The following is a 60,948-nucleotide window of genomic DNA, read 5'->3' on the forward strand; positions in this document are numbered from 1 at the left end:
TGGGCTAGGGTATTTAAAGTGCTCTTTTTAAGACAGCCAAACTTTTGCAGAGAGAGAAGGCAGATTTTATTTTAGCCAGAGACTGAAGAGGCTGTGTGTAACTGTACTGCTTGATGCTGTTGTGCTGGGCTTGGGGTTAAAAGGGTCTAGGAACCTCTGGCAGGATTAGAGTGAATATGGAAAGGAGAAGTCTGAGTTTGGATTAAAGATGTTTCAAAGTCTCTTGTATCAGCAAGCTCTTTTCTCTGGGAGAGATTAGGAGTGCAGCTTCTCAGCCACTCTGTAATCTGGTCTCCATGGAAACAAACTGATGTTAGTGATGATGAGCTCCCCTAAATGGCAGCTCAGCAGCCGTGTTACAGGGGCAGACCTGCTTTACTTTGTCACCTAAATCTGGTTAGCTCATCCCCTGTCGCTCCCTGACAGCTACTGCTAGGGGACTTTCTGCTGCTCATTTTGTGCTAGTGGAGCCTGCACCACTGTCCCTGTGCTGCAGATATTTTGCTGTAGAGTTCACAGGCTCAGGTCTTCGCACCTCACTCAGGTGGCACAGGAAAAGCCACAGACACGATTTCACTGGTACTTCTGAAGGGGACAGCCCATGGCTGGCTTGGAAATGTGGCTGGGCTCTATGTTTCCACCTTCCTACATTGCCCAGTGTGACCAGGATCTGCTGCAGAGACCACTCTTGGATGAATATTGCAATGCAGCCTATGGTGCAGCACAAACTCAGGAACCCTGCCTGGTCTTAAAGCAAATCCAGACTTCCAACGTTCAGCCAACAGTAATCTGCAGCTTTGCTTTGTGCCTGTCCATGCTGGGGACAGAAGAAATGTTTGTTCATCCCAAATATTGGCCAGTTTGCAAACTGGAGCTGCTAATGTGGCCATCCAGACTGAGGGGGAAAGGGTGGGTGGCTTGTAAACGTTCCTTGCATCTTTCTAAATCCCTTTTCATCCTTAGTCACATGCGGAAGGAGTGTGGGTGAGTGTGTGTAGGCAGAGAGAGAGGGATGGTAGGGCTGCATGAATTTGGATATGCACATCAGCTATCAAACATAGTGCAAAATTGCTGTGAAAGCAAGGAGAAAAGATAAACTTCGTGTCACAGTCTTCAGATGATGAGCTACTGCTGTTACTGCTTTCTGTGTTAGCAGAGCTGAGGTGGGACTCGTTTGCTGAGACGAGCAAGGGGTCCTCTGCACCTCATCTCTCCCCTTTTTAACCCTTCCTCCTTTTTCCTCTCTCCACTGCTCCACAGATGCATTTCCCCATGGATCTCAGCCAGATGTGTGAGATTGCTGCTGTCTCTGGTCCTTTCAGATCAGCCATGGATTTGAGTGAAGTCTGAAACAAAGCAAACAAAATGTAGAGTACCTTTCTGCCTGCCTGCCTGCCTGCCTGTCTCCTGCTTCAATAACATTTCAAACCATCAGCTAATTTCACCTAGCTCTGGAACTGTATACTTATAAATGTCATAAAACTGAAGAGTCAGGGGAGAAACTTTCATCATTATTGGCCTCACTGTGAGATCAACCCTCAATCACACCTCAAAGATCTTAGCCTGGAGGCAGCTCCACAGGGATCCAAACTTCCTTTGCAGAGCAGCACACTGATTTCCTGGGCCCATCTGGAATTACACTGGAACAAGCCCACAGGTGTTCTTTGTAGACCTCCTGGCTTTTTCAGGCCATGTGAAAATTTTCACAGAAAACATGTCTAGTCCAAACAGCCACTTCAGATTTAATATAGGAGTGCTGAATAAAAAACCAGCTGTAGCAGCACAGTGTCAGCCAGCACTGGGAAGCCTATTAAAGAGAGGTTCAACCTGGTCTGTCTGTGAGTAAGAGATGGGGCTCTGCACAGCCTGCCCCAGTTGCCCTTTCCCAGCTAGCAAGCCCTGTGGAGGGGTCCTGCAGCCTCATGTATCATTTAAAGAGTCATTCTGTTCTGCAAAGCAGGCAGCAGCTCCCATGTGGGCTGTACCTCAGGGACGGTAATTCATCCCTGCTTATAAATAAGATGTTTTTCCTTGACTGTCAGGTCTCAGTGATATATCTACAAGGTAAGCTGTGATCTCTACGGCCTGTGAATCATCACTGATAATGGTGAGCCTGCCAGCTGACTCCTGCTTTTGCCAGAGTTTGTGGATGCACCCAGAGAGAGCTCCATGGCACTATGGCAAGGAAAGCAGCCTCCTCCTTCTGGAGCACAGTCCAGACAGAGATCATCTGGGAAGGATGCTCTTATGGACAGAAGGGAGGTATCTTTACTGTCCCTGGAAGGTACTCATACTTTTCTGACCCAGCCTGGGGAAGGTTCAGCCTCCTTCTTCCCCCTCCTTCACATTCATGTCTTTTCCTAGGACCAATGGCAGATTAAGTCTGAATTTGCCACTCTCTTGCTCTCACTCTCTGGCCCATGCACACTAGTCTCCAGCAAAAAGGGGAAAACTTTGGCTGTTCTTTGGGTCTCAATCCCTGCTCCCTGCCCTGAAGCATCAGCATCTTGGGTCTCCACCCCTGAGACAGCAGCTTCCTCCTGTAGGGTGAGAGACTGGAGCCTGTGCATTCGCTGAGAGCATCGCTCAGGCGCTGCTGGAGGCTTTGCCTGCTTGCTGAATCGTCTTGGGTCCTCTGCCTGCCTCCACTGCACGCTGCTGGTGCAGCTGCTGATGTGTTATTGAGTCGCTCAGAAGCTCCTTTACAGCCAGGATAATAACACCTTGTGGGGGTGAGAGTAGATGTTCACTGGCATTTGTCATCAGCTTGGCTACAAGCACCCTGAGAGACCTATAAATAAGTGAGGGGCTGTGATTCAGCAGCCACTGGAAGGAGCAGCAGCTGCCACTGTGTCCATTTCACAATCTCTTCAAAAGCCTAACCTCTCCTTTTGATTTGGGTTTTGGCATTAATTTTGCAAGAGCCCTCTCCACAAGTGGAGCAGGGGAAGACGATCTGCGGTGCCTGCGGGGAGGACGGTGTGGAAGTAACCACCGTGGTAAGGATGCAGCCCATAAGACTGATTGCAGGCTTCCTCACAGCACCCTCATTCCTTATTGATGTGCACCTGCTTTCCTGTTTTTTCTTCTTCTTTTTGCTAGGGTGTGTTTTCCTGATGTCTGTTATTGCTGGGCAGAGAGAGGCACTAAAAGAGACGGTTTAGGTCAGGCTTGGGGAGAAACAAGCAGATGTCTGCATGCATTACCAAGGTAGCAGCACTTCTGCATCTGCAAAGTCAGTGAGGGGACTAATATGAGACTGAGTGATCTGAGCAAAAAAGCACAACTGTGTACACCTCTAGGCTCTGAGCAGCAAAATTGCAGCTTGGATTTAGGTTCAGATCACCGAGTTCAGCTTTGCTCCTTTAATTCACCAAGTGTGCTTTGGGACGTTATTGACAGTCATGCTTTGTAAGGCTGCATCTGCTGGGACAGGCTGAAGTGAAGGTCCTTTTCTGTGAGCATGTTGGGGGGAAAAAAGTCTGTGTGTGTGTGTGTGAACTTCTGTCAGCCACAGCATCAGAGTAGCTCTGCTCTCTGTGGCATTTTCATGGTCTGTCTTCTGCTAAAATAGTAGTAGTGAAGGTCTTGGCTTTGGGAAGGAGGGTGTATGCTTGTCCCTTGGGTTAAAGTGTAAATGCCCCCAGAGTTTGATGAGCACTGATGAATTCTGGAGGGTGTTTTATGAGCAGTGGGAAAGGGAATCCATTGACCCAGAGTGAAGAGAACAGTGCCCATCAGGGCATGTGTGAGCCCTGCAGTGCCACTCCATGTGGCCCAGCAGTAACAGCACTGAGCTGCACTGCTGGCTCAAAACCACCTGGACTTCAGTCCCACAAGCTGTTTGCAGCCTGGTGAGTGCAGACAAGCTCTGTGCCCTAGATGAGAACATGGAGAAACAGCCAAGGAGGCATCACACAGGCTTCTTCCTAAGCACAGCCAGTGGGGAGGGAAGACATCTTAGCCAGGTCATCTTGTGGCTCTCACCCTTGCTCCTGGCAGCCACTCAGTCTTTCAGCTTTCAAGTCAACAGATTACAAAAAAACCCAAACCACCCAAAACAAAAACAAAACAAAACAAACAACAACAAAAAAACCCCACAAAAAATCCCCCCAAAAGGTAAAAAGCAAAGAGGGGAAGAAAAAGACAGTATGATGTATTTTTGTGCACGCTCACTCTCTCCTTCCTCGTTCCTTTGAGCCATTTTTAACCCAAGCTAATTCAGCTGGAAATATTAATAACCCTATAAGGACACCACCTCCTTGTAATGAAGTGTAAAGGTCACTTCTGCTCAAATCACACAACTCTTTCATTTTGTTCTCTGCAAGGAACAGCTCCTCTTTTTAATTATTAAGTTTGCTTTTATATTGCAGTTGCTGCTCTCCTGTCTCTAATCTCTGACACTTCCCCATTATGCAAGCCCCCAGGAGGCTGGGTGATGTGGCCTGCTGGCTCACACTGAGGACCAGGGATGATGTGAGCAGCAGCCAGAACTTGCCTGGGGGAGGAAGGAAAGGCTGGATGTGGAGAAGCTGAGATGAATCTCGGTTTGCAGAGTTGCTTTTTTGCTGGTGTGAGTCTGCTGGTGTTTCTTCAGGATGTGGGGACTGTAAAATGCATTCCTTTTGGGGTGAGTTAAATCCTTATGCATGAGGTGCCACTTGATGTGATGCCAAGGAGTGGTGCTGGAGGGCAGTTGGGGCATTCCTCTCCGATGGGCTCAACCAGATGGGTGAGGGAGTGGGGAGGCTGTGGGATGGGAAGTGACCTCTGGCTGTTTTCTGCTTACTGAGGAATGTAGTTGCTTACAAGACCTTGAAATGACAAAACCTCTGGCATCAGTGCACTGCCCTCAGTCTTCAGGTATCTCTTGGCCCATGGTGCCCACGGCCAGGGAGAAATCACAGCAGCACACTGCACACATGAGCACTCCTGGGACAAGCCACGAGAGTCACCAAGCCAAAAATTGGGTGATGGATTTGGGGAAAGCTGCTCCCTGGGGATAAATTTAGGGTCACATGCAAATTCTTTCTGGACAGGTGCCCAAGAGAGAGCTGGGGAACAGGGCCGTGCCACAGCTCCCCACTGTCCCCAGAGGTGCTTTGGTTTAGCAGGTCCTCAGGGTCCTTTGCCACTGCATGAGAGCACCCAGTGAGTCTTCCCAGGAAAGCATCCAAACCACATGCTCCCTGCTAACCAACCCTGTGGGAGCAGCTCCCATCACCCTCCACCCTTTGTTGATGTACCCGGAGGGCAATAGGGCCCTGGCTGGGGTGGTCCTTTCTCCCTTTTGGGGCCACGAGCCTTTGCTTTCCCAAGGCTGCAGCAGGGAGTCGAAGACCACAGGCAGGAGACTCTATGGGACTCTGTGAGGTCATTCAAGATCTTCAGTGACTGGAAGGGGCTATTTCAGTGGCTGAGATGATTATTGCATTAATTATTACTGTAGCATCCTAAATAATTAATAACCATAATTAATTGTACGAACCCAAGTGAGACAGAAACAGCTTTTGTGGTGGCTGCAACCTCTCCCTCCCCTGAGCACTGCTCCCTCCAGAACTTCTCTGTAGTGTTTTGTTTCCCTGAATGTTTAAATGACTGGAGCAATGTGGGGTTTCCTCCATTTCCCCATGGGACTCCTCATTCTCTCCTCTAATTACAAGACTGCAGCAGCTGTTAATGCCCACAGACAAACACAGATCCCTGCTACCTGGGATGAGTTAAGGTTTATATAATCATGTGAAGCCTTTCACTGTGCACTGCATGAATCATTTAAAAGGAGCCTAACTGATGGGGTTTGCATGTGAGTGTGGTTGTTTTCTTTCTTTTCCCCCACTCCTCACAGGGTCACACAGAATCACAGGATGTTAGACCTTGGAAGAGACCTTGAAAGATCCTCCAGTCCAACCCCCCTGCCAGAGCAAGATCACCTAGAGTAAGTCACACAGGAATGCACCCAGGTGGGTTTTGAATGTTTCCAAAGAAGGAGACTCCACAGCCTCTCTGGGCAGCCTGTTCCAGGGCTCTGTCACCCTCACAGTGAAAAGGTTTTCCCTTATGTTCCTGTGGAACCTCCTCTGCTCCAGCTTGCACCCAGTGCCCCTTGTCCTGTCATTGGACATCCCTGAGCAGAGTCTGGCTCCATCCTCCCAACACTGCCCTTCATATCTTTATAAACATGAATGAGGGCACCCCTTAGGCTCCTCTGCTCCAAGCTGAAGAGCCCCAGCTCCCTCAGCCTGTCCTCAGCAGGGAGATGTTCCACTGCCTTCAGCATCTTTGTGGCTCTGCACTGGACTCTTTCAAGCAGTTCCTTGAGGTTCTTCTTGAACTGAGGGGCCCAGAAGTGGAAATAATATTCCAGATGTGGCCTCACCAGGGCAGAGTAGAGAGAGAGGAGAACCTCCCTTAGCCTCCTAACCACACCCCTTCTAATACATCCCAGGATGCCAGGAGTCCAGCTGTTGTTGGCTATACTTGGTGTGCTCAGCACCTGCCAAGCCATTGCTAAAGCCAAGTGATTTCTCAAGACTGATGTTCAGTCATCTGGTGATGCCCTCATGCAAGTCACTCAGTGTGCTGGTAGTAAAGGATCTACAACCTCTGATGAGAACATGTAAAAGCTCTCCTTGTTAATGTGAGGTGTATTTCACAGTATGAGAAGTCTCATGCTGGTAAGTCAGAACTGACTTGGTCATTGTCAAGATATAGCTGGCAGCTGAGGCACATGGGAAGCCTGATGAAGAGCACAGCAGTGAGCAGCTCTTTGGCCAAGGGCAGAGTTGTGCTTTTCCAAGCTGTGCTAGTGCCAGGGGTTTGCCCTCTCACTGCCTCTTTTGGACATGGGGGAGCAGTAGCATCATGGTTAAGTTCAGCAACCAGTTTAAAATTTGAAGCTGTTTTCTCTGATGTTGCCTGAACTCTGAGTTTCCACAGCAGCCATCCTTAACACAACCACCTGCAGAAGATAACTGCTGTCCATAACACAAGCTGTGTACCAGCAAGGTCCTGCATCTGGGTCAAGGCAATCCCAAGCACAAATCCAGGCTGGGCAGGGACTGGCTGGAAAGCAGCCCTGAGGAGAGGGACTTGGGGGTGCTGGGGGAGGAGAAGCTCAACAGGAGCTGTCAATGAGCACTTGCAGCCCAGAAAGCCAACCAGAGCCTAGGCTGCATCAAGAGAAGTGTGGCCAGCAGGACCAGGGAGGTGATTCTCCCCCTCTGCTCAGCTCTGGTGAGACCCCACCTGGAGGACTGCATCCAGTTCTGGAGCCCCTGTTACAAGAGGGATCTGGACATGCTGGATGGTGTCCAGAGAAGGGCCACCAGGATGATCAGAGGGCTGGAGCACCTCTCCTATGAGGAGAGTCTGAGAGAGTTGGGGCTGTTCAGTCTGGAGAAGAGAAGGCTCTGAGGTGACCTTCTTGTGGCTTTTCAATATCTGAAGGGGGCTACAAGAAAGCTGGGGAGGGACTTTTTAGGCTATCAGGTAGTGATAGGACTGGGGGAGGATGGAATAAAGCTGGAAGTGGGGAGATTCAGACTGGATGTGATGAAGTTCTTCCCCATGAGAGTGGTGAGAGCCTGGAATGGGTTGCTCAGGGAGGTGGTTGAGGTTCCATCCCTGGAGGTGTTTAAGGCCAGGCTGGATGAGGCTCTGGCCAGCCTGATCTAGTGTGAGGTGTCCCTGCCCATGGCAGGGGGGTTGGAACTGGCTGCTCCTTGTGGTCCCTTCCAACCCTGACTGATTCTATGATTCTATGATCATCCCTCACTCCCTTCCCTTCTCTGACTGCTCTAGCAGACCATTAACACCAGTGCATTATGCAGTAGTGCAAACCAGGCTGGGGCACAGCTGGCTCTGTGTGGAGCTAAAAATGTAGCTTGGTTCCAGAGAACAGTCTTTACATGACCTCATCTCTATAAAACCTGACCTTAAACATGCACCACTCATTCATTTAAAATCTCACATGGACTTAAAATCCAGAGTTCAAAAGTTGTAACTTTCTGGAAGCAGAAGATGGCAAAAGTAGTTGTGAGATTTTTAGGTGAAAATTCAGAAACATTTGACTGTTCTTTTGCAGGTGTGATTCCCATGCTGCATCCAGGATGAAGTCTGGAGGGTACAGTGGGAGGTTGGATACCTCTGCTACTGCCATCCTCCTTCCAAGCTCCTAAGCATGGCTCCTGGTAAGATTTAAGGATATCAAATAGTCTTAGAAGAGCTAAGGAAAGATAATCAGGGTTAATGTGCTGAGAATGGGGGAAGAGGCTGAAAGAGTTGAGGGGACTGTGGGTGGCCTAAGTTCCACTTTCCAGAGTCATCATTAAGGCAAATCCAGTCTTCTGGCTGAAGATGTGGACTATTTTAATAATGATTCATAGAATCATTATGGATGGAAAAGACCTTTGAGATCATCAAGTCCAGTCATAACCCAACTACCATGACCACTAAACCCTATCCTGAAGCACCACATCTACAAGATTTTTGAGCACCTCTGGGGATGGTGACTCCACCACCTCTCTGGGCAGCCTGTTGCAACATCTCCCCACTTTCTCACTTAAAGAAGATTTTCCTCATGTCCAATCTAAACTTCTCCTGGCACAACTTAAATCCATTTCCTCTTGTTCTGTCGTTGGTTAATTGGGAAGAGGCCAACACCAGCCTCACTACAGCCTCCTTTCAGGTGGTTGTATAGAGCAATGTGATCTCCCTTTAGCCTTCTCTTCTCCAGGCTGAACAACCCCAGCTCCCTCAGGTGCTCCCCATGGGATGCCCTCCAATCCCCTCACCAGCCTCGTTGTTCCCTGGACGTGCTCCAGAACACAGTCCTTGAGCTGTGTCCTCACCAGAGACTACAGGGCACCACCACTTCCCCTCTCCTGCTGGACACTGTTTTTGATACAGGCCAGGTTGCAGTTGGCCTTTTTGGCCACCTAAGCAGCCTGCTGGCTCAGTTCAGCTGGCCATCCACCACCACCCCCAGAACCTTTTCCACAGGCTGTTTTCCAGCCACTCCTCCCTGAGGCTGTAGCATTGCTTGGGGCTGTTGTGACCATAGTGCAGGACCCAGCTCTTGGTTCTTATTAAACCTCATTCCATTGACCTCAGCCCATCAATTGAACCTGCCCAGAAGGTTCTCTGCAGAGCCTTCCTACGCTCTTGCTCAGGTTAGTGTCATCTGCAAACCAGCTGATGGTGCTCTCAATCCAAATAATTAATAAACATATTAAACAGAACTGCCCCCAGTGCTGAGTCCTGGGGGACTTGTGACCAGCTGCCAGCTGGATTTAACTCCCTTTATCACAACTCTTTGGGCCCAGCCATCCAGCCAGTTTTTAACACAGCAAAGAGCCCACCTGGCTATGCCATGGGCCACAAAGGTTCTTGAGGAGAATGCTGTGGGAGATATTGGGATTAGAAGCAGAAGCTGAGAAAAGAAGGAGACCTGTAGATAGCAATGCTCTGAGTAATTAATGTCCTGAAGCTGTTTGTTTGAAAGCCTCTCTGCTGCCATGGATAAGGCAGGTGTTCCTGCAGGAACTGTGTGCTATCCTGCCTTCTGCTCCCAGCCCAAGGAACTGCAATTAAGGAAACAAAAGTTGGCTTTTCCTGCTGGTCTCGTTTAACACCCCAGATGTCTGCTGCTGTCTTGCTCTTTGGTGGATGGTTTGTGCCTGCACAGTGACAGCCCTCACCTGGGTGGAAACGGTAAGCTCTGGCATGCAGGGGCTGGCATAGCTCTTTGTAGCCCAGGGGAGCAGATGGCAGTGCCTGACAAATGCAGACTGTCCCCACCCCTTCCCTGCTCTTTTCTGCTGCAAATTGAGGCCTTAAAAAGGATTGATAGGGCTAACAACAGCCTCATCTAGGCTGACTCTTTGGGGATTAATGACTAGTCGCTGAGGAAAGGTTTAATGGTCCAAAGAGATCAGCAGTCTCAAGCCAGTTTATTAATCAGCTGGGGCTAAGGCCATTAGAGCTTAATGGCTCAGCTTGCATGGGGGCAGAGGAGGCAAGGGGTGGCAGTGATCCTTCTCTGCACAGACAAACCAAACAAAGCAAGGGGATAACTGGAATCCAGCACAGAAACTCACAGGTTGTCAGGGACTAAGTTTTAGCAGGGAAATGCAAAGAGAAAAGGGACTGGTGGACTTGTTTCAGTTAGCCCTGATGCACTGCAACCCACCTCACTCCCTCCTGTTGCAGTGGCTCCTGAGCAAGCCCCTGGGTTGCCAGCCAGCTTTGTCTCTAGTCACTAGACACTGCTAAACTCTGTGATGTGGCCTGGACCTTTGGGGACTGCTACTGGAAAGGGAAATTTCTTTCTCACACCTTGTTCAGAGATCAGGATTCTGCCCTGGAGCATGAAAACTGAGGTTCTTATTATTTTTAACACGGCAAGTCAGTGTGCAGAAGCTATTTCTTATTCATATAAATGGCTAATCCTGCTCTGATTCCCCATGAGCTGTTGCATTTGCTTTGATTACTTTTCCCAGTGATAGCTAAAAGAAATTTTGCAGTATAATAATCTGCTTTTTAAATGCATCAGTCCCTGAGATGAGGAGAGGAGGCACTCGGCAGGTCCTGCTATGGACACTGTCCCATCCTGGGGCTCAGGGAAGGCTTGGCTGTGTCCTGGCTGCCCCAGGATGTTAGATGGGGACATGTTAGATGCCATTTTTCTGGAGGAGGGGGCTAGTGCTATTCCTGGACTACCTAACGTGGGATCTCAACAGCTGAATCAAATGATTTGCTTTTTGCTTTAGTCTCTCTGTGGGTAACCTATTGCAGGAGGTCTGAACACAGCACAGAGATGCAGTCACAGCTCCTGGGGCCCAGGGTGAGTGAGCAGTAGAGTTGCTGGGGAAGGAGACCTGCTCCCAAGTACCAGAGGTCTCTGGAGCTGTTTTCAGCTGCCTCCATGCAGTGGGGTTGGGTAGGAGGCAGTGACATATTCTGGGTAAGCTGGGGTGTGTGTTTGTGTGTGTGTGGTCTTATGGAGCAATAGGATGAGCAACCTCCTGTGTCTTTGGATGGTTCCTGTAAATCACTTGATAAAGATTTCCACTTTGCAAGGGCAGTAGCCTAAGTTCAATGAATCAGAGAGGAAAAAGAAGGTAACAGGCACAAGGGCAAGCTGAATTCATGGAGTTCCTGTTCTGGAGTGCTGTGCCTAGGTCTCTCTCCCTGCTTTTTACCCTTCTTTATGCCAGTCAAACTCAGATTTCTGGACTTTTGGATCCCCAGAGTTCCACACTAGATGCTTCTGTTGCTTTAGCTAATGGAGGATGAGAATAGATGTGTGGTATGGTGTGAGCTGTGGCTCTGTAGGATCAGTCAGAACTGGTTTATGAGACTTTGTAGCATGTGGAAGAACTTTATGCCACCAGTTCAGCTTTGATGAGACTTTAGGCAACCTGATCTGGTTGAGGATGTCCCTGCTCAGTGCAGGGAGAGTTGGACTAGATGACCTCTGGAGGTCCCTTCCAACCCAAACCAGTCTATGATCCCAACCAGGCCATCAGTCTCACAAGGGCATGTACAAAGTGCCTAAGCAGAGAGACACAAAGATAAAATAGCTGTTTTCTTCCTTATGTAAAAGGGAAGTAAAAGTCTTGCTGTGTTTTAAAATCCTCTTTTTTTTTTTTTTTTTCCCCCTCTGGATTTGAAATGATTTATGCCTGCAGTAGGAACCTTCTGTTTCCAGGCTGCATGGAACAATCCTGGGGATATCAGCAATGCTGGAAAAGCAGAGGGAAAGGAGGAAAGATGATGACTCACAAGAAGTTTCCCTGGTTGTCATTTTGCTGTGTGTTCTCTGGATGGCTTAAGGGGAGAGGCTTTTCCCTCATATATAATTTGCTGCCAGTTGAGTATATTGAGAGGCAGAACACTGAGAATTCTTAGGGAACTAATGAGCTTGGCATGTTTCTCCACTTGCCTGTTAGGCTTTCATATCCCAGTGGGGTTGGGCAGAGGGGAGAGACTTTGAGGTAGTTTTCCATAACAGTTGTGTGGTTTCTTTTGCTTTTTGATTTAGTACCAAAATAGAACAGGAGATATGGTTTTAAACTAAAAGAGGGTAGATTCACACTAGATGCAAAAGACATTTTTCTTTTTTTTTATGATGAAGATAGTTAAGGTGGCCCAGGAGGTGGAAGATATTCCATCCCTGGAAACATTTGAGGTCAGGCTAAAAGGGACTCTGAGCAATCTGACCTAGTGGAAGATGTTCCTGATTATTGGAGTGGACTTGGACTAAAAAAACCTTTGAAGGTCCCCTCTAACCCAAACTAATTGATGATTTTATGATTCTACCTGCTTGGCCAAAGCACCAACACGTGGTCTTACTCACAGATTTAGTCACCTAGCATTGTACATATTCTTTTGAGGTGTGACAGTTCTAACTGACTCAATTCTCTTGCATTTTATTTGTTCTCACATAGTGCCTTCACTTTTTTCCCTGATCTGTTGATCTCCGTTGGATGCTGCTGGGGACTGGCTGAAGCTCTGTGACAGATGGGCTGGTTGGTGAAGGGCATTTTCTGGAGAGGAGCAAGAGAGAGGCTCGAGATGAGGAGAAAGTTCTTAATGGAGAGAGTTGTTAGCTGTTGGAATGGGCTGCCCAGGGAGGTGGTGGAGTCATCATCCCTGGAGGTGTTCAAGAGGGGATTGGACGTGGCACTTGGTGACATGGTTTAGTGGTCATGAGGTCTTGGGTGACAGGTTGGACTCGATGATCCTTGAGGTCTTTTCCAACCTTATTGATTCTGTGATTCTGTGTCAAGTGGAGGGGGCCAGGCTCTTTTTGGTGGTTCACAGTGATAAGCCAAGGAACAATGTGTTCAAACTTGAACAGAGAAGATTTCACCTCAACATGAGGAGAAACTTCTTTACAGTGAGGGTGACAGAGCACTGGAACAGGCTGTCCAGGGGGGTTGTGGAGTCTCCTTCTCTGGAGACTTTCCAAACCCACCTGGATGCATTCCTGTGCAGACTGCCTTAAGTGATCCTGCTCTGGCAGGGGGGTTGGAGCTGATGATCTCTTGAGGTCCCTTCCAACCTCTGATATACTGTGAGACTGTGAATAGAAGGTCTCCAGACCACAGCTGGTATGTACCATTTTCAAGATGCTGACTGTAAACATTTGGGTAGAGAGTTCTGCTCTTCTGGCCTGATGTGCCTCTGCTGCCATATATACCCTTTGAGCCTCCTGGGAGTTTCTGTGGCTAGAATAGGAGAGGAGTGTAGCCCCAATTCTGCCTTAAATTGTTTTCAGACCTGCATGAACCTGGTCCAGCTGTCTGCTCTCCAAGCTGGTGACACACAGGTTTGATGGGTGGAGCACGAGATGGATAAAGAACTGGCTTGATGGCTGCACCCAAAGAGTGGCTGTCAATGGCTCCATGTCCCAGTGGAGGCCAGGGAGAAGTGGAGTCCCTCAGGGCTCAGTCCTGGGACCAGTCTTGTTCAACATCTTTGTTGGTGCCATGGACAGTGGCATTGAGTGCACCCTCAGCAAGTTTGCTGATGACACCAAGCTGTGTGGTGCAGCAGACAGGCTGGAGGGAAGGGATCCATCCAGAGGGACCTGGACAGGCTGCAGAGCTGGGCACAAGCCAACCTCAGGAGGTTCAACAAGACCAAATGCAGGGTCCTGCAGCTGGATGGAGGCAATCCCAAGCACAAATCCAGGCTGGGCAGGGACTGGCTGGAGAGCAGCCCTGAGGAGAGGGACTTGGGGGTGCTGGTGGATGAGAAGCTCAACAGGAGCTGTCAGTGTGCACTTGCAGCCCAGAAAGCCAACCAGATCCTGGGCTACAGCAAGAGAAGTGTGGCCAGCAGGTCAAGGGAGGGGATTCTCCCCCTCTGCTCCACTCTGCTGAGACCACACTTGGAGGACTGCATCCAGTTCTGGAGCCTCTATTACAAGAGGGATCTGGACATGCTGGAAGGTGTCCAGAGAAGGGCCACCAGGATGATCAGAGGGCTGGAGCACCTCTCCTATGAGGAGAGTCTGAGAGAGTTGGGGCTGTTCAGTCTGGAGAAGAGAAGGCTCCGAGGTGACCTTCTTGTGGCCTTCCAGTATCTGAAGGGAGCTACAAGAAAGCTGGGGAGGGACTTTTGAGAGTGTCAGGTAGTGATAGGACTAGGGGGAATGGAACAAAACTAGAAGTGGGGAGATTCAGACTGGATGTGAGCAAGAAGTTCCCCATGAGAGTGGTGAGAGCCTGGAATGGGTTGTGCAGGGAGGTGGTTGAGGCCCCATCCCTGGAGGTGTTTGCAGCCAGGCTGGATGAGGCTCTGGCCAGCCTGATCTAGTGTGAGGTGTCCCTGCCCATGGCAGGGGGCTTGGAACTGCCTGATCCTTGAGGTCCCTTCCAACCCTGACTGATTCTAGGATTCTATGATCTTGCAGTGTGAATTTCTGAATTGCTGCCACAGGTATTTCTTTACCCAGACCTAATGTGTGTCTCCAGGAAGAGTGACATATGCCAGGAAGCAAGTACTCCACTCCCAGATGGGAAATTTTGCCTTCAGCTCAGCTCAGATTCAGGTAGTGTTTTACCCTGAGGAGATGAAAACACCAGGAGCAGCAGAATAATGTGAGGGAGACATCTCTGCTTCACCTTGCACTTGGAAAAGGTCAGAAAAGATTGCCTTAGGAGGTTTGTCAGGGTCAGTAACACATCAGAGATGTAAATTAGCCCCATGACAACCTGGCAATGGTTCAACCTTTCCCTACAGCCTGTTTGTTTCTGTGTGTGACAGAAGCTATTGCAAAACTGCCTTTCTGTGCTACTGCTGTACAAGGGACTTATGCTTGTGCCTTTCACACTGCAGACTGATGAAGGGCAGGAAGCTTATGGCAGCAGAGAAGTCATATTCCTGCAGCTGTGAAACACAAGTCACTGCTTTGTTCTCCCATGGAGTCTGTGACTGGCCATTGTGATACCCATGGGTGCCAGGTGAGAGCCTGGAATGGGTTGTCCAGGGAGGTGGTTGAGGCTTCATCCCTGGAGGTGTTTAAGGCCAGGCTGGATGAGGCTCTGGCCAGCCTGATCTAGTGTGAGGTGTCCCTGCCCATGGCAGGGGTGTTGGAACTGGCTGATCCTTGTGGTCCCTTCCAACCCTGACTGATTCTATGATTCTATGATCTCTTGTCCACAGTGGTTGCTTTCTTTTGGAGCCCTACAGACACGTTACGGCAAATGTATCATCCAGAAACCTCATGCAGGGACACTCACCAGGTGCCCTGTGGATTTCACACCATGTGCAAATTGTATTGATGAGTTCCATGCCTTCTCCTCTGCCCCTTGGACTTGCCAGGCCAGCAAAGGGCAATCTGATTGCAGGAGGAGTGCTGCAGTGTCATTCAGCAGCTGGGGTAGGAACCTTCTCTCGTTGAAAGCAGATGGCAGAGCTGCTCGGTCATCTAAGCTGCCTACCTTGACATGTGTTGTCCTATGCCTTGGTTCAGAAGGCAGTCAAGAGGCCTGAGTTCACTCAGATAAATGTCTCAGCTTGGAGCACTGTGGCCTGATGTTCCTGAAGCTGCTGATCTTAATTAACAGCTTTTCTGAGTCCATTTTACACCACTCGAGCAGCCCAAGCGGGCTTTAAAGCGCATAGAAATGACCCCATGGAGAGCTCTCTCTGGAGATGTTGCTATGCCGACCTGCTTACAGCAATTATGAAGGGCTTGGGTTGCTCTCTTCCATCCTGCAGTGTTGTTAGTGTCACAGGGCTCAGACAATGCCAAAAGTGCAGCTGGAAGGCATGAGGCCTGGGTTCTGCTATTTACTTCTTCAGAAGATGTAGGGAGAAAGGGAAAAAGGAAGGAGAAAGGGGTAAAATCATGTCAGCAATATAAAGAATTCCCAACAAGCACAACAAAAAAACCCAGCTGAAAGGTCTGAGATTCCTCTGACAGAAACCAGAGACAATTTTCTCTGGCACAATCCTTTAAAAAAAACCCAGGACTCCATAAAAACAACCTCAATTTTTTTTCTTTCCCAAACAGACTTCTTTATTGAAGACCTGCAGGTAGCAGGGCACTTTGCCTGGGTTTCCTCACCCAGTCTGATGGGAACACTGGGAGCCCAGCCATGTTACACCCCAACACTTCACAGCAGCTACCTCCTGCCCCTGCTGGGCTGCCAGAAGCTGTGCTGTGTGGTTGGGCAGTCGATGCAATTTGTCCAGGAGGAGACAAATCAAACTGGAGCAGTGTGACAGTCACCCTGGCACAGCAGACAGCTTCCATCCCAACCATGCTGGGGCTGTGCAGGCAGAGGTATTTCTGTCTGCCTGCAGCACACAGCTTGGAACATTTTTGGCCACACTCATTCTCCTAAAATTCAATCTTTCCAGAGACTGTAAATCTGAGGCATTAAGAAGCAGCCAAATGATAATGATTGTATTTTAAGGACTAGAAAAAAAGGTAACCTAATATAACTTTCCCATCTCCCTCTGGCCCTCTGCCCCAGGGCAGCTGGACACCCCCAGCCCTCATTAGAACCAGCAGCCTCCCTCTGTGCTTCAAAGAAAAATAATGACACTTCCCATTGGCACTCAAAAGGGGAGGGGAAAAAAAAGGGGGAGAAAAAAAATCACATTAGAAATACAACAATTTTATAGTTTAAGGCCCAAAGAGTTTCCACAGTGACACAGGGGAGTGGGGGCTGTCAAAGCTTCCCTGTGCAGCATGCAACATCAACCCATGTGCCTTGGGAAAATCCCAGGTGGCCTGGGAAGAGGGCATGGGCAGAAAACTTGCCCCCAGATAAAGATGAAGGAGAGGATGTAATATAAAGGGGTGGGAGGTGGCATGGGCTGCAGTCTCTTGGAGGTGGCTCATCCCCTCCTCTGTGTTGTGGGTGAGGTGAGAGGATAGCAGGGCCACCTCCCATCTGAGACCAAGCAGCACATGAGGTTGTGGAGGAGTCTTTGGGGCAGCTGGCCATCCTCTGGCAAGCCTCCTGTGATGTTTTGTGTGCTAGGCTGATCCTGTGGTGTTTTTCTTAAGGGTTGGGATTTTCCCTTCTTCCCATGGTAAATTGGATGTTTAGCAGAGATTCTAGGAGAGCCTCAAGGACGAGGAAGTGGCTGCAGCATTGTGGGGCTGTGCAGGACGTGGGGACTGAGAGGGAAGCAGCATTTGGAGGGGGAGGATAGTGAGAGGCCAATTAATTTCTCTAGCACATCAGGCACGACTAATGAGTGCTTCTCCAAAGCACAAGGGGTGAGGTTTCACACACCCATGTGTGTGGATCTGGCAGAGGTCCAGGCACTGCTGGCCTTTGCTCTTCTGTGCAGTTCAAGGACAGGAGGCTGGGTGGCTCTTGAGGGAGGCCTTCTTCAGACCTGGAGATGTCCTTTTGATTATGATCACCCCAAAGGTCACCAGCATCATCACGGGGAGCAGAAAGGCCAAAATGAAGTGCCCAACAGAACGTTAGGGGTTGGAAGGGACCTCCAAAGGTCATCCAGTCCAACCCCCCTGCCAGAGCAGGATCACCCAGAGTAGGTCACACAGGAATGCATCCAGGTGGGTTTTGAATGTCTCCAGAGAAGGAGACTCCACAACCTCTCTGGGCAGCTTGTTCCAGGGCTCTGTCAACCCTCACAGTGAAAAAGTTTTTCCTTATGTTCACATGAACCTTCTATGCTCCAGCTTGCACCCACTGCCCCTTGTCCTGTCATTGGGCATTCTGAGAACAGCCTGGGTCTGTCCTCCTGACACTGCCCTTCACATCTTCATGACTGAGGTCACCCCCTCAGTCTCCTCTTCTCCAAGCTAATGTCAAACCACTCTCACCCCAAAAATCCCCCAAACACTTGGGGAAATATTGTTGTTTTCTTTACAATGGCAACAGACTGAGGGTTTCTCTTGCATTAGAAACAATGATTTAAATGCTTCTGAGCAGGGTTGGTTTGAAGCAACATCTGTCTCCCTTTAAAAAGAAGCTCAGAACAATCCCCCACTCATCCCAAAAATATCAGACCAATATTTCCCTTACTTTCCAACAAAATGCTTTTTTCTCAGGAAATTAAAATATTAACAAGCTCCAGTAAACCCAGAAGGCGAGGAATGGGGGTGGACAATTTTTGGCCTCCTTACAGGACATGGAGAGACCAGTGGTGTTGAAGCCAAGTAGTCCATACTGTTGTTTATTATGGAGAATAAGTTGAGTCCAGAAAGTCAAGGATCAAGCCCTATTGTGCTAGTCCCTGTACAAGCACACAACAAGAGAGTCCCTGCCCTGAAAAGCACACAGTCTAACAGTGGCCCCTTACACAGCACAGTTTGGAGGCAAAGGATAGGAACTGCAGACAGCTAAATGTGAAATAAAGCTTTTTCCTGACTTCTTTTCAGCTTCCTAACAAAAGCCATAAAAAAAAAATTAAACACTGTGATCATTGTTTCCAGTCTCCAGCTAGCAAGATGTTTGAATCACAGAATCATTAAGGTTGGAAAAGACCCTTAAGGTCACTGAGTCTAACTGTGAACATTGACAAGTCCACCACTAAACCATGTCCCTCAGCTCCACATCTGCACAGCTTTTAAATGCTTTCAGGGATAGTGACTCAGCTTCTTCCTTGGGCAGCCTGTTCCAGGGCTTGACAACACTTTTAATGAAGAAATTTTTTCCTAATGTCCAATTTAAACCTTCCTTGGCACAACTTGAGGCCATTTCCTCTTGTCCTATTGCTTGTTTGGGAGAAGATACCAACACCCACCTTGCTACAACCTCCTTTGAGGAAGTTGTTGGGAGCAATGAGGTCTCCCCTCAGCATCCTTTTCTCCAGGCTAAACAACCCCAGCTCCCTCAGCTACTCCTCATAAGACTTGTTCTCTAGACCAGCTCCTTCTTAGGCTACACTCTAAGACCTCAGTGTCTCTTGTAGTGAGGGGTCCACCACTGAACACAGTATTTGAGGTGCAGCCTCACCAGTGCCAAGTAGAGGGGGACAGTCACTTCCCTAGTCCTGCTGGCCACACTATTGCTGATAGAAGCCAGGATACTGTTGGCCTTCTTGGTCACCTGGGCACACTACCAGCTCATATTCAGCCAGCTCTTAACCAACACTCCCAAGTCCTTTTCCACCAGGCTGCTTTCCCCACACCTGTAGCGTTGCATGGGGTTGTTGTGACCCAGGTGCAGGACCTGGCACTTAACCTTGTTGAATCTCATACAGTTAGCCTTGGCCCACTGATGCAGCCTGTCCAGATCCCTCTGCAGAGAATTTCTACCCTCTTTTGCCTAGCTTGGTGTCTCCTGTAAGTTTACTGAGCATGCACTAGATCCCTTTGTCCAGATCATTGATAAAGGTATTAAAAAGGACAGGCCCTGCCTCTAAGTGGTGCAGAAAGGAGACAGCTTGGCAGTGAGTCACACTGCTGATGTTGACATCTCATGGTCCTCAGGTGCTACTCTTCCAGCTGCAGCAATGACAGAATCCTGCAAGACTTCTCTAACAACAGTGTTTCCTAGTGGAGTGTCTTTACCTCCAGCTATCCTCATCTTCAATTCTTCCTCCAGGTCTTCTTAGTGACTTCCAGCTGTGTTTATCTCAGCCATAAGACCAACTCTCTGAGGAAGGTCTTCTTCAGCCTCCTCAGAAGCTGGATTAACCAGCTTTGTATTCTCTAGTGAGAGCTTTCTGCCACAACTGATGATCCTCCACTTGGTACCTCTGGATCCTTGGATGTATTTGTCTCCACCCTAACGAGGAGATGTTCTTTTGGAAATGGGATTCTTTTTTCCACTGTAGTTCAGATTTGTATTTCTTGAAACCAGGACACCTGTTCTGCAGATGAGCTTCTAGTTGACACTACTGCTTTTCCTGCTGACACTCCACCCTGAAAGGACAGAAGACAATCATCTTGTCCAACAGCTTTGTGTACTAAAGGCTGGGCCTTGTGATATTGCTGGAAAGAGAACTTCTCCCAGCCCACAGGATGAAAGTTATATTCCTTCATGAGGTTTTCAAGGCATCTGAAGCAGTACCTATGTCCACAGGAGATGTCCACAGTTTGGAGCAGAGCCCAAAGGCAGACATGGCAGACGAGTTCATTGTCCACTCCATCCTGGAAGCTGTGGAAATGATTGTCCAGCAAGAGGTGGAAATGACCACATTCACAGCCGCCTTCGCTAGCCTGGGATGCTTCTGCTACAGGACCAGCCACAACAGCTGACATCAGGCACCCTCATGCCAACAGCAAGGAACCTTGCCATGTAGCAGCTGTCTGACAGAGGGTAAGAAGGTAACTTGCTCATCCTTGGGAAGGGGAGGGAGGAGGTGAGAGAAGCCCACAGCCAACTTGGCCTTTGATGCGGCTCCTCTACAGGGTTTCTGGGTGGGGAAGAAAGTCCAAACCTCCGAGAGAGGAGGCAGCAGTGCAGCCACCCAGGTGTCTTGCAGCCTCCCAGGTGTTCCCATGCCTCCTGCCTGGCATGGCACTGCTCAGCCTTGTGTTCTTGGGTTGTGTCCCCTGAGCTCATCAGATGCTCTCCTTGGCTGACAGACGCTGGGGTGCCACAACTCACTCCAGTGTGATGGCAGAAACTGGAGCATGCAGGGAAAGGCAAGTGCTTTATGCTGGTCTTGGAGGGGACCACTGGGGCTTGGCTCTCATTGCCTCGATGAGCACATCCACACAAGGCTACTGGAGGTCTCTGTGCCCTGCACGGATTCCCTGCTGACGGCAGGGAAACCTTCCTTTTAGGAGACTGGCACTTTGCAAAGTAATTCCAAAAAATGGTGGCTTTTTCTTCCTGGCTTTTCTTAGCTTGCTTTTTTTTTTTTTTTTTTTTTTTTTTTTGAGATACTGTAGGGACTTAAAAACATGATTGAATTCATGCATGCTTTTATTTATTGAGCTATTTATGATGGGCATAGATTTCCCTAAGCCAAAAAGCCCCCTCCCTCCTCCTTCCCCAGCCTTAGTAATCAGCTTCCTTGAGCTTCAGCCCACGCTAGGCTATTTTCATCTGTCAAATCCTCCATCATTGGTTAAATTGCTTAGGTGTGTGTTGGCTTTGTCATTTTTGGTGAAATCTTATAATCTTTCAAGTCTACTTTGCCCAAGTTCCTATTTCTCTCCTGGCTGATCCTGTAAAAGGTCGAATTTCAACATGTTCCTGCTCTCAGGGCTGAAGTTTGTCTTCCAGTCTCCGTGATGATCATCTGTGCCCATCCCCTGCCAGCAGAAGAACCCAGAGTCAGCCCCAACTAGCACCTGGATGAGGCAGAAGAAGGTGATGATGATTCCATTTGCTCCCAAAGCTGCAGATGTTTGGACTCCTCAGACATGGATGTCAAACTTTGGCCTCCCCCATCCCTTTCTCAGGTGCTCCCCTTTCCCATTTTGCTGCCTGTGTTTGCTGCAGCCTGCTGCACACCTTCTGTACCACTGCACTGTTAATGAGCACATTCAGCAGGGGCCCTGGCTTGCTACCAGGGTGTCCCTGCCCACACACACACACACTAGAAGCTGCCTTCTGACACGTGAAGAGATGCTTCACTCAGACACTGTCGTGTGAGCCCATTCCAGTCTAGGATGCTCTTTCCTTTTGACTCCCCACAGAGAGCACAGGACCCTGCTTAATCCAGCTCCCTGCTGGTGTATGGCTGAGTGATAGCAAATGTTTCTGTTGCTACATCTAACAGTGCTTTGCTATCAGGATCAGAACATCAGCCTGCTTGGCTGGGAGTCGGCACTGTCACCCAGCAGCTCTCCTTGTCTGGAAGTTGTTTTGATTTCTTTTCTTAGACTTCTCCCTCTCTGTGTCTTTCTCTCTAAAACATTAATTTCCTCTAATTAGAGCCTCCTTAACAATTCTTTCTTCCCCTCTCCTCAGTTAATTTCCTTTAATTAGAACCTCCTTAATAATTCTTTTGCTACATCAATTTCCTCAGTTGGAACCACCCGCCAGAATTTCTTTCCATCCTTTCAAAAGCTGTCGGAGCAGCTAAGTAAATTATGCTTCTGGGTAACCTTTATCTCTTACTTGGTATTTTAAAAGAAGAACTGTAACAGGTTAGACAGGCATAATTTCCCTTCCAGAGCTATGCTGGTCTGACCCCATTAGGTTATACTTAGCTGAGTGTTGTACTTATTGTATCCTTAATTAGGTGCTCTAGCTGTTCCTCTGAAACCAAGGTAAGGCTGTGTTTGTGAATGAATTAAATATGACATTTCATTATTCAGATCAGATTTAAGAGTGTCAAAATCTGGCTTTAAACCAGACCAAATTGCTCTCAAAGAATATGGAAAACCTCCTGCCCCCATTAGCTGTCCTGTGAGGTGCTCGTTCCTTCATCTCTGCAGCCATGCCAGTTTCTTCTCCTGACAAGCCTTTTAAGTGCTAATTGTTTCTAAAACATACTGGTTTAGAAAGATTTGGTGTGGATGTGTAATTTACACAGCAAGTAACTACTCCTGGCACATGTTTTTTCTCAACCAGGCTGTGTACCACATCAGCAGTTGGAATAAAGGGGGAGGAAGGTGATTTACACATAGAAGCATAGAATGGTTTGGGTTGGAAGGGACCTCCAAAGGTCATCTTGTCCAACTCTCCTGCAGTCAGCAGGGACATCCTCCACTAGCTCAGGTTGTTCAGAACCTTGTCAAGCCTGACTGTGAATATCTCCAGGGACAGGGTCTCCGTTATCTCCCTGGGCAACCTGTTCCAGTGTTCCAGCACCTTCAAGCTAAAGAACTTGTTCCTAACATCCAATCTAAATCTACTTTTCTCTAATTTCAAACCATTGCCCCTCATCCTATCACTGCAGGACTTTGGGAACTGTCCCTCTGAAGCCTTCTTGTAGCCCTCTTCAGGTACTGGAAGCCTGCTAGTAGATTTCCCCAGAGCCATCTCTTCTCCAGGCTGAACAATCCCAGCTCCCTCCACCTGTCCTCATAGCAGCCCCCTGATCATTTTCATGGACCTGCTCCATCAGGTCCATGTCCTTCCTTGTGTTGAGGGCTCCAGAGCTGGATGCAGTACTGCAGGTGAGGTCTCACCAGAGCAGAGCAAAGAGGCAGAATCACCTCTCTCCATCTGCTGCCCAGGCTTCTTTTGATTTAGCCTATGATGCCATTGGCTGCAAGTGCACAGTTGTCTCATGTCCAGCTTCTCATCCACCAGCAACCCCAAGTCCTTCTCTGTAGGGCTGTTCTCAATCATCCCCCAGCCTGGACTGATATCTAGGATTGCCCCAGCCTAGGTGCAGGACCTAATACTCTGCCTTGTGGGCCTGACTTTCCTCTTCCACATGATGCAGTTTATTCCAACTTGAGATTATTATCCATTTCTCTATCCCTTTAAGATGGACCATAAGGAACCATCTCTCTGTCTGACCTTCCTGAAAACTACCAAGGATGATTTGTTTCATTTCCTGATTTAGAGAAGCAAAGGGCAAAGTATTGGTGGCAACTGGGAGGTGCCACATGGTTTTAGTGAAATCTGAATTTTTATGTAATTATGAAGAGAAGGTGTAAGGAAACACATCTGAGCTGAAGGAATACTCTTTCCCCTCCAATGGTAGATGCAGCTGACCATATTCCTGATCATGCAGGTGATCATATTCCCTTTTCAGGTACCCCTTTCTCAGGCTAGCACCTCTACTGAGCACAGATCTGATGGTCTGCAGGTGTCCTTCCGAAGGAGAACACTACCCTGTTGTGATGCATGGTACAATAGGGCCCAGCTCACACGAGCCAGGTCAAAGCAAGCTACCTCACAACAGGCTCATGAGATTGCTTCTGGTCTTTTCCCCTTTTTTGGCTGTACCCAACCTAAGCTGCAGAGTCTGCTCAAATTCCTGATCACAAAGCATAATGTCACCAAGGGCCCTGAAGAGCCTGCTGCAGTAAGACAGATGGGCCCTTCAGACCTGTGAAGTACTTTTTACCACCATCAGATGGGAATCAGCAATGCCTCAGTGGGTTGCTGCTTTGGGTACCACTTGGTACAAGTGAAGTGCTCTAGGAAGAGCACTCCACATTTTCCATGGAGAGCTGCTGGAGGCTTGCAGCAACTCCATCCCTGTCAGTGCCACTGTCAGCTTTCTGGGCAGGTTCAAAACATTTTAGCCAGTAAAATCTACTTTATTTCCTTGACAGTCTTAATAATTATGCAGGAAACTTAATTTGCCATCACTTCCCATGGAATTTCAGGGCAGGACTGGATGGAAGGACGAAAACTCATTAAGGTTTTTGGTTTTGACAAAATCCCTAATGTTTGAGATGGGAACAGGATGGTTTGGGGGAATCTTACAAGAGTAAAACGCTGGTGGTGCTGGACAGGGGAATGGTTTGGGAAGGGCAGATTTTCTAAAAAGTTATGTGAGAAGGGTAAAAAAAGCTGTCTGGTTCTTCTTGGAGGAGATGAGAGAGCAGGAAGAGGGAATCACCAGGTTGGATTGTTCAGACCGACGACTCACTACCACAGAAGAGACGCTGTTCTCTATGCTCCTTGAGAAGTCCATCTTGCTGGTCTCCAGTCCATTCCAGATGAGGATAAAGAGGGGCTAGAGATAGAGATAGGCAATCCAGTAGACGATGTTGAAGAGCAGGAAGGCGGTGGGGAAGAAGACGCGAGAGTAGGAGTCCAGGCGGGAGATGTGAATGCGGACTCTCCCCTCGCGCCACATCCCTGTCTGACAGTCCTCAATGCAGCAGAAGAACCTCTCACATTCCTTGCCTTCCAGGCATGGGGAGCCAGGATCTTCATCCTCATCCTCCTCTATCTCTGGGGGCCAGTGCATGACGTTGTTGATGTTGATGGTGGTATAGGATGGCATCACCTGCGCACCAGCTGGAGGCTGTAATGAAGAAGGTGGATTAAAGGGAAGGAAAAGGCAAGAGAACTTGTTCTAGACACCAAAACCAATCCAATTTGCAAGAGATCAGTTCACAGCACAGGTGCAGTTCAATGAAGTCATCCCTCCTTCTCTGCCCTTGGTTGTAAGTCACCACTTTGGCATTCTGCAGGGACTGGCATCTGCCTGTGTGACTGTGAGATTCCTCCCTGGCATCCTAGGGCATAGCCTTAGTCAGCAAAGATCTAATTGCTCTGATTCCCCATGTCTGCCACCAATAGTGCAGAAACAGCATCTGTTTGGAGTCAGGTGTGCTAACCTTGTCCCTCATTCCCCTCTGCTCAGCTGTCTCTGAAGAGGCAGCACACATTCCAGACGTGTCTTCTGATTGCTGTCAATTGCTGGAGAAAATCTGGGGAAAGGCTACGTGTGACTCATAACCTCTTGGCCCAGGAGAAGCAGCTTATCATCAGCCTCGTGGAAGTTCTCTCTATCTGGGCAGACAAATGAGGCTGGGACAGAAGAGATCTGTCTTTTTGGGGTTTAGCTCTGTCCCAGTTCAGAGGCCTGCTTCAGATAAGTGTTGGAACTACCTGACATGAACTTGGGCAGATCTCAAGAGAATGATGACCACTCTGGTTTCATTATCCCCACACTCAGGTGGTCTTCTGACAGACAGATGACAAAAGAGAGTATATGTTCCTGCATCTCTGTAACCTATGACACCTTTGTAATCCACAGAGTTCAAACTGGCACAGGTGGAAGAACCTGGATGTGGATCACCCTGTCTTAAAATGGACATGGTCATGTTAGAGTTATAAACTCTACTGATCAAGTCTCCAGCAATTCTGAGGACAGCACAGGGTGCCTGGCTCTGACAGGCACCTTCTTGTTCTAGGGGAGCCTCAGCTGCTTTTTCTGGTTGTGTCTCACCTTCCAGGTGCTCAGAGTGGTCTGCACACAGAGTGGTCTGAAGAGCTTAAGAACACAGTATGGTCAGGCACTTAACCATGCCAGCAGTTTCCAATGCAGACTCAAGCGGGATATTTCTAAACAGCTTGGAGTTCTGAACAGCATCCAGCTCTGCTGACCCCCTTGACCTACCAGCCTGGTTTTCCTGTTGTTGTGCTCAAGTGGTTTCTTGTTTCCCACCAGGTAGTTGAGTGTAGCATACTCCATGAGAGCTGCAAAGACGAAGATGAAGCACACAGAGACAAAGAGGTCCATGGCTGTGATATAGGAGACACGCGGAAGGTGCTTGCGGGAGATGGTACTCAAGGTGGTCATTGTTAGCACAGTTGTGATACCTAGGAGACAGAAGAAGTGGATGCAGTAATGAAGAGGAGCATTTCTGTGTTCTGCATGCATCCAGTCCTTAAAACATCCCCGTGTGGGACAGAAATTCCTCTGGTTGTCTGGTCCCATTTTTTTTATCTGCTCAGCCAGATTCTGGTCTTGAGGTGCCCTCTGACAATGTTGCATGGCAAAAAAAGCTGTTCCAAACCCAGATGTTATGCAGGCCATCAATAGAGATGAGAGAAAGTGGCCTCAAATTGCACCAGTGGAGGTTTAGATTGGATGTTAGAAGAAAGTTCTTCACTGAAAGGGTTCTCAAACACTGGAACAGGCTCCTCAGGTGGTTGAACCCCTGTCCCTGTCAGTATCTAAAAGACTCAAAGATGTGGTGCTGAGGGACATGGTTTAGTACCAGACTTGGCAGGGTTAGAAAACCTTTGGACTTGGATGAATTTCAAGGTCCTTTCCAACCAAAACAATTCTAAGATTCTATAAAGGACAGGGAATCTGGACTCTGCTTAAAGCTGTACACAGGAACAACTGTTCACATGATGGGAGCAGAGTTCAAAGGAAGGACATGATAAGAGGCAATGGTTAGCTTTGGGCAGGCAACGGGTGAGCTGGGAATCAGTTGGCAAAACCCAGCTGAGTCAGCAATAAGCATGGCAATGTCTCAGATGACACAGGGCTGCTATTTCTGTCTGATGTGAATCAGAGCTGGAATGCAAAGGCATTCCAGGCAAAGCTTCTTGTTTTCCTATTATCGTTGAACGTTTACTCCCAGGATCAATTCAGCCCAATGCAAAGCTCATCACAGAATCATAAAATAGTTTGAGCTGGAAGAGACCTTTAAAGGTCATCTAGTCCAACCCCCTTGCAATAAGCAGATGGGATGTGTTTCCTATAGGTCTGAAATGCCAACAGAACTGGTTTACATCTCTCTACTGTAGGCTGCTGGGCTCAAAATGTACTGGGCATCATCTGGACTAAGTACAACAGGAGCTGCAGAGTGAATACATCACCCTTGATGTGCTGAGGTGCCTTCCCAGGGAGAGGGGGAATTTGGCTTTGTTTTTTGAGACAGCCATCATAGTGGTGTCAGCTGTGCAGAACATTTTGCCTCTTGCTGTTCATTCTTTTCCCAGCCATAGACTATGGTGCACCCTGACCTCCATTGGAAATCACATCCCACTCATCCTCCTGCTCTCTCCATGGGAACCAAAGAAATTGACATTGAGAGGGAGGTGGGGAGAGATGGTCAGAATGGATGTGCTCTGAATGGCCCTTCCTGATGCTATGGCCCCTTGCCTCTCCCTCCCCAAGAGGCCTGCAGGCAAGGCTGGAAATGCTACCTCCAATTAAGTGGAAAGTCAGCAAGGCTGAGGGGAAGGACAGTGCTGTGAAGCTGAGGTTGCTGCGAAATGCAGATCCAACCAAACTGCATTAAAGATTTGTAAAGACCTCTGTAGTGCCTATCAGAGCAGAATTCGATCAACAAACTTTCTTTCCACCTCAAAGAACCACTGCAGGTTGCTGAGAGAATCTAAACAACAGACAGAGATGTTGCCACATGCTGGACTCTCCTGTGCTGTGACCCACAGAGGAAGGCTGTACCTACAGAGCTTCCACATGCTGCTGGAGCTTGAGACTCTATGGATACAGCTGAGCAACTTTGCTCATTAACCTACAACCTCCAGTGTTTCACTGCCACAGCTCACCCTTTCCCTCTCCCTTTCTGTGCTAGAGAGTATCACACTGTCAACTTGGAAAAGGCTGTGTCCAGATCTCAGGTCTCAGATCAAGGTATGAGAGTGTTGTGTTATCCTGAAATAATCCAGTAGCCCAGGCCAGCACAGCTGGAGATTCAGTTGTGCTTGAGGATAGTGTTAGAAGGATGGAGAAAATGGAACAGCCTCCATTAATTACAGAATCACAGAATGTTAGGGGTTGGAAGGGACCTTAAATACCATCCTGTCCAACCCCCCCTGCCAGAGCAGGATCACCTGGAGTAGGTCACACAGGAATGCATCTAGGCAGGTTTTGAAGATCTCCAGAGAAGGCGACTGCACAGCCTCTCTGGGCAGCCTGTTCCAGTGTTTTGTCACCCTCACAGTGAAAAAGTTTCTCCTTATGTTCACAAGGCACCTCCTCTGCTTCAGCTTGCACCCACTGCCCCTTGTCATAGCTATCATTGCACATCACTGAGAAGAGTCTGGCTCTGCCCTCCCAACACTGCCCTGCACATCTTTATCAACAGGAATGAGGTCACCCTGAATAATGCCTGAAAATAGCAAAAAGCTTTAGGAGATTTTGTACTCCAGCACTGCCAGGCTGCTAGCCTTGGTTCAACAACCATCAGACATGCAACAAGCTATCTCTTACCCAGAGATGTCCTGGCTGGTGTAGAGTCTCTCTTGATCCAGAAGGAAACCCAGGAAAGAACGACAGTCAGGATGCAGGGAATGTAGGTCTGGATGGCAAAATACCCCATACGTCTACTGAGGTCAAAAGAAACTGTCATCACCATGTACTCCCCTAGGGAGGAACAAGAGACACTGCAGTCACACATCGCTTCCTGAAACACCAAAACCAGCAAAGCTGCAGAATTTGGAGTGTCTCTGATGAACTCTTCTCGTTGGTTTAAGTGCCTGGCTGGTTGGTCTTGTGGCTGGCTTTGTGCCTGCCCAGATTGTGTGGCTGGCTATGTAGGTTGGGTGTCTTACTGATGCTGTGGCTGGCTTGATGATTTTGTGGCTAATGGACTCTGTAGCTACCTGGTTGGCTCTGTAGCTTTCTGACTTAGTGTCTTTGTGACTAATTTCAGAGCTGATTTTGTGGTTGTCCAACTGGCTATCTGGCCTGGCTGGTAGGAGGTAGCTGAGGCCCCATCTCTGGAGATATTCAAGGTCAGGCTCAACAAAGCTCTGAGCAACCTGCTCTAGTGGAGGATGTCCCTGCTGAACTGCAGGTGGGTTGGACTAGATGACCTTTGGAGGTCTCTTCCAACTCAAACCATTCTATGATTCTACATTGATGTTTGTACCTCTTCATATAGTGCTGCTGTTGGGTTTTTTCCTTCCCTGATGTTGCTAAGGAGCAGATGTGATCTCCTCTGTATGCAATCCTCTTGCAAGCAAATAAGGGATGGTTATTCTCACCCCTGATCTGCTTACTGCAGAGGGGGTAGGACTAGGTGACCTTTGGAGGTCCCTTCTAACCCAGACCATTCTATGACTCCATGATTTGTACTGCCCTGGCTGTGTGTCCAGGCACACCAAAAAGTAGACTGCCTGGAAAAGTTTCAGGGAAGGAACTACAGAGAGTATTCACCTGACTGCTGCAAGGGTTTCTTTAGCTGTAACAGGCTACATGGCCTGGCTTGCTAACTACCTGGGCTGTGACAAAGGAGGTGTCCTTCAATCACTTCCATTGAGACTCTGCTTCTGCTCTTGGAAAAGGCATGTGGCACTGTACATCCTAATTTCTCCTTTGGCAGCTTGAAGCTCAGGTTCTTCCTCTTTTTTTCAGAGGCTCCTAGAGAGTACTAGAAGAAAGCCACCTGACAGCTCTAGGATTAAGATGGAGCTTGCAAGCAATTACCCCAAAAGAGAATTACAAACCTCAGAGAGCCACTGGTGCATTCCTGACACTTTCACTGCCCTGGTTTGTGCTGCCTTTCTACCCTGATTAGAGGCTGCCTGCTAGAGCTGGCAACAGCAGCTTTCTGCAGAGTGAGAGGAGCACTATCTGACCTTGCTTCTTCAGAGCTCATCCAACCTGCAGGAATTCAAAGAGGCTTTTCTCAGTTGTCTGTGGGAAAGAAAGGGGATGTGAGCTATTATTAGGAGGAGGAGCTGAAGGGCCTCTATGCTGTGGTTTCTTCACACATGCAGCCCTGTTCCTGTCTCTTAAAGCATAATTCAAGTGCTCATCAGCCTCATACTTTGCAGAACTTTACAGAACCTGAAAGTTCTGATTTCCTGGTCCCTGTTCAAATTGCAAGCATCACCCAGGGAATCACACACTGCTGCAAGAGGGGATTTGAGCTACATCTCTTCTCCCTCCTGACTTTCAGTTAGGCATAGCTTCATTCACATCAGCACTGCCACTCATTAGTTAACAGATGTCAATGGTTATGGGCTACCTCTGCCACATCTTCCATTCGCCCTTCACCTCCATCACTTCTGGTCCCCCTAGCAAAGATCCATCCATTCATTCTTCTGTTTTCCTAACTGTGCTCTTGTGACCTTCTCCCCTGCTGTGCAGCCTCCTTTGCCTCCCATGAGGTCTCCATCACACTGGCATTTCTGTGGGCTGTCTCCCTTTGCCTCACCTGCCCCAGTCCTGAGAACTTCTGAGGTGTTCCTCAGCCCTGTGAAGTCAAACTGATAGAGCCTCCAGGTGCGCTGGTCGGAGACCTCAATGGAGTAGCGCCGCCAGCGATAGACAATCTCCTCCCTCGGGTAGCCATCTGGGAAAAGGGGCAAGGACATCAGTGAGAGACTACATCATGTGCCTCCACCTCAGGCTTCACCCTGCCTGCAGAGCACTGGCCTCTCACTCTGCCTGCTTTGTAAACAGGATGCTTTCAGGCAGCTACTTCTGATGCCTTTTGTTTAGCTTTCCTTAGGCATCCCCACACGCAATGGCAGCAGAAACAGCATCTCCCCTTGTGAGTGCTTCAAATACCAGGGCTGGGAAAAGCAATGCCACAATTGGAGACTTTCTAAGAATTGCACTGGTGGGAATGAGACTTGGATTGGTGTAAGGGGACTCTCTCAACATGAAATCTTTCAGGGTTTTATCTCTCTGGGATAGCATGGGGCCTTCGCTACTGCTGCTGACAACCTTCCCTTCCCTGGCCTGAGCACACCAAGGAATACAAATCTGCCAACATGGGAGGTAGCTTGGCTCTGGCTGCTCTGACTGTCCATGTACCTCTTACCCTGGGAGCTGATCTCTGCATGGAAGAAAAGGGGTGCATTTTCCATGGGAAAGGAGACTTGGCTCCTGCAGGCTGGAGAACAGCTTCTCCTAGTTCTGGCTTACTTGACAAAGAATCAAGGTTACTGTGAAGCAGAAACCTCAACATCTACAGGAGTTCCTCAGAGGAGGAAAGGAGCAAGAGCTTGGCAGCTAGAAGTGTATTTCTAACTATCAAGCACACATGGCATGTACTGTTAATTAGCAAAGAATGAGAGATGGTGGGAGATGAGGGGATGGTATCTCCTCAGCATGCTGCCTCCCCGTAAAGCACCTCAGAGCCAAGTGATGTGCATCTCTTCAGTGGCAGGAGAAGCAGGAGATGTGAACTCGAGCTGAGATGACTAATGAGATTTCCAACCAAGGCATGAGGAGAGAAATCTCTTGGTGCAGAAAGGCTCCTTGCAAAATTACCAGTGGAGACCTGCCAAAAGCTGCAGCCCTCTTTGCTGATGAGAATGAACAAGTGGGGACTGAGAGGGGAGGTCTGAGTATCCCTCTTCTAGCCTTGGTTGCAGAAAGGGGGCCTGTCTCTGGGCTGAGGACTGGAAAGCCAAGCTGTCCCCTCACAGAACAGAAGGGAGGAGATTCAAGGCAGGACAGGTACCATTTCTGCCAGCTAAAGGGATATATTCTGTCTAGAATGACCAGAAAGTCAGTGAAATAATCACCTCCAACAATTAAGGAGAAACTCAGAGGAGCTGTGAATCTGTCCCTGAAGACCTCTGCTAGTCCAGTAGTGGGAGGATGCTTCACAGCATGATGAGTAATGGCCCAGGAAGATAGTCCTAGAGATTAGGTGAAAAATGTAGCTAAAAGGGAGGATGATCTCTCCAGAAGAGTTTTGCTCTACTAAGGTTTCTCTACTTGCCTTCCAAAACTATTTTAAAAATATGTATACTCACAGCTGGAAAAAACCAAAGGGCAGGAGTGAGTGTCCATTGGGAAATTCTGCAGCTGGAGCAGACATTCAGCCTCAATTGTCAGCCTGAGAGATGAAGAGAGAGAGGGGAGACTGAGATTTTGTGCTGGGGAAGGCAGTTTGATTCCAACACTCCAAGGTGAGAGGGGGATCCTTGCTGCCTTGAGAAAGAAACACTCCTTTCCCGAAGATCAGTCTGGCTGCAGGAACATTTCCAAACAGCAGCAAACCCAAAACATCTGTTTGGGTATTTTTGAAGGGAGAAAAGCCATCTGATTTTCACATTTTAAAAGCTTTTTTTGTTTGTTTGTTTATTTGTTTAGTGAGCTTTTCAAATTCATTTATGAGGGTGAGAATTTATGAGAACAAAAGCCAAATGCTTACTGTCAGAATGAAATCTCTGAACTGACCCCATACACTTTTTGGTCTAGGGAACCATTTGTAGTTTTGACTACTAGATATACCACGAGGATGGTGGACACACTGGAACAGGTTGCCCAGGGAGGCATCCTGTCTCCATCCCTGAAGATACTCAAGGTCAGGCTTGACAAGGCTCTGAGCAACCTGATCTAGTGGAGGAGGCAGGGGAATAGATGACCTTTGAAGGTTCCTTCCAGTCTGAACCATCCTATAATTCTGTGAGTCTATGGAGAATTCTGTGAGTCTATGGAAAATTCTGTGAGTCTAAGGAGAAACACTGATTTTTGGGAAGCTTTCACCCTGGGAAGAGGAAACCCATTCTGCAAGCAGTACTGCACATGTACTCCCACCAGCACTGGGAGACATCTTGACTGCTCTGTTTCAGGGCAGCTGTAAACCTCCTCTGCTTTCACCAGCTCCTTATTCCCTCACCTCAGCAGCCAGCTACAGCGCCCGCTGGATGTACCTGAGCGTGTAGAGCACTTTTCCATCATTCCAGATGCGGAGGAGCTGATTAGGAGTGGTTATCCAGTGGGAATCAGCCCGCTTGGAGTTCCTGAAAAAGGTGTCTGGGATCCAGATGCGGCTCACCATGTTGGTGTTCAGCGTGAGGGCCTTCAGGGTGCTGTTGAAACGAAGACGCCGGTCGTACCACGTCTGAGCAAAGAAGATGTCAATAGTGTACTCCTGTCAGAGAGAAAGAGCACAGCTGTCTGAGAGGGGTTCAGGCAAAGCACAGCCCTGTCCTCCAACCTGTAGCCCACCATTCTGGAGCCACAGCCAGCTTTTTAAACCTGGGAGCAGGTGTCAGTGACCATTGGCACCTTTCCAGGCTCCTCTCTAGCTCAAGGTCAGGACATCCATGGCATACTTAGGAAGAGCCAAAGACTGGTGGGCTGAGCCATAGCATGTTTGGCCTGATCCACGCCTGGAAAGTCAGGGCCATGCCAACAATGGCTTGGGCTTCCTCTTGATGGACAACTCGAGCCAAGCACTCCTTTTAAGCACAGGCATGAAGGGGCAGTGTTGGACATCGGCTGAATCCAGTCCTAAGTTCAGCTACAGCTTTCCAACACAGGCAAGAGAAGCTGCTCACCAGCTTACCAGAGAAGGCAAGCAGATAGCTCCTTCTGTCTCCAACTACCTGAGGGGAGGTTGTAGCCAGGTGGGGGTTGGTCTCTTCTCCCAGGCAACCAGCAGCAGAACAAGAGGACACAGTCTCAAGCTGTGCCAGGGGAGGTCTAGGCTGGATGTTAGGAGGAAGTTCTTCACAGAGAGAGTGATTGCCCATTGGAATGGGCTGCCCAGGGACGTGGTGGAGTCGCCATCACTGGAGACGTTCAAGAGGAGACTGGATGAGGCACTTAGTGCCATGGTCTGGTTGATTGCTTAGGGCTGGGTGATAGGTTGGACTGGATGATCTTGGAGGTCTCTTCCAAGCTGGTTGATTCTATGATTCTGTTGTTCATCAGGGTACAGCCAGGGAGTGCTTCATACACCTGATCTGTATGTGCAGCAATAGTAGTGTTGTGCATGAACCTAGTGAGAACCCATCCCTCGCTGCAGGACTTACCCTGAAAACAGTTTATATGAAAAGCTGGGGCACTGTGGGTTCCTGAGCAGAGAGCCCTTGCTGAAGGTTAGAAAAGGAAGCTGGGGCAGGGGCTGCTATGGACCCAGATCTTGGTGCAACTGGTCCAAAATCATGAGGCTTTTGCAGATAGAGAAGATTTTGCATCGTAACGAGGACCTTCGGTTTTGGTGAGAGAGAGGGTGTCCTAATTCTCCCATAACTAGCATTTCTGGGAGGCATCTGCTTTCTGGATTGGACTGGCAGTCCACATCATTAGCCCACCCTTCTGCTGCTTGCTGCTGCAAGACAATTTGCTCCTTACCCTGTTCTTCAGCTTGCCTGTGAAGGTGCTAATTAGTGCCATGCAGGAGCATGTCTGGTACTCAGTGGCTGCCTGAACCAGACTCCCAAATACAGTTCCACCAGCCCATACTAGCAGCTGTCACCTGCTCTTGACAGCTCCTCTTGGGCTTTACTCCCTTTTACTCCTGTTAAACCCTCATGATCATGAAGGCATCGTCTCTCCCTCTCTTCTCTGGGCAGAGGAGAACAATATCTGACTTTGCCATCTCTCCCTCTCATTCTCCTCCTCCCTCTATTGATTTATCTTGGTGGAATTTTTATGACTGCAGCACATCCTCCCTCTGCTGCCCTTGCTGCTGGTTCAGAGCTGCCTTCCCAAGCCATGCTGCTAAAATAGATGCAGCACTCTTGGCGTGCTTCCTTGGACAGCATGTCCCGCTGGGGGCAGGCAGAGCAGGGCAGCACACGACTCCCTGCTTCATTTTCCTTGCCCTTGCTCCACTGTCAGCCAACCAGTGATGAGTGATTGGTACCAAAAATGTCCTTTGCATAGGAATGAGATCATAAGAAAAGAGCATTTGCCATCAAGTGGTCAAGACAGTCTCTGGGCTGATCCTTCACCCTGGTTAGACAGAAGGATGAGCAAAGATGACAGGGAGGAGGCTGTAACATCTCTGTAAATGGGGACAGATGCAGCATGTTCAGAGAGATGGCATTGCCTCTGCAGTTCCTTCAAAACAGAGGTGAATCACACAGCACAGCAGCAGCCCTCAAAGCCAAGTGCACAAGCATGGCCACTGCCCAGAACAGGAGATGGGAAGAGCCCATTCCAGGACCCACTGGGTACTGCTTGGACATAGGCCATGTGGTGATGAATGCAGGGATCAGGTTGTGAAACAATGACACAGAGCCCACAGGTAGGCAAAGAAGCACTGGCCCAGCAGGTAGGAGATGGGATAATAGCAGCCCAAGGAAATAAGGGATACAGGGAGGGCTGGCTTGATCCTGCTTGGGGTCACTTTTGTTTCCTTGACAGCTGTTGGGGCCAAAATGACACAACAGTTGATGTATTCTCCCCTACCTGTGCAAACCCCTGCCTGAGCCAGCATGACTTTACATTGCTCTGGTGTAGGAGAAAGCAATGAAAACTGCACTGATAAATCCATGTTAGATGCCACTATCACTTCCTAACTCCTAACTGGAAGCACTTGTGAGATCCTACTCCTTTGCTGGCTGCTCAGGTTAGATGTCCTGCTGTAAAGTTCAGCATTCAGGTCTGGGATGACCAATGCTAAAGTTTCAAGAGAGTGGAGGGTCAGCTGTCCCAGGGGTTTAGTATTTTTGTTGAGCCCAGACTTTCAGAAGGGATCAGCATTAAAGAGCTCCTCCTGTGCTGATCACAGGCAGCTTTTGCAAAAGGTGCAGTGCACAAGTCATTCAGCTCTTCTGAAATGTCTGAGCTGTTATTGTCACTGTCCTGTGGTTTGATCTAATTTCAGTGGCTATTATTAGCACAGCTATTCATGAAGAAGAACTTACTCTGTGAGCTGGTTCCCTTGCCTTTAGGTGGGGAACTCACTGGGAAATGCTGGCATTTACAAATGTGTCTTCATTCAGAATTATCTGAGGCAAGAAGATCTACACAAAAATGCTCCAGGCTTTGGGAGTTCTTTTTCCCCTCTGATCTTCTCCCCTAGCCAGCTGGGGTTAAATTACAACAGTTCCTGAAGCCTTCTCTCCTGTTCCCATCAGGTGAGGTTTGCATTGATGTTGAGGAACCTTGCATGACTGCAGCTCTACACTGGTCAGATGTGGGACAGTGCTCAGATCTTTCTCTGAGCATTAATTCAATCCCACTTAGCTGTAGACATCTGACCAAGGTGATAAAAATAGAAGGTGTTTTGACTATGAGTTCTACAGAGTCACTGGAGAGGGGTAGGCAATTCTTGAAGGCCATCCCAATATGAAGCAGTCCAAGCTGTCTTCTGGAAACACCTCACACTCCTACTGACCTTAGGAGAATTCAGGCCAGTCAAAGCTGAATAGTTGAAGTTTGGCAGGATGAGCTCAGCCTAAAAATCAAGGTAGTGCTGCTTCCTGAACTCCTGCACCCATGTAATTTCTCTCTGCCTAATTCATTCCCGAGCTTTAGAAAGACACTTCCCAATACCTCAACTTCCCCATGTGGAAAAAGGTTATTGTGAAATATGCCTCTGACATTACTGTACCATCTGCTATGCAGCACATGGAGGTTGTTAATTTCTCTGTAAAAGAATGGGCTTTTTTAGTGCTCTCAACAGAAGGAGCTAGCAAAGTAAGAGGAATTGCTCTAACAGCTAGGTCACACCATGTGGATCACACATAGGGTAGCACACGCATGTTGGCATGCATGCAAGATGGCATCAGGCTTCAGCTGTGAAATAATAAACCAAACTACCTGTAAGGCAAACACTGGAGACTGCCTACTCTAAGTACTACCCACATGAGTTTATCCAGTGCTGAGGAATGCCCTGCAGTGTCACTGCTGCTAGCTAGAGGGGCCTGTGTCCAGCTCAGCCTTTTAAGGTGTCCCCTCTGGCCCTTGGTCACCATCATCACCTGGCACTGCTGCACATCACTGAGCAGTCCTCACTTTCCACCTCATGTTGGTGGAAACCCAGTTCCAGAAAATAGTAACATCTAAAAAAATTTAGTGAAAAAAACATTTGTGGCAACAAAGGGGACACAGAGCTGACAAGAATCATTCATCTTGGAAGCAAAATGTAAAACAACAACAAAAAGATTTTTGCTGCGCTCCTGTCCTGGTTTCGACTAGGATGGAGCATGAAGGCGGGAAGACTTGCTGGGCTTATACTGTAGGATAATAATAATAAATCATAAAATGTAATAATAATAATAATAATAATAGTAATAATAATAATAAGCAGCAGCAGCAGCTGGGATAGAGTTAATTTGCTGCCTTGGAGGTGGTGCAGTGCTGTGGTTTGCTAGGGTGTGAGAACAATGCCGGGTCACACACTGATGTTTTGGTTGTTGCTAAGTAGCTCTTAGATCTGAAGTGAAGAACGTTTCAGTTTCCTGTGCTCTGCCAGCCAGCAGGTGCAGGAGGAGCAGGGAGGGGGCATGGCCAAGACAGCAGATCCAAACTAACCCAAGGGATGCTCCACAACACAGAACATCATGCTCTGTGTATCAACTGAGCAACTGCCTCAGGCGTCAGTCAGTGGGTGGTGAGCAACTAACTGCATTGCACATCATTTATCTTTTATTGTGTTTTATTCCTCTCTTTGTTTTCTATATTAATTACTATTACTACAGCCTTTTATTTCAGTTATTAAACTGGTTTTATTTCACCCCACAAGTTCTACTTTTTCTCCCCTGATCCTCCCCCCCTGTCTCACTGGGATAAGCGAGTGGCTGCATGGTGCTTAAGTCGATGGCTGGGGTTAATCCAAGAGAACTCTCAAACCCTTTCATTTTTAACATCATAGTTTACATGAAAAGCTAGGGAATTTCCATAAGGAACTGAAAAATAATTTCAAAGAAACTCCTACATTTTCAATCTAGAAGAAAATAAACAGGCTCAGAAATCAACCTGTCCCCAGCACAAGAGAGCTGGGAGCTTGCCACTATTCTCACTGTGTGATAGCCTAAGACTTGCTCCTTGGGTTATCCCAGCCCCAGCCACTCTGCCCCAACCTTCATGTCCCTAGAGCATCTCCCTGCTCCCCATCCTGTTGTCCTGGCATAGCAAGGACATCCAGCCTAGCCCAAGTTATCTCGTCCCTGTGCTTCCTCTCTCATCTCTGTGTGTATGTGCACACATGAGGGGAATCAGCTCCTAGTTCCAGTTGGATTTGGCCCCAGGAACTCAGGTCCAGACTAACTTCCATGCAGCAGATTATGAGTTAGGGCTACCCAGTTTCAGACTAACTGCTTAAATGCACAGGGTTAGCCTGACACAACTTGAAACTGGCAGTTTGTATTTTCAGATTGCCTTATACACAGAACAACCACAGCTGTGCCCTGCCAGAAGCCCCTTTTCATATGGCTTAAAGCAAGCTTGTGTGTGTGCAGTTCAGCTGACCCCTCTCAAGGATGCAATTGGTGGGATACAGGGGAGTTGGCACTCTGTGGTCCCTCTCTATCCTTCTGTGAGCTTCTTAGCATTCTTTAAGAACTCAGCTTTCTGACAAATGCCAAAGAGAGAAGCAAAGCCATGAGATGAGGATGCCTTAGATGTCTTCTTAAATTAGAATAACATTAAGGATTTACAGGTGTTTTCCTGCAACTTCATCTGTATTCAACACCAACAGGAAAACCTCCAAATAAAGGAGGCAGAAGCCTGGAAATAGGTTCCTCCATTTTCCTCTGCTGAAGAGACAGTTTGGAAAAATCCAAATAACAGTGGGGCTGAGTGATTAATATCCTAGCCAATCTTCCTCTAGATATTACTCTTCTGATATTTGCTTTTATTCACAGAGTCCACTTCCCTCTGCACCTCCCAGCAAATCCCTTGCTGCAGTACAGTAATGCACACTTCTTTCTGGGAAGCATGACCAGCATTTCATGTGGGCTGAGGTGAATCTGATGGCTGCACGCTGTCACTTCCAGAGCTAGGCACAGTTAAATATCACAGAAAAACTCTCTGGGGTGCTGCAAGTCAAGAAAACCTCAGGAGAAGACCCAGAAGTGGGATGTATTTCTTTCAGGGGCTGGTAGGTTGCCCTGGGCTGCTGAAGGCAAGCCATGAAACCTCTCCTCTTGTCTCTGTCTTCTGCAAAACAGAGGACAGCCCAAGCACCCTCCCTTCAGCAACTCTACACCCCACATCTCTTCAGGGGTGAGCATTTTCCTCTCCATGACATCCCAAGCATCCCCTCCCAGCCTGCAAGCATCTCTTACAAAGCCTGGACTGCTCCCAGCAGCCAGCTCCATGTTCTAGGGGAGATGCTCAGGAATAGCAAAAAGTCTGCAGGCATTCTCCAGACTAAATAAACAAGCTAAATAAAATAACCTTATTTGAGAATGGTCTTCACATCTGAGGCACAACTTCTTGTCCTCCCAGCTGGTGGGCAGGAATGTGCTTCTAGCATGACAGGTGCAAGCACTCTCCAAAGGCAGCAAGCAGAGAGGATGTGGACTAACAGCTCATGCCTGACACTGACCACTTTAGTGACCAGTTGGGCAGCTTCAGCCTTCTCTCAGTTCTCCCATTACTAGTGTGAGACACACACATGCCTGTGGATGCCTCTGTGCCCCTGCTCTGCCTGAGTTTTATCTCCCTAACACAAAGAGCAAAAGGATAAGAACATACGTTCCATTATGCTTCCAAAGTCCTTCCCTCTCCAAGTCCAGCCCTAGAGAGCTTTCTGGACATGCTGCAGGAGTGGCTGGGGGAGCTCACAAGGACAAAGGGAGCAGAGCTGATGATCTGTGTTTTCAAGGTGACACAGTGAACTTCCCATCTGTTTCACTTCTGCAGCAACACCAGTAGCACTGTCCTTGGCTGAATGTCTTTTGCCTCTGCCTAGGGAATCTCAGTTGAGACAAAGTTCTTTTTATAATACCAACTTGCTGCTAAAAACTATCACCATGCCCTGTGCCTGTGCCAGGAGCCTTCTAACAAGGCATGCTGCACATGCTGCTCTGCAGATTGCAAACTCCCCACTCATGGCTTGACCATCCTTGGAGTCACTGCAGACAGGAACTGGGCAGGACTCTCAAAGCTGAGTGCTGGCTTCTGAGACTGCTACCTGACTGTTCCCACACACCTCTCCCATGCACCTGCAGGCAGGGACATCTAAGAGGCAGGCTTTTATATGCATGACAACCAACCACTCCTTAGACCCTTTCCCTTGAGCTGTTCCCTTGTACCACTGCTTCCTGCCCTTCAGTGATGTTCCCTCCTCACATGCAACCCCGAGATGGCTGCTGATTGCTATGGTGCCTCTTCCTCTTTCCATGGGAACACTGCCTGCTACCTGGAGTCTCTCACTGTGAACCCCAGGGGCACATGACCTAGTCATGTGTGGTTTAGCATCTGATCAACAGCCATCACCCAAAGTGTCATGGAAAGTCCTTGAGTCGAGACATGACATCAGAGCCAGACTCTGGTTTATAGAAGCACAGTCTGTCTGCACTCTCCCTGATGAGGTTATCACTGAGAGGCAGAGGCACGGACACAGGATGCTCTATGCAGCTGGAAAAGAAGTAATTAAAGGGGAAGATACTGAACACTTCAATGAAGTGGTATGAAAAACACCACAGGGAAGGAACTGCCTCCTTTTACTTGGATTCTTTACCACTCTCAGGACAGGACATGGCCTGGATGGAAGTCTCATGCAAACAAGGATGCAGCTCATTTACTGTACCATGATCTCTGGAAAGTGCCTGGGCTGTTTGGAGAGCAAAGCCACATTTGTCCAAGTCTTGTTTGCATGTCAAACCTTACTGCTAAATGCTTAAATGCTCCACATGATGTTTGGCTTGAAGCAACTTTGTGCCAGAAGAAGAAAGCAAGTGGGGGAAGAGAAGAGGTGAAGAGAGCAGCACCGAGGATAACTGGAAGAGAACATTTAGCACTTCAGGCAGGTGCTTTTGTTTATCAGTCCTTTAAGCTCATGGGGTGTTTGGGGAGACAAAAAGACATTTCCTTTGAAAGGGCTAGAAGATAAAACTTTTCTCTGCATACAATTAACTTCCCAAGATAGCTCCTCCAGGACAGCTTGGCAAGGTTCAGATGAGAAGCAGGAATTTCTTTAATTGTACTTCCCATTCCCATGCCAGCCACTGTGATTAAAATGAAGCACTGGGATGGGCACTCTCATACTGCCCAGGACTGGATGAATCCAGCTCCCCTGTACCAGGCAAAAGCAGTTCTGGGGAAGGGTATCTGAGGTGGTCAGCTTGTCCCCATGGAGACATGTGCAAATCTACTGTTGCCTGGGAACATGATCTGTTCCTCCAGCTCTGACGTGCTCCTTGCTCCATCTCTCTGTCCTTACAACACTCCTGGTCCTGTGCTGCTGGATTCCCATCAGCTTGCCTGCAGGCTCCTGCTCAGTTCAGGAGCTGGGCACTGCAGCCTCACTGTCTCCTCCTGAGGATGGAGAGGCAGGAATGAGAGCAGGATCCTGTTGTGGCAGCAGGGAAATAGCCCTCAGGTGAAGGCAGTGGAGCCCAGAAGTGGTGCTGAAGAAGCAATGCTGACCACCAGCCGTGGAAGCTGTGCTGCACCTGGGAGATGAATCACAGGCTGCAGTGGGCTACCAGTGGGCTACAGTGGGCTACCAGTGGGCTACAGTGGGCCAACTGAATCATGACACAGTACAAAGCACCACAAAGAAAATGGCCCTAGATGAGCAGTATGGTTCAGCTGTCCAAGTACCAGTAAGCCAGGGTGACAGCTGAGACCCTCAACATCTCAAACCTCGATGCTCCTCTGTCCTCCTCCCACCAAAACAGGTCTGAGAAAGCACAGTGCAGCTGTGCCCCTGGGATGCCATCTGGTGTATGGGAATACCTGTGCTAGCCAAGAGGAAAACCACTGTTTGCCTGTGCAAATCAATCCCTTTCTAATCCTTCTCAGGGATAAAAATGTACCTTAAAAACCAGAGAAAGTTCTGCTTACACAAGAGGGGCAGAATGGTTTTGTGCCCTCTGCAGAAATCCTCACTCCTGACACTGGTTTCTTCTGGCCTGAGATGAAGGCGGTGAGGACAGTGTACTCTGTTCCACTCACCCTTCCAAGGAAACTTGTTTCATGTTACCTGCCATGCCCCCTTGTTGTGCTTGCCAGCTTTCTCTTTCTGCTCAGCCAGTTCCTTGATTTAGCTCCTTCTCCCTGCTTTCGTTTTCCCTTTCACAATTCTTCTTTTTAAACTACCAGAAAATCACAGCCCAGCCCTAATGAAATTTCAAGGGAGCACCAGGCTGAGGAAAAGCAGCTGGGGGGAATGAATCAGGTTACAGAGATAGAACAATTTCTTTCTGTCTCCCCTGTTGGGTATTCAAAGGGCAAAGCAAGCTGAACTGCAGTTACAGAAGGGGACACCAGGCCAGCTGATACTCCTTTGAGGAATACATCCTCAGGCCAAGTGTGGTGGTCATTTGGAAGCCAAGACACCAGCAACTGGGCCTGCAGAGCTCTGCTGCTCTGAGCTGATCACTTCCTATGACACCTTTTGGCTGCAAAAGCCTTTCCTCAGAAACTGGGGGATGGTATTCTCAGACTTTTTTTTCCACCTCCCAACAGTTTTACTAGAGACCCAGCCTGCTGCAGGTGCCTCCATTTAAACTCAACTGTTCTACCTTCCCCAGCTGACCTAGGTGGCTTTAGAACATCTTTGGCAAGTGGTGAAAAGGATGAAAGCTGAGATTTTCTGCACAGAAGTCTAAGGGATGCACTGGCAGAGCCTGTATATCCCAGAATCACACATACAAAGAAAACAACAGATTCTGGCTCTAGAGCTTAGTCCACAAAGTTCCTGGGAGCTGGGCAGCTCATTCTCTGCTGCTCCTTACCAAACCCTACCACTTGAACTTGCCTTTGGCTTTTTGCAATAGTAACACTGAGGTATTTTTGTCTCCCCTCTTGCTGGTCCAGTGAGACAGGACCAGCATCTAAGCAGCCTCACTGCTGCAGAACTGGACTGAAGCTTGCAGCCAGAGCTCACATCCAAACAGCTGTGAGCAGTGGCAAGGGAGCTTGGCTTGATGCAATGCCTCACTACTTCCTTGTAGTGCAACCTGGGTGCCTGCCACCCCCATTCCCAGTACTCTTTCCATGCCCTACCTTCTCTTGCAGAGATCTTCCCCAAGCCTCCTGCTGAGATTTACTCTGCAAATCCCTCTGGCACCCCTGCTCCAAGCCATGTCACCACTGTGGCTCTTTGCTGTGGCTGTTCACAACATGCAGATTCATGTGACAAACCAAGGCTGCAAGCATGGGACAGGTCTGTCAGTCCACCACTGCCAGATCATGAAAGCAAATGGTTGTCTTGAATATTGTGGTGCTTTTTGCCTCCAGCTTTTATTTCCAAGGAGCAAATGGAGAGAGGATCAGACAGTTATCATCTTAACTTCACCCTCCCACTTCCCTGTGGCTGTAGCAACAACCAATCTAACTCCCACAAATTTTTCCCACTTCTCTACCCTGTTGCTCCACTTCCTCTTCTCATCCTCACTACACTAATAAGGTGCCTGTGGAAGAGGATGACAGGCCAGGGGACACAGGTCTGGTGTGGGAGGTGTAACAGGTACACTGGCAAAGCTGGAGGGAAAAAGCAGCAAATCAGGGGGAGGTGTCAAAACCAAAGCTCACAACATTTGCAGTCCCTGCTCTGGCCTTCCCTGTGCCCCAGCCACATGCAGACAAGGTGTTCCCTCACCCACGCTCCCCAGAGTTTTGGTTCACACATCCCATGTGCATCTGCCTCTGGGCAAGCCACTAACACTGCCTGCAAGCCTCCTGTTGAGCAAAGCTGATCAGATGGTTAGAACCATTCCCAGCTAACTGCAGGTCAGCAAACCACCACGGAATTCCTCACAACAAAGCCCTCTGGACATGAAAACGGACAAGCAAGGCTTATACCAGGGGTTCCCAGCTACCATCAACTCCATCCCACTGGGACACAGCATGCCCTGACCAGTATTGCTTCCCGTGCAGCCAGCATGACTTTGAGGAGCTGCTGCATTGGGGCCAGTCTCAGCAGCTCTGATGTGAAATGTCTGCAGTGTCTGCAAACCCACAGCAGTGAAGAATGGGCTCCTTCTGAGCAGATGACTGTGAAGATCTAGCTGCCCATTCAATTGCTGACCCTAACCCTATCAGCACAACAGACACCAAGCTGAAGAGGCACCGAGGAAGTGCCTGGAGACACAGAGTTGATGTGAATGGTTGCAGGGAGGAGAAGCAAAGCACTGCCTCAGCCCAGCCAGCCCCCATGCCATGAGGAGTCTCAGGCTGGCAGCATCACTGTTCCACTGCTGCTTGCTTGCAATTTGAATCATGGGCAATTAAACCCTTCCTGTGCACAGAGATGGGAAGTAATAGTCTGAATATTCAGCCTTTAACATTGAGGCATGAAGAGGTTCTTGCAGCACATTGCCTCTGGTCACCCACAACCACTGAATACTGAGAAGTAATCTCCATTTCATAACACATTTATAGCAGGCAAATTTCCTATCAGCCTTTCAGGGGAGATGGGGATGCAAGAAATAAATAGGACCAATTTCTACTGAAAAAAAAAAAAGAAGTTTGTTGCAAATAAATTAAAATTGTCAACTGAATTATCTCAGCCTCATAATTTCATTCAGAAACTTTTTTTTTTCCCTTCAGTTAACTAACAAAATATTTTTGTTCTACCCTTATCTATCTGATTAACTTAATTTTGACTTTTATTTTTCAAATACTCATTTTCATGCTTTCCTTATAGGATAGAATTTATCACCCCATGAAAATCAAAGCAAAGCAATCTGATGATAGTAAATGCACATGGATTGATGGTCTCTAAACACATTTTCCCTTAGAAATGCTTAAGAACTTTGACTGCCCCAAGGGGGAGGGAAGAATGAGCCCTCCTCCCCTACAATGCTGGCTGTTCACCTTAGATCAGAAGCTTTGGCTTCTGACCAGCTCTTTGACTTGGGTCTCATACACCTGAACTATCCAGATCTCTCTGGTGGAGAGATCTAAAGCCTTCAGTTCAGATAAATCAACTCTGCCTTAAAAAGAATCCAGCCCATCAAGTGACAAAATATTGCTACAGCTCAGAACCTATGTCTTTCAAAATTGACACAACAGTGCTTTCCCTTTGACTTGGGAGAATCAATTTAATGAGGTTCAGAGCACAGATCAGTACTTGAATCAAACACATGCTTCCAGGCCTGTCCATGCACACATGCCTCCATAAGGAGAAGTGGGGCTGTTGGGGAGCCCCAGAGCAGCTCCATTGGCTCCATTGTGATGACCATGGCCATAATCCACACTTGGCTTTGCAAGTTGAAGCTGCACACAGCAGCTGCAAGCCTGAGCCCACATCTCCCAGGCACATCCCTACCAGTGTATGATGGGCCAGGTTGCATTCTCACTGCCTGGGGTCTACAGCCATGTCCACACCTGGGCATCAGGACAAAGCTTCTTTTAATGCCCTACCAGAGGGCAAAGCTTCTACCAAACTCAGAAAGCTGCTAGCTGCCAGGGTTGCCAAGGGAGAGAACATCCCTCCAACCTAGTCCAGGCTCCAGTACGGAGAGTCTTCTGATCACTGGTACACTGTCATCATGGTCTATTAACAAGCAGAACTCCAGTTGCTGGCTGACACCTTTGGAAAAGGAAGCCAAGCACAGCTGCTTGTGGTCAGTAGCTTAGAAAGGTTGTGTGTGGGCAAGTGTGAGGAACTAGGAGTTCCAAGGCTCTCAGGTTGGGCACAGAGAGCACATCAACTGCTGGGGAAGTGTGATGGTTTAAAACTGTCTTTGTAATTTCAGCAATCATAGAATCATAGAATCAACCAGGTTGGATTCATCCAGTCCAACTGATCACCCAGTCCTAAGCAATCATCCAGACCATGGCACCAAGTGCCTCATCCAGTCTTCTCTTGAACACCTCCAGCAATGGCAACTCCACCACCTCCCTGGGCAGCACATTCCAATGCTCAATCACCCTCTCTGTGAAGAACTTCCTCCTAACATCCAGCCCAGACCTGCCCTGGCACAACTGGAGACTGTGTCCTCTTGTTCTGCTGCTGGTTGCCTGGGAGAAGAGACCAACCCCCTCCTGGCTACAACCTCCCCTCAGGTAGTTGTAGACAGCAATGAGGTCTGCCCTGAGCCTTCTCTTCACCAGGCACCTACAGTAAGCATCCTTCCTAGGCTGCCTTCAGAGGTTCAGGACAAAAAACTCTCTCTGCATTCATCCTGGCTGAAGAAATGTGAATTTTCTCCAAAGTCTGTCACAGCATGAATGTGAGATTGAGACATCCCTGCCAGCAGAAGGCCAGAAACCAGAGAGGTGAAGGAATTTACCAGAGCTGCTTTCACTTCATCATGGATGTTGATTTATCCCTGGCTGCCTGAGGGCCAGAGGCTGCCTGAGCTGTGTGCTGTGTGCAGACACCTGTGTGCCAGAACTGATGCTGCAGTTTGGGAAACCTGACCGAGACAGCCACGTTCTCCATTTAGCATTGGACTGGGGAGCACAGATGTTAATTAACTTTAGTGCTTTGCTCTCCAGAAATGCCTCTGAAGAAAACCACTTTTCCCCACAGGAGGCTGCTGTCCAGATTTCCATATTTCATTTAGTGCCAGATTTTTAAAGGCAAAACTGCAGCTTTTTTTTTTTTTCTTCATTTTGTCTTCCCTGATAACAGACTCCTTGTGTTTTCCCAACATGTAGCCTATAAATAAAATACCAACATCAATGTCATGCAGAAAATACCTGGAGGGAATTGGTGTATGTTCTGGATAACAAAAGGAGCCTGGTGAATTATTTATAGTGAATAAATCAGCCCTTTTCCAGCTTGGGAGCAGATCCTGAAACTTGCAGAAGCTCTTGGGATATGTTCAGGATGGAAGCAACTCATTTATTTCACAGAATCATAGAATCAACCAGGTTGGAAGAGACCTCCAAGATCATCCAGTCCAACCTATCACACAGCCCTATCCAATCAACCAGACCATGGCACCAAGTGCCTCATCCAGGCTTCTCTTGAACATCTCCAGGGTCAGCGACTCCACCACCTCCCTGGGCAGCACAACCCAAAGGCAAATCTCTCTCTCTGTGAAGAACTTCCTCCTAACATCCAGCTTAGACCTCCTCTGGCACAGCTTGAGACTGTGTCCTCTTGTTCTGGTGCTGGTTGCCTGGGAGAAGAGACCAACCCCCACCTGCCTACAACCTCCCTTCAGGTAGTTGTAGACAGCAATGAGGTCACCCCTGAGCCTCCTCTTCTCCAGGCTAAACACCCCCAGCTCAGTAGAGACCTTCTGTTGTGGTTCATGGACACAAGCCACACGTCACCAGTGCTGCTCCACAGAGGACTTTGGTTGTTCTTTCTTGAGGCAAAGGCAAACGATGGCTACAGGAGGATGGCTGCTGGATAATGCCTGCCCTGCTCTGCATACCAGGCCTCGTGAACACCAGCAGCTCTGTGAGGAATGCTGCATGTGGGCACACAGAAGGGTAGAGGCTGGAAGGGACCTTGAAAGGTCATCCAGTCCAACCCCCCTGCCGGAGCAGGATCACCTATAGCAGATCGCACAGGAACGCATCCAGGAGGGCCTTGAGTATCTCCAGAGAGCGAGACTCCACCACCAGTCCACAGGATTGGGCTCAGGTGACCATCCCTGAACATCAAGGAATCAAGAGAGACGATCACTCTCCAAGCAAATGAGTATCTGTGGAGGTGTTATGAATGCACCACCAGCTCCGGCGGCACAGAGCCATCACTCAGGCATGGACACTAACGGCCAGGAAAAAGCACTGAGGTCCTTAGTGGGCACTAGCCAGCTCCCAGCACTTTAAATTTCTACCATATGCATCCATAGCAGGGAGCAAAAGCTGCCCTAGCTCATCAGTGAGCACGTGTCCCGTGCAGCTTCCCCAGATTTCTGCTGCTGTCTGACTCTCACTGCACACCGGGCAGGCCGAGGAGAGGGACCTTGGCACGGTGCTTCAGGCACTGCAATCCACCCTAGAAGTGGGTGCATCTGGGCTATTGCCTCCTAGACAGATGATTTGTGAAGCATTATTAAGTCCTTTCAGTTGAGAAGTGCTGTGCAGCCACTGGAGTCTATTATTATCAGGGAAGAAGAAGGGGGGGAGGTAACAAATTTACCTATAGGCTTATCTTGTGCTCCAGAGTAACACATGCAAGCATTTGAAAAAGTGCCATTTCCATTCCATTTCCTTCCTACTTATTCCCAAGCAGCCAAGGCTAAGTATAATCAAGACTTAAGTGTTCCTCAGAACTAGATGATTATTACCAGTCTCAGTTTCCCTGCATATTAAGAAAAGTCAAAGAAATGAAGCCAATCCTTGCAGTGGGACAGCAGGGCTGTAGCTCAGAGCTTCCCACCATGGTTCCCACACTAAGTGCCTTTCAACAACAAAGCACAGTCACTCTTCCTTGGGATGAGGCTTCCCTTTGGTAGGAAGATGCCTCAAACTGCCTAAGGCCTCTCTTGAGGGTGGCTTAGCCACATATGGCTTTTATAGAGCATAACTCCTTTCTTGGGGGTCTTTGCCCCTGCTGCTGGGACAGCTCAGCCATTCACGAGCAGCTGCCAGCCTGCTGCACACTCTGGGAATGTGGCATCCATGGGGATTTTACTCAGAGAGTCTCAATTCATCAGCTGGTCCACCCTTAGCTCTGAGTGGGGTGGAAGCAGTGCTTGGAAGAGGGTTGTGCAGCCAGCCACTGCCTCCCTGCCCTGCACAGCAAGCACCTAGGAGCAAAGACAAAGTGGCCCAGGTCCCCAGGCTGGCTCTGTCACAGCAGCCCCCTTCATTGCTGCTATCCCTTGTCAGCTTTAACTGCAAAAGCCAAACCTCCCTCCCTGGCTCCTCTGGATTTACATGAAAGCAGTCAGTGGGGAGTTCTCTTCATTCATGCTGGGCTTATAGTTCTAAATTATAAAGCGTGTCAAATGAGGATTTAATTTATATTTAACAAGACAACGTTTGTAAATTAATTATTCATCAGCTGATAATGAATAAACATTCCCCCTCCTCTCCCTCTCCCTTTTTCACAATGTTTCTACAATGCACCATACATGCAAATCTGTTACATCTATTCTGCAGTATTCTGGATGTGGGAAAATTTGTTCTTCATCCTCAATTTTGTTAGCGTGTTGCATGGTAACTAATGCAGCCAGGCACAGCATTATGAATTTAATAGTGTGCAGCATCTCCATCCTAAAGCAGGAAGGAGGAAGTATTCTACATGTGTATTTGGACCTATCACCCACTTCAGGTCCTAGTCCCTGGCTCACAGGCAGAGATAAGAAAATAATTTGCTGTAGTAACAAAGACAGAAGCTTAGCCCTACCCCCTGGAAATCACAGGCACTTCAGAGGCAGCAGTACCTCCCCCCTGGTGAATGATGGGAGGCCAGTTTTTCTCTTTCCATCTTTATTAAGTAATGAGATTGAGGTGGTGCAGAGTCCCAGAATAGCTGTCATCAAGTTTTGCTACAGAATTTGGCACACAAGGGCATCTCCTCATGCATCTCCAACATCTGAACCAGCCCTGGCTGCACCACCTCTGACTCCAGACATCTGAAGCAGGTAACCAAGGCAGGTCCTGGGTGAGTGGCCTGTCTCCATTCACTTTGGCCAGGAGGTTACCATAGTGTTTGGGCTATGTTCTCAATGTTCAACTCCTTGACCCTCACACTTGGTTTGGCACAAGAAAGAAAGGAAAGGATGTTCAGCTCTGACCTCTGGGAAGAAACTGAGAAGCTCTGGGTAGGACTTGCTCTATCCCCAAACCTGGAACAGAAGCACTTTTTCCACTCCCAACCGTGCTGGCTCTCACATGGACACTTCACAGACATCCTCAGGACTGAAAGACACTCAGCCCCAATAGTTGGCAACAACTTTACTTCCACAGCATCATTTCCTGAGAGTTAAGCATCCCTAAAGGAAGGTGATCCAGAACTGTAGGTGCCCTTGACATCAGCTAGAGCTATAATCTACAGCAATAAAGCCATTACAAAACAAAACCAGGAGCAAATCCCTCTTGCAAACAACCAGTCAGCGGAAAATTTGAACCAAAAGTCTCCTCTGCTGGTCCCTGCTGCTGTAGCCCTCTCTGGCATTTCTTCCTGCAAACATACTTGGAGAACCAGGGAGGGGTGTCTTTGCACCAGGCTCAGTTTAGTGATAAGCCAAGGACACCTAAATGTTGTCTGCATTAACGGGAATCTGATTTGGAACCTAGATCCATGACACAGCTTGGAAAGTTGCAGTACTTTGGGGGATAACTCATTTGGCTTGAGGTGCTGCTGGCTGGCACCCAGTGGCAGCAGCTGGCTCTGGAAGGGCTCATGGCCGAGCACATCCTTTCCCTGATGGTGTAAACACAGCTTCCCACCACCCTGAGAAGAGGCAAGTGCCCCAGTCCACAACAGGCTCATGGGGATGGGGAGGAAACCCTAATCCATGCAACAACAAGAGCAAACAGCTGTGGGACCTGACGGTCCCACTTCCCTGCACCCGTTTCCTTCTCAGCCCATCTCTTTCAACCAAGCTTTGTCCCACTTCCTACCATTTAGTCATCTCCCAGATTTATTTCTAGTTACTGCCACATTTTGGCTGGCAGAGCACAGAGGATCCTTTTCCCCAGGGAGGAGAGAATGCAAAATTTGCCCAACTCCCTAAATGAGAAACAAGCCTGCCTTTGTGCTTGACAAAAGATACCAGGAAATCACTACACATTTCTTCCCCCTCCAAGCCCCCCTGCCTTCTGCTGACTCCTGAATGTTAATGTTATTTGTGACAAGTGATCGATGAGGGGGACGCAGAATTCACACTGAGCACAGGGCATTTTCAAATCACCTATTCATTTTTAAGGGCCGGAATCAGGTTTGGATCCTGACATGATTTATCCTCTGGAGGGTGAGCAGCGGCTACGCAGGGCCAGCTTCCCAGCCCTGACAGAGCAGCACCAGGCTGAAGGCAGTGGTGAGTAGTTAACTCTTTGAGGGGTGAGCAGAAGACCACAAGGCACCAGGACTCAAACTACACTGCTTAAGTTGGAGCCTTCCATTCCACCAGCAAGCCAGGTCCACCCTACAGCCTTCAGCTTCAGAGGTACAGACCACACTGGTCCAAGCTAATAGCCACACTAATGCTGCTATATATCTTAAAACTAGAGCTAGCTGTTTATCTTCCACATTGCCTGGCTCTGTGAAAGAGAAATATTGATGTAAGGTGCTGTCATTGCAGTGCACCTAAGAGAGATGGATGAGATACTTCCCCTCCAGTGGACCTTCCAGCCTACAGGAGCCTTTCTATCTGCAGCAAAGAGAATGTCACCATGGGCCTGGGAGAGACCTTGCCCTGAGCCACAACTTGATCCCTTCCTTTGGAAATCTGCATTTCCTCAGGTCGTGTGTGGGAAAAGGGACCCACCAGGCACCTGGAACAGCGGACAAAGTGGGAATGCCATGTCCCCTGCAAAGACATTCTGTATCACATGGTTGGTATCATCCTGCCAGGGGATGGTATGACCCATAGAATGACCTAATTTATTGTATCAGCGTGGAAAAGTAAACAAAGTGGGTGAAGCAGCCAAGGCTAGAAGTGACACTGGCAGCTTTGTCACAGTCCTGTTCTCTTGCTTCAAGAGACAATACAGCAGGATGCAGCCTTTCTCATGAGCAGGGGAAGGTATTCAGAGTACAGATGTCAGAAAGCTGCCATCCAAGGCTATAAGACCTGGGTCTAGTTGTTCCCAGTACCTTTAATATCAGCCCAGCATCTCAGGGAGAAAGGTTTTAAAACTCAAGGGCATCACGGACTTAAGATTAGTAAGTTACCTAAGGGCACAGGGAAGGAGAGATGTCCATAGAAAGTTTACCCGGGGAGTCATATGGAGGTGTCTTTAGATCAGTAGTGACTGCTGGGACCCATCAGGGACCCCTGGACTTGTAGCATCTGGGCACGTTGGAGAGACAGTGCAGCCAGTTGTGACTGATGCCACAAAATCCCTCAAACTGCCTCTATGTCGAGTGGTTTCCTCCCCTGCCTGAGCAGCTCCTCACCATGCTATTCCCAGAAATGGCAATACCCTCCCCAGGTGGGGAGGTTGCAGGTGGGTAGGTTAGCCCCGTGGCAGCACCTTCCCCAGCACAGCCCTGAGCCCTCCTCAGATGGGGAGGCTGCACATGGGTAGGTTAGCCCCATGGCAGCACCTTCCCCAGCACAGCCCTGAGCCCTCCTCAGAAGGGGAGGCTGCACATGGGTAGGTTAGCCCCGTGGCAGCACCTTCCCCAGCACAGCCCTGCAGTCTTGCCTTCACACTCCTGGCTCACCTTAAGTGTGCCAGGACCCCCTGGGAGTCTGTGCAGTCGTGGAGCCCCACTTCATGAAGCACAGCAGCTTCTACTGACTCTTAGAAAGACCTAAACACACGGGTTGAGCTTCTCTAGGAGTAGTGAGGGCTGTCTTCACTCATATGATTCTCTGGTGTCTGGTGAGGATTGAGTTCACACAACAGTTTTTCCCCTTGGTGAGGCTGGCTGCTGTCACTGCCTTGCATCCTGTGCTGACAAAAGTGCTGGGGCTGTTGAACATGCCTGCAGCCCCTCTTCCTGCAGCCATCTAAGGTTTCTATTAGCCCAGTGGATCTAAAATACTGAAAGCCTGGGGTGGACGTAGATACTTTCTCACACACCCATCACCATGGCATAGCTGTGTTTCTTAGGAAACCAGGCTAGCAGCAGTGCCTGATAGCTCCATTTAGGAGAAGAGATGAAGTCTGAATGCAAGACTGGATTTTTATAAACCACTCTTTACTGCTACCACCTGCATGGCTACACAGTGCACCTGCAACAAGGAAGGGAGCAGAGCTTCCAGCAGAGGTGGAAAGGGGTAAATAGATGACAGGGAAAGAGAAGGAATGAGGATGTGCACTGTGGTTTGGCATAGTTTTCCTGGCATATCCTTGGGCAGTGCAAAACAGATAGGACAGCCACCTAGAGCATGACTTCTCCTCTACTTCCAGGCACAGCAGTGGTTGGGGAGGTAAGTACCTCCAGCCCCTGCACCCTTGCCCCTGCACTGCTGCTCTTACTTCACCAGGTTCACCCACCCACATGGGACGGAGGAGCTTGTGGTATCTCCTGGCAGCCAAGGCAGACATCCATATGGCTTGGACTCTGGTTGTCCTCCTGAAGACTTAGCCCACAGAAAACTATGACAGGATTTTTTCTTTGCCTTCAGGTCATCCCTGCTGGGCATCCTGATGGTGCCCTCATCGTGCAAGTGAGCACCCAGCCAGGTGCCCAGCTGGTGGGTTGTGAACAGGTAGTACTTAGAGGCCCATTGTGGTGGACAATCAGAAAGGCTGCTTCAAAATGCCTTTTGGAGTGGAAGTATTACAAGCACAATGCCATTCCCCCATCCTCAGAGGTGTTTGTTCAGTGGCAAATTTCTGCCTGAAAAATTAAAATAACATGCCCAGCCTGAGGACTTGCTTCTGGTTTAAAGGTGGAATTTTGTTTCTGCTCTGTTTTGCATTGAGAGAGAAAGAAAAACTGTCCTGGCTGTACCTCTCCTTTGCCTTCTCTGCCCCACTGCCCTGGCAGTGAAACTTGTCAGCAGTGAGGTTTGTCTCTTGCTAGAAAAGATGAAAAAATTACTTCACAGAATGGAAGTTTCCTGTGAAAATCAACAGCTGCTCTCCAGTGCATGGCCTGGAGGTTTTTTTGTCTAGACCAAAAGAGAATCCTGTTGAGTGTTTCCACAGCTCCCAGTACAGCCATGAGCAGAATCTGTCACAGGCAAAGTGGCATCAAAGGTGCTATGCAGTGGAGAAGAGCTTTTGGACCCAAGGCATGCTGCCTACCCCTCCCCATGAAGCCTGGGAACCCAAGTTTCACACCACCAGACCATTGCCATGGAAATCATCTCCAGATACCTATTTCAGTCCTCCTGGGAAAAGCACTACTGCCCCTCCCAGCCACGACTGCACTGGCTCAGGCAGGGTGGTGCAACCTGCCCCAAGCATCCTGGTGCCCACATGCCTCCCAGGCAGGAGAAACCAAAGCCACCAGACAGAGATGTATATCCACACATTGCCACTGGGGAGCAAAGAACATCAACCTCCTTCTGCCTGAGACCAGGAGTGTGGTGGGGTTGCTGAGCTCACCAAAGGCACTTGAGGACCTTGCTCTTAACCAGGAATGGCTGTCAAGCCCTTCTAGCTCCAGCCCTCAGCAGGTCAGAGCAGCTCTTCCCAGGGGAAGGGAAACAAATCCACATCTCCTCATGATAACACCACCCTCACACCACGTCTAGCCAGAAGGACACAACCTGCCAGCAGCACAGAGCCAGCTACCTTCCTGAGCTCTCAGGTGAGGCGATCCCACAACCCTGCAGCAAGACCACCACTCACCATCTGGATGACAGAGACCGGCCCAATGCTGTTCACGTAGATATCCACGTCGATGAACGTGGGCTTAACTGCAGAGGAAACAAAGAGGAGCTGGGCTTAGGATCATCTCTGAAGGGCTGAGGACCAGGGGAGCACCTGGCATCAGCATGGCTCCATCTAGCCGAGAATCCCAACTAGAGCAGCCCAAAAGGAAGACACAGCCAGGCTAGGTGACCACCCGTGGCCCCAGGGAGCTTCAAGGGACACTTACTGCCAATGTCAGGCCTCAGCTTGTTGTCATAGTTCTTCAGCAGGGAGTTGAGGATCTGTGTGGCGTCAGTCTCCTGTGCCTTGGGGGTGAGGACCCAGGTTTTATTGATGCTGAGGTAATCATAATCATATTCCTCTGTGCTCTCACACCTGGAGTGGAGAGACAAAAGGAGGACAAAAGGTCGCTGTGGCAGTTCTCTGGTGCTCTGTGGAAGTGAGAGCACAGATGGGTTTCAGAGATGCTAAAGGAGGAGGATGCAGCCCTGCTAAAAGGCAGAACATTAAGGAGCTCAGGAATCTCCTTTCAGCCATGCTGCTAAAACACAACTCACTTGGTGCCTTAGCTCACTTCAGGGTCCCCAGACATGCAGGGGCCTTGCTGCCTGTGGTCAGGACTAGCAGGCATGGGGTGCTCCATATCCTCCCTAGCTTGCTTTGGGAACACACTGGAACCACCCAAAACTGTGAGCCAGTCTCTGCCCTCCTCCATCACATACCTGCCTATTTCTCTCCTGGCCCTCATCTGCTGCCAGCAGCTCCTGCAGCTGCCTGTTAACTCCAAATACCTCGGCTACTCTGCATGCTGCTTGCACCTGAAGTGGGCTTCCTCTGAGGAAGATGACAGTGACCAAACAGCATTTCTGGGGAGCAAGGGATTTACAATAAAAGCATTTCAGAGAAAAGAGGTCCTAAAACTACCAAACAGGCAGCATGCACGTCTGGCTTGCCAGAAACCCAGCCATCTGCCCTGCACAGACCCTCAGAAATTAAAGCCTTATGCAAACCCCTCTACCCTCAGGCCTAGATCTGCCACAATCCATTACCTGTATTCACCAACCCTTCCTCATCAGCCTTTGGCACAAGCTCCATTTAAAGATGCTCCATCCTCCTGTCTTCTAGCTCCAAGCCAGGCAAAGAAAGCTTGCAGCCTCCTTTAGACATGATCCACTGAGCAACAGCTTCTCCCATTGCCTTTCAAATCTACCCTCTCTAAACCTTTCACACTTCTCCCTGTTCCTAAAGGAGTTTTTCTAAAGCCTGTAATTAAATTAGGTCCACGTGGTCACCTGGGAAGGTCTAACCACCTGCTGCTGCTCTGGGAAGCTCATTCACAACACTGTTCTTGGAGTCACACAGACAGACGTATGTGGGAAAGGATATCAAGCAATCCCACACCCAGCACACTCCCCTCCATGTCTGCCATGCCAACGTGTCACCTACTCCAGGGCCAGAAAGGGTCTTGCAGCAGGAGCTGCCACTGTGTCGACACTTCCTAGCAGGAGCCTTGCAGCTCAGAGGTGCAATCAGGCACCACCGACTCACATCCGTGTTCAGTGCCTGGAGAGGCACAGCCTGGTGAAGGTACATGAAAGACTGGGGGGGGTGGGGGGGTGGGGGGTGGAAAGCATTAAACGGACGTGTTGCAGTCAGTTTATCCTCTTCTAAAACCCCAGATAAAACTTGCTTTCACAAGCACTGCAAAACTCCTTGCATCTCCCCAGCTTTCGGGCACCCGGATGTGTCCCCCGACAAGGGCTGGGCTGGGCTGGGCTGGGCTGCGTGCAGCTGCCTGCCTGCCTCCGCACATTAGGTGCTGGCACATCGGCTTGTTGTTTCCTGCCTGATTGCACTGCACTTGCTAATGACGCTTAAGGAGTCTTAAGTAACACTGTCAGGATGTGCTTCCCTATCTGAGCAGCGACGGCGAGGGCTCACCTGGCTGTCGTGCGGTGGAGTGCCTTTGAAATGCAGCCGTGCAGGCAGCTCCGGGGCTTCCAGAAGCTGCAGGAAGAACAGACAACCACGACCTGCACCCTCTTGAAAGCTGGCCAGAGTCAAAATCTGGGGCCAGGAGCCCTGCTCCTGCTTGGCACAACGAGGGATGTGTGTCACTGCCCAGCTCAAAGCAGGGCATAGCAATCCTGTTTTCCCTCACTGTCCGTGCTTTGGGTGATACAGGCTGCCTCTAGCAGAGTGGGAATAGCTACACTGAAACCTTATCTCACTGTTCCCTTGATTGTACTTAGCCCAAGATTTAAGTTAGCCAAAGACAGGTCACCTGCCAGCACTGAACTCTGTGTGTCCCACTGCCCTGCCAAAATTCAGCAAGCCATAAGGCCACAGAAGAGTCTGAAACGTCCCTTTGGGACAGAGTAAAACCAGGGTACTCTGACCTCAGCCTTCTGGCTAACCCCCTGTTTAGTGTTGATAAGTAACACCCTAATGCATGGGGTAGCATTTCCAGGGAGTCGCATCCCTATCATAGATGCAGTGACACTACCAAAAATATGCTTTTTGCTAATGCAGCTAATCCTGGACTACTAAACCACACTAAGCCATCTTAGCATAAGCAAATCAGTTTTGCTGGAGAAAATATGCACACACACACACACCAGCTCTTGTTGGTCAGGAATATAATTCTCATGCCACCTTATGCAAGCCTCTGCCTCCTCCCTAGTCTCTTTTCACAGTGGCCCCCCTTCAAATCAAGAAGGGGAGAGTCCAAGAGCTGTTGCAGAGGAAAGGAATTGAGGTGACATGTGCATGTTCCCCCACAGCTGCTAATGGAAATGTCACACTGCAAACCTGCAGCAATTCCCAATGTTGCTGGCCTGGTGGCTCCGTCTCCCCGTGCAAAGCAGCTGCCTTGGTGACAGGGGACATGCAGTTCTCATATGTCTCTGTGAAGCTGGGAGGAAAGGCAGGACCACATTTCCTCAACCCCATTTGTTGAAATGTCAAAACACCTGCCTCATAGTGCTCCTGTGCTTAGCCATGGGGCTGGGACACAGCCACGAGTGTCAACAGCAGGTGGGCAGGGGAGGTGACAACACGAAAGAGCTGAAGCATTCTGAGGAAACCCCTGGTGTGACAGACATGGTTGGAGCTGTGGCAGCTCCCACTGGTGCCCAGAGCAGGAGGCCTGCACAGCAGGGAGGTGTCCTTTCAGATGTGCTCATGTATCTCGATGGGGTTGGACAACCCTCCTTGGGCAACCCTTGGCATTACAGCAGGATAATGCTCTGCCTTGCCTCCCTAGGTCTGTTTTGCTCAAGCAGACACCTCTTTTGCTGAGGTTTCGAAGCACACTGATAGTCAAAGTAAAAGCCACCCAAAGAGCTGGTGGCTGGCTCCCCGTCCCCAGTGCCCAAGCTGTCTGACAAGGTTTTCCTTGGCAGGAGGAGGGCAAGAGCAACATGTGCCATGAGAGCCCTTGAAGACTCTTCTGCTCCTTGCCTGTTAGCACAGCTGATGATGCCTGTCCAGGATGCATAGCCACTACTGTTTGCACCCTAGTGTGCTAATAAAGTCTGAAACCAGTACAATTTTGTCCTGAGACTTGCACCCACTGAGGAGGTAACGCACACACACACTCTCAGGCATCCCTAGCTCTGAGGCAGGAACGTCCCAGAGCAGATGCAAATATTGGTGCTGTGGTTGTCCATCCCTTCTGCAAACACAGCTCAAAACCTCTTGTGCTCCAGAGGAACAGACAGGAACAAAATGCAAGAATAACATTTCCTTTGCTGAAAAGCACTGTGGTCAGTCCTAATTACCACATGCTAAAGTGTCCTTCCAGCCACCCATCCCAGTGTTTCTGACTGGGACGTTCAGGCAAATTACTCTAAATTAGAAGCAGGCAAAGGATTTAAGGACGAGGTCTTACTAAACTGTGCCCTACACTTTCCACAGGTCTCTGTACCTCTCCTTCCACCCATCGGTCAAGCCTAGCTTTCTGGTGGTGCAATGCTGAGCAGGGATCTTGCCTTCAGGGCTCAGAGCTGGGTGCCTCAGTCCCAGCCAAGTCAGTGCCCCAGGAAATGCCAGTGAATTAAGCTCTGCAGTGGGGTGACCATCTGGGGAGTGCTGAGTCACCTGGCACAAAGCATCCAGCCCGCTCCAGCACCAGAGGACAAGTCCTGCAGCTTGTGCTGGGGGACCAGCTTGTAGGCATATATCACCTGAACTGGGCTCCTCACCCCAGCACCCACCATCAAGTCCAAGGCAGGTAAAATTCATCCCCAGCAAGCTGCAGACGAGGAAATGCAGTGCTGTAGAGTAAGACCTTCATATAACTCACACCTTTTCTTCTTCTCCTATAGGCTTCCTCTTCTGCTCCATCGTCCCTACAACATGCACAAACACTGCTCCTAGCACAGAGGGGCTCAGGAAAGAGGTAGACATGAGGGACTGGGCAAAAGAGAAGCTCAAGGGCATGTGAACACATGACTTAACTGCTCCTCTGCATGATCTTGCAGCTCATGATTGACCCTCTCAAAATGCAGTACTCTTGTGGCAGTGTGCTACAGGGACAGTAGGGCACAAGAGCCTGGACCACTATGGACCCCCCTCTTGGCCCTCAAATGGCCCCTGGCACCATCACGCTGGCAAGAGGCTGGGTGTCAGAGCACAAGCTGTGGGGCAGCTCTCTCTGTCTTGTCCACAGGAAGACAGACCCTGGAGAACTATGGCAGGGATGGACTTTGCCCAGATCTGAGCTTGGGAAGCCTTGCCAGAACAGACCATTAGTAGCAGGATTCATGCTCCCTGTCCCTGACTGCATTTATAATGGGATTTGATCGGCTTTAAGGTGGCTTATTCTGCCAATTAGCTTCAGCCAGTAAAATCCCTCTTCCTCCGAAACCCTGGGGGCAACAATCTGCTGACAACATGTTCTTTCCCTGATCTAGCCATTACACTCACCAGCAGGGCAAGGAATTGGTGAAGAAAAAAAAAAAAAAGGAGAGGAAAAGAAACTCTTGAAACCCCCTGGTGCGTGGGGCCTCTCGTCGCTGGGTACAGAGAAGCGGAGCAAACGCCGGCCCTGGGTGGGAGAGAACTGTCGGAATCTGCCAGCCCCAAGCCTCCGCTCGCCTCTTCGCCTTTACTGCGCTGGTGGCATGGGGCTGGCGCCGGGCTCCCAGCTGGCACCCGGGAGCGGGGACCAGGGGCCAACCTGTAGAGCAAGGCAGCAGCCCGTGCTGCCCTCCTCCTGCCAGGCTGCAAGCCCTGCAGGCGCTTTCGGGGTGTCAGAGGCAGGTGTAAGGGGAAGGGGACGCAAGCTCCTTCCCAATCAGCCCGGCTCCATATGGAAATGCCCCAGTGGTGGCTGGAGTACCCCAGGAGATGCCGAGCTCTCTCTGGATCTGCTCTGGGCACCGCGGATGGGGCTCAGCCCCCGGCAGGATTCAGCCAGCGAGGTGATGGCGGGGGTAAAACGGGGTGTGCTCCTGATTCCCGGCATGCGAAAGATGGAGCTGGGGTGCAAAGGACAGGCAGGCACCGGGTGCTGCCGCGGCCAGACCTGGTCCTGCCTCGGGGCCGGCTGGAGTGAGCCGCTGGGAGCACGGAGGTGCCAAAACCCCTGCTGAAGCCCGGCCGTGGGGGGCGTGGGGAGAGATGCCGCCACTCCAGCCCCCTCCTCTCCCACTGGCCCGACGGGTAAACTGAGGCGGGGAGGGGGCGTCCCCGCGGGGGCTTACCTGGCGCGCAGGACCGGCCCGAGGGCCAGGCAGAGCAGGAGGACCGTCCCGGGCATCTCGACGAGGCGAGGACCTGCCCCGGGGGGGCGGTGGTGGCGGCGGCCGTGCGCCCGCCCCGGCGGGGCTCAGCGCGGGGCCGGGGCGGCAGTGGGGCCCCCCCGCTGCCCGCTGCGCCGCGCTCCAGCCCCGCCGCCGCCCGCCCGGCTCCGCGCTCCGCGCCCCGTTCCGCGCCGGCGGGAAGGAAGGGGAAAGTTGGGCATCTCTTCTCCGAGTCCGCGGCGGGGAGGGGCTCGGCGCAGGGCCCTACCTCCCCCCGCACCCCCCGGGGGCTGAGCGCCAGCGGGGTGCGCGCACGGCGGAGTCAAACCCGCGCATCTGCTGCCAGGGAGCGAGCACCGTCAGCTGGTGTAAAGATCGCTCGCTCACCCTTTGCGTAACGAAGCGCTCGGTTTCTCTTAATAGTAGCTTGTTTTTTATTTATTTATTATTTTTAAATGCACAGCAGTTGGGGTTTTGTTCCTAAGAAACAAAAACAACAAACCAAGAGAGGGAGATGGTTGTTAAAATACACAAAGTGTCGGTTCCTGCCGCGCTGAGCTGCGAGGAAGCTGGGGCCGGCAGTAAGTCCTTTCCCACCTGTTGGGGTTGCTGTCCCGGGAAAAAAAATAGCCGAGAGGGTGCGTGGGTGGGAGCCGTAGGATGGCCGGGGTCGTGGGTGGGCTCTGGGTTTTCAGCCTGTCACTTTCTGCTCTCACGG

General features: G+C 49.4%; 1 protein-coding gene across 1 annotated transcript; it reads right to left on the minus strand.

Moving 5' to 3' along the window:
* Nucleotides 1-24,546: 24,546 nt before the first annotated feature.
* LOC128972680 (gamma-aminobutyric acid receptor subunit gamma-4) lies at nucleotides 24,547-60,247 on the minus strand. Its single transcript, XM_054388774.1, has 9 exons — nucleotides 60,192-60,247; nucleotides 54,710-54,858; nucleotides 54,460-54,527; nucleotides 32,925-33,145; nucleotides 32,022-32,104; nucleotides 30,467-30,604; nucleotides 28,516-28,668; nucleotides 25,942-26,144; nucleotides 24,547-24,840 (listed from the first exon to the last, which is right to left on the minus strand). Exons 1-9 carry the CDS (start codon nucleotides 60,245-60,247, stop codon nucleotides 24,547-24,549), a joined length of 1,365 nt encoding a protein of 454 aa, XP_054244749.1.
* Between the last annotated feature and the right edge of the window lie 701 nt (nucleotides 60,248-60,948).

The sequence above is a fragment of the Indicator indicator genome, chromosome 17 (genome assembly GCF_027791375.1).
Source record: "Indicator indicator isolate 239-I01 chromosome 17, UM_Iind_1.1, whole genome shotgun sequence".
Classification (NCBI taxonomy): Eukaryota; Metazoa; Chordata; class Aves; order Piciformes; family Indicatoridae; genus Indicator; species Indicator indicator.

Excerpts from the sequence above, each read along its gene's own strand:
- LOC128972680 (XM_054388774.1), bottom strand. The coding sequence starts at position 60,247 with ATGCCCGGGACGGTCCTCCTGCTCTGCCTGGCCCTCGGGCCGGTCCTG. Across the intron at positions 32,105-32,924 it reads AAAGTGCTCTACACGCTCAG|GCTGACAATTGAGGCTGAAT; the intron begins GTACATCCAGCG and ends TTCATCTCTCAG. Across the intron at positions 28,669-30,466 it reads AGTTCTCAGGACTGGGGCAG|GGGAGTACATGGTGATGACA; the intron begins GTGAGGCAAAGG and ends GTTCCTCCCTAG.